Source organism: Vigna unguiculata, chromosome 11, assembly GCF_037176805.1.
Source record: "Vigna unguiculata cultivar grain cowpea cultivar isolate G323 ecotype 2 chromosome 11, ASM3717680v1, whole genome shotgun sequence".
Taxonomy (NCBI): domain Eukaryota; kingdom Viridiplantae; phylum Streptophyta; class Magnoliopsida; order Fabales; family Fabaceae; genus Vigna; species Vigna unguiculata.
Genome location: NC_140802.1, coordinates 38,085,198 through 38,157,286, shown reverse-complemented (window position 1 = coordinate 38,157,286; position 72,089 = coordinate 38,085,198). Strand labels below are relative to the sequence as shown.

Sequence of the window (72,089 nt, the reverse complement as noted above, 5' to 3'; positions counted from 1 at the left end):
AATATGTTAATGTTTAAAGTTTATGATCATTTATAATCGCATAAAATTTTATCAAAAAAATAAATAAAATATATCATGAAACAAATTTGACAGAGCTTTGAATTAGAAATAATAGTTGAATATCTTTTATTTTTAAAAGTATATAAAGAAATAAAGTATTTTGTTTAGTTTGTTTTTCTTATCTTTTTTATTATTATTATTATTTATAAATATTTTTTGGCTTAATTAGTAATTTGATCTCTATATTTAGGCTAATGATTCGTTTTGGTACTTATAGTTTTTTACTAATAGAGTCGATTTGGTTTGTTATGCTAAATTAACTTTAACGTCATTTGAAAATGTCACTTGTCAAAATGTAAATAATCTTCTACCTTTAATATTGACTAAGGCTTAAAGACTAAAGTAAATAATAAACTTAAAAATAGGGGTTAAATTACTAATTAAGTTTTTTTTTTTTTTTCATAAGAGATTTTGAGTCAAAAAAATGTAGATGTAGAATAAAAAGGTGCAGAACGTAGATCAAATTTGTCCTGTTAAAATTAGATTTAAGGTGAGATTTTGCTTTAAATTCTCTCATCTATCGACCTTTTTCATCAAGTCTCATATTTTCAAGATCAAATTCTATCATGTTTTGAACAATTTTCAATTTGTATTTGGTGCAATTTTAGTCTAAGATATCTTAAATTCCTTTTATTTTTTAGCCTATTATTTTTTAGCCTACTTTTGTGAATGTTACTCTTTTTTGTTGGTTCAGTTAATTGAGAAAGTTAATTATTTCAACTAGTTAATCATTGATTGTAGTTTTAACTTAGCAATGTTTCACTTAGGCTTTGTTCACTTCAGTGGATGGGTTTGAGGGAGAGGGAATAGATGGTATTGAGTGGATTTGAGAATAAAATATGTGTTTTTTTAAGAGATTTATAGGTGATTGTGGGTGAATTTGGAAATAAAGTTTGGGAAAGTTTATGAATGATTTTATTGATGTGATAAATTAAAAAAAATGTTTAAATAGATATAAAAGATAGATTACCATATTGCCCTTTATGTAATAAGTAGTATAAATTAGTATTTGTATGAGTTATAATTTTTTTTTTGTTTTACTACTACAATTGAAAGAAATAAATTATAAAAATTAATAAAATAATTTAATTTTTTCATAGTATTGTAAAAAATGTTATGCACACAAGGGATCAGATTCACGAGTAAGGGATCAAATCTCATTCTCCAAGTCGACCATATCTATTACAAACAAGAGGGGATTGGATCTACCAAGTTGGGATTGGTTCCAACCATACATAGGATCGATCCACTCTACTATGAAACTTCCTATATCCGTTCCAAATAACCATGGGATTGGATCCAACGACCCATGGATCGATCATTGAGTGGATTAACACAACACCGTGAAAGTCATGAACAACACGTGGATAAATCGCGACTCAAGATAAAATTGTCTTTGCTGCAATGATCCCTTCAAATCGGTTATACTTCCACGAGATTTCAAAATGCATGCATCCCGTAAATCGCTGCAATCACTTGCCTTTAAGTCATCTGAAACGAACACCAGAATAACCTGTTAATCCATCTTTTGATTTCTTTTCAAACAGAAAATATGTTCAAACAAATAGGCCCTTAGTCTATAGGATTTTGATGTTACTCGATACTTATATAGCTATCATTAGCTTGCAATAAATGTTAAATAAGAAAAAGTTATTTTAATCTACTTTAGATTGTTATTTATATGTGTGGTGGAAATGGAAGTAACATATTTGATTTGATCAATTTTATTTGCATTAGTATATTAATTTTGTACTTGGTAATGACTTAAAAAGGTCAAAGAGTGTTTATTGAGAAATAGGCACCAGTAAAAATTCTCATATTTTTTCTTGCAAAATTGTTAAAAATATTTGTAAGAAAAGACTTTTTTCTGCTATTTTTGCTAAGAATCTTAATTGACAGATAATTCATTCGTGGGTAATTATTTCCTACAAAATTAGAAAAATTGTAAGTATTTCCTGCAAAATTTGTTGTGAAAAGTGTTTTATACAAAATATTTTGCAAAAAAAAATATTTAACTATGATTAAGTATCGTACATTAGGTTAAGTCTCTTGTCTATTTTCTTAAATAAAACGATTGAGTATCACTCAATCATTGGTTTAATGCTCAAGTCATGACACCTATCACCCAAACAATCTTGTTGTAAGTGACATCAATTGTCACACGATAAAACTCAAGTGGGTCAAGTCACAATTTAACTATGATGGTTTGTCAATTATGATTTTAAGTAGAAACACATATGTCATAACTATTGGCTATAACTTTTATCTTAATGGTAAAGTGTTCAATCTAATAAATTTATGATTGCTCAAGTGAAGAGAAATCCAAGAAACTAAAATTATTTTAATTAAGATTATCATTCAAGAAAAAATCCTTGGTTCTTAAAGCACATATTTAACTTAGTTTTATCACTCAAACAATAACAAAATGCTTGAGCAACACTTTTATAGTATTATATTATGTTTGGTAGTTCACTCTTTTATTTATTGGTTTTATGAAAACTTATTTCTAGTAGATGAAGCTATAGACATAGGACTTTACTTTGGAAGAATGTAGAAGATTATATTTATATGCATTTGACTGAATTTAGTTTTGTAAAACTCTTTGTTGGGTAGTTTTGATTTCAATATTGTATAAGTATGTATGCATAGTAATGCATTTAATGTTTGCGTAGTTTAATATTAAGGGATAGTCATGTACTTTTGGGTTTTGTAAGTAACATTTCTATTTAGGCCTTCAATTATAATGAAGGTTTCAAGTTACTCTTCGATAGAAATTAGTATTAAAAGTATATAGTTAAGTTCTCCTTAGACACATTGTTCTTTTTTGTTTTATTCTTAAAATATATTTAAAAATATTGAAAAGAATAATTTAATAATTAAAGGATATTAACTCCAAGTATCGCCGTCCTCTCATTGACGTTGGTGTTAGTCTTTTAAATTAGTTTTCCTATTTAAATGTTACATAATTTAATTCTTAATTGCTATTTTAATATAAATTTATATTACTTTCTCCATTTCTTACTACAAGACAAAATTTTAGAAGAAATTGTTTATGTTTTTATAAGGAATTTCAGAAATTTTATACACCTTTATATTTGTTTAGCTTATTTACCTCTATTAAAAATTGTGTATTGATGTAATGAAAAGGAAATATTAGTTTTTATTAAGGAGCACAAGGGTCAAATTACTTGTAACAAATTTAGATATAGTAGGAATATGTTTAAGGTTAAGACCGTTAGGAACAAAGCAATAAAGGAAATAATAAAGGAGAGAAAAATAGACACGGAGAATTTAACGTGGTTCGACGTACAATATGTATGTTTACGTCCACGACTACACTAGGAAGTATTTTTATTTTTGTGTATATCAACCTTTACAAAAGGTCTAATATATAGTAAAATAAAGAACCATATCTCACAATCCTAAGCGATGTGGGAAAAAAATCAATTCTTCATTCTAAATGCAAGCACATTGAATTGAAGTATCATTTTATCAGAAACTTGATAAATGATGTAGACTTGTTTTTGTTGAAGATTTCAGGTGTAGAGAATCCAGTTGATATGTTGACCAAGACTATCACAACAACTAAGTTGAGGCTTTGCATTGCCTCAATTGGCCTTCAAAAAAAATGATGATGAAGGCACTACACTAGGTAGTAATGTAAATCAAACCCAGTGGGAGAATTGTTAGTATTATGGTGCTTGATTTAGTCCCACATCATCCAATTGCCCTACAAATATTAAGTTTTTTTTTTAAGGCAGAAATATATCTGATATTATTCAAAGTCCACACACTTCCATTAGAGGTTCTGATATTAATATCACCTCTTCCTATAATATTAAGAGATTTTCCATCTGCAAGGTAGACTTTCCCAAACTTTCTTGGAACATAGTTAGATAATAGTTCTAAGGAAAGTGTAGTATGAAATGACACACCTGAGTCCATAATCCATGAGTCAATAGAACTATCTAAACTACATAACAGTGCATCTTCAATTTCATTAGTTGTTGCATTTACTGATTGATCATCATCTTGCTTCTTGTTGTTGTGCTTCCTTGGAGTCCTACATTGATTTGTAAAGTGACCCCTTTTCTGACAATTCCAACAAGTGTTATCATTCCGGAATTTTGGTTATGAAGTCCCTCTAGACTTTGATCTACCTCGGCCTTGATTACGATCTTTTTGGCTACTTCTTCCTCTAGTTTCAGTACTCAATGCTAAACCAAAACTAGAACGGGAATATTCCCCTGAACTTTTCCTGCGAACATTTTCACTTAAGATCAAGTTACGGATGTTATCAAGCTTCAACTTATTATTACTAACTCCAGTAACAATTGCACTCCAACTTTTCTGAATAGATGATAATAAAATTAATGCTTTCACCTCATCATCAAAATCCGAAGTCACTGCCATCAAACTTCTCAATCCTCACTTTTCCTTCTTCCAATGCCATTGTTGCTACTGCTTTGACAAAAACTCATGCTACCTTTGACGAAAGCTCCTACTGCTTTTGACTAAAGCTTCTACTGCTTTTAACCAAAGCTCCCACTACTTCTCTAAACTGAGATTCCCAGGAAGAAAAAGAAACCAAATTTTTTCTGATGTGGAAGATCAGACAATGCTGCAACCATAGAGCATACTAAGAAAAATAACTCTCATACAAATTGTTAGGAACAAGGCAATAAAGGAAAGAACAAAGGAGAGAAAAATAGACATGAAGAATTTAATGTGGTTCGACGTACAATATGTATGCCTACATCCACGACTACACTAGGAAGTATTTTTTTTTTTTTGTATATCAAGTTTTACAAAGAGTCTCTTATATAGTAAAATAAAGAACTACATTATTATTTTTTTCTTTTAATGTATCCATTACAAATTTTATTTGAATTAAAGTATCTATAGGTAGATGGTCGAGTTGTACTCTGATGTACTTAGGAAGTGAAGGTGTAAAAAGTTAAGCTAAAACAAAATACTTTTGTTTATGTGTTTCCATTTTCTTATTTTAAAACAAGTCATATCATGGAATTAAAACAAATTATTTTGTTTACATTAAGTATATATTTTTAGTCTTTATTCTATTACTCGACGCTAAAATAAACAAAACAACTCATTATCAAAGCCAGGTTTCGATCCTGGGACCTGTGGGTTATGGGCCCACCACGCTTCCGCTGCGCCACTTTGATGGATAAATTGTAATTTATAATATGCTTATATATGTTATTATAAAAAAGAAAAAATTATGCAAAATTATTTTCTTGAGAAAGTTAAAATAAAAAGGAAAATCATATTAAACAAAAGTTACTCTAATCAAAATAAATAAATAATAATATTCATTATAGTTTTGATCCTAGAACCTGTGGCTTATGGGTCCACCACGTTTCCGTTGCACCACTCTGATAAAAAAAATGTAATTTACAATATGCTTATTTATGTTATTAGCAAAAAAGAAAAAATTATGCAAAAGTATTTTCTTAAAAAAGTTAAAATAAAGAAGAAAAACATATTAAACAAAAGCTACTCTTCCTAATAGTCAGGTCGGGTTATAGACCCAGAACGCTTCTGCTGCACCACTCTCTAATTCATTACAACATATCCACCAGTCAAATATTTAAATGAATATTTGCAACAACATTATTTATAATGCAATCAAAATAAATAATAATATTCATTATATTAATTAAATATACAACATATAATTTATATTAACATATATAAAGTACAAAAATATGTATGTATAAAACCTCGTACCACATTCAAATATATATATATATATATATATATATATATATATATATATATATATATAATATGTACACAACCACAACCTATAGTACGTACAAAACTATATATTACATACAAAATTTATAGAAAACTTTTTCTTCAATTTTACACGAAGGAGTTCTTAGATCAAAAAGATTTAAAAGGAACATACAATCATATGAGAATCCTTAATGAACTAATATATTATATATATATATATATATATATATATATATATATATATATAATATGTATACAACCACAACCTATAGTACGTACAAAATCCAAAATCTTATATTATGTCCACAAGCCTATAATACGTATAAAACTATATATTATATACAAAAACTTATAGAAAACTTTTTCTTCAATTTTACACAAAGGAGTTCTTAGATAAAAGAAGATTTAAAAGAAACATACAATCATATGTGAATCCTTAATGCACTAATACAGTAATTCAAACAAAAGGATTACTTAAGGCCCACCATACTTCCACTACATCAAAAAGAAAAATAAAAATAAACCAAAGCTCCTCTATATCGAAGTCAAATTTCAATCTTGAGACCGATGGGTTATAGACTCACCACACTCCTGTTGCACCACTTTGATTGTTAGAATTTAGGTTAAAATACCTTTTTGATCCCAATTTTCGTCAAGTTTTTTCAAGGTTAAAATACTCATTTGGTCCATGTTTTTGTTGAAAAATCTCAAATAGGTCCTAAGATTTTTTTTAGTCTCAATTAGGTCCATATTTTTGAAAATGTGTAACAATTAGGCCCATTCTGTTAGTATAGAGTTAACGGTGTTAAAGATGTGTCACGTGTCAGCTCCACATTTTTTTGAATTATTTTAAAAAAAATTTAATTTTTTTAATTTTTTTTTTGAATTTTTTGATTTTCTTTTTTGAAAATTATTCATGCCACGTGTTACGTCAGTATTGTGCCACGTGTCAAGTTAGTAAGGTGACACGTGTCAAATCATTGTCTGAATCTCAATTTGGTCCATATATTTGTTATTTTTATTACATTTCAGTCCATTTTTTTAAAATTTTTTAAATATATTTATTTTAACTCTTTACAAAATTGTTTTAAAATTTTATATTTAAATTTATAAAATTATTAATTTTAAACCAACTCTAACATTTGTATATAAATTATTTAAAACAATTTTGTAACAAGTAAAAATAAATATTTTAAAATTTTAAAACAAAATATAAAATAAACTTAATATTATTAAAATGTTTAATAACAATATCATTATAAAATTTATATAAAAGTTAAATTTGATCTCAATTTGGAAATGATGAAATTGAAAATTAAAAAAAAATGGACTGAAATATAATTAAAATAACAAATATATGGACCAAATTGAGATTCAAACAATGACTTGACACTGTCACCTTATTGACTTGACACGTGGTACAATATTAATGTGACACGTGGCATGAATAATTTTCAAAAAAAAGAATTAAAAAAAAAATTAAAAAATTCAAAAAAATGAGAAGCTGACACGTGGCATATCCTTAACACTGTTAACTCTATATTAACGGAATGGGCCTAATTGTTACACATTTTAAAAAATATGGACCTAATTGAGACTAAAAAAAATCTTAGGACCTATTTGAGATTTTTCAACAAAAACATGGACGAAGGGAGTATTTTAACCTTTTTTCAAATAAGTCCTAATTTTGGTTTTGTGGTCAAATAGGTCCCAATTTTTGTCAATTTTGTTCAATTGGGTCCTTCTTTGCTAACACAGTTTAAATCATTAACGGAAGTGACTGCCACGTGTCACTTCGTGGTTTTTTGAATTTTTTATTTTTTATATTTTTATTTTTTTTAATTTTTTAATTTTAATTTTTTTTAAATGTACACGTGTCAACCCAGGAGTGTGTCACGTGTCACTTCGTGGTTATTTTGAATTTTTAAAAAAAAAATTAATTTCTTTTTAAATTTTTTTTTAAATGTCCACGTGTCAACCCAGTAGCGTGCCACATGTCAAAGTCAATGTTCTAAATTCAATTTGGTCCCTATATTTGTTATTTTTGTTCAATTAGGTCCCAATATTTGTTAACATTAACCAATTTGGTCCCTCTCCAAATTAAAACCAAATTTAATTTTTATATTAAAATTCACATTTTTTATTAAATATTTTTATATAAAATATTAAAATTCATATCATTACAACTTTGATATAAAAATTAATTTTGGTCACATCTTCGATAGGATCCAAATTGGTTAATGTTAACAAAAATTGGGACCTAATTGAACAAAAATAACAAATATAGGGACCAAATTGAATATAGAATATTGACTTTGACACGTGGTACACTACTGGGTTGACACGTGAACATTTAAAAAATAAATAAAATAAAAAATTCAGAAAAACCACGAAGTGACACGTGGCACGCTCCTAAGTTGACACGTGTACATTTAAAAAAAATATTAATTTAAATTTTTTTAAAAATAATTAAAAAAATAAAAATAAAAATAAAAAAATTCAAAAAAACCACGAAGTGACACGTGGCAGTCATTGTTCATGGTCATTAATGATTTAAACGGTGTTAGCAAAAAAAGATCCAATTGAACAAAATTGACGAAAATTGGGACCAATTTGAACACAAAACCAAAATTAGGACTTATTTGAAAAAACTTGACGAAAATTGGGACCGAAAAGGTATTTTAACCTAGAATTTAATTTACAATGTACTTTTTTAGTCACTTTTGTATTTAAAAAAAATAAATTATGTTATGAAAAATTATTTTCTATAAAATGTTTAAATAAAAAAAAAATCATGCACCACTTTGATAGTTATGATTTAATTTACAATGTACTCTTTTAGCCACTCCTCTATTAAAACAAAATAATTTTATGAAAAATTATTTTCTATAAAATGTTAAAATAAAAAAGGAAAAATTAATATAAAAAAAAGGTTACTCCTTAACATAGTCAGATTTCAATCTTAAGACCTGTGGGTTATGGATCCTACTCCTTATCAGGACCAGATTTCAATCCTAGGACCTGTAGGTTACGGGCCCACCACGCTTTCGTTGCGAAACTTTGATAGGTGAGATGCAATTTACAATATACTTAGTTACTTTATTATCTAAAAAGAAAATTATGCAAAATTATTTTCTTGAAAAAGTTAAAATAAAAAAGAAGAACATAATAAACAAAAGCTACTCTATATCAGAGTCAGGTCAGGTTATAGACCAACAAGCTTCCGCTGCACCAATCTCTAATTTATTACAATATATACTTTGCATCAACATTATTTATAATGCAATCAAAATAAATAATAATATTCATTATATAAATTAAATATATATCATATAATTTATATTAACATATACAATGTACAAAAATGTGTACGTATAAAAATATATTACGTACAAAGCCTCGTACCACATTCAAAAACACACACATATATATAATCTAATTACATTAAGTTTTGTCTCTTTTCTCCTTTCTTAATTCTATCAGAGTTTCATATTCTGCACTTGAAATCTACTAAGAGATAGAAATATAATGGTAACATAGTCAATCATAAGTGTTATTGGTGTAAGGTTGAAGTTTTGTAAGTTCCATCAACCTATATAGAAATTGATAGGGTTATGGAATTGCTTTGATGGTAAAACACATTACCATTGAGACTCTGATTGCTCAAGCAATAAGTGGTTGCTTAAGTGACGAAGATTCCAAGTCCTAAGTGTTATTTTGGAACATGGTTGATTCTTTAATAAGTCACATTGCTTAAGCAAGTGATATTTGAGCAACTTGAACAATGAGTTAATGTTAATTCTCGCTCATTTTCTACAAAAAATAAAAAAATAGAATTATCGATGAGTAAGATATGTTGATAATCACAAAAATATGTAGGTACATCAAAATATCGGCGTACAATATCCATCAATAAAATACTCATCGTTAAAATTTTATCTATAAATATAACAAAATTGATAATTACCTATAGCCAAAATATATCAGTAATTATAGATGGAGAACATTTGTTGGTAAATATTTGTTGATAATTATTGACGAATTTTGGCAATCGAATTTTATCCATTAATAAATATTTGGTTTTTTTTATTCTTATTCCTCTTCATTCTTTTTTTCTTCCTCTTTCTTTTTCATTCTTCCCCCTCTCCTTCACCTTTGTCTTTGTAGTCACCACCTCTTGATCTTTCTCTTACTCCTCCTACTACTTCTTTTCCTCTTCCTCCTCCTCCTCTTTGACTCTGTCAATGTTGTTGTGACCTCTGTCATTGCCTTCGTTGTGCAACTGCCTCCTCAAATTCCTCCTCTTCTTCCTCCTCCTCATCTTCCCCCTAATTATTTTCTTCTTGTTCTTTTTTTCTTCTTCTTAATCTCACACATCTCCAATAAATTTATAACAAATATTTCTTTTGATATGAAAATTGACATCCATTTTACTGAAAAGTTATAACAAAAAAATTAATTACAAAGGGGTTTTAAAAAAATTCAGAAAATGTTTTAAAAAAATTACAAAGGGATTCAATTACACGCAAATGAATTTTCAAAAAATTTAGTTATTAACTTATAAAAAATTCATTATCAACATATTTACCGACGAATTTAAAAAAAAAATAATTATCGACAAATTTATAATGAATATTACCACGAAATAAGTGATGGATCCATTACTGACAAATGTTTTTGTCAGTAATAGAAACCTTAAAATATGTTTCTATTGTTAAACTTTATATTACTGAAGATATTTTTTTTCATTAACATCCGTTGATAAATTTTGCTTTACTGACAAAGTTCTTTCATCAGTAATTTAATAATTACTTGTAGTGTTCAGAGTTGGGTTGGTTACTTAAGTAGCAAGATGATGCTTGAGACAAACAAATTGAACTCATTTTATCTTCTATAAAATTGGTTCCACTCAAGCAATAGACATCCAATGGTGTGAGTGTTGATGATGTATGTCTATGTATCTATATGTTTAATCAGTTTGAAATGTGTATAAATGAGTATAGATAGTGGAATGAGATTTGAAGACATCTAGATGAATATTTACAATGAGATACTATATGATAATTAGATATACATATTGGTGTATGCGGGGTCATATGTGTAGGTATACTTTTGTGATTTATTGTAATCAAATTATTAAGTGTGAACCATTAAAGAGAAGATATATTATAATTATAAATTAGCATATCAGACGGTAAGAAAATGAAGAATCGTCATACATTAGACTTTATAAGAAAATTAAGATGAATTTTAATTTTGTTTCTCATATGTTAATGTATGTGTGTGTGGGGGTGGGTGGGGGTGGTGAGGGTGTGTGTAAGACCAGTGAAAATTAATTAATTAAATAATTAATTAAGTAATAAATGCGGGTGTTAGAAACTTTGAATGCCTTAAATGTTAATTGTATGATGTGGAAAAGTACTAGCTCAAGTGGTTAAGAGTACTTTGATTATGTGAGAGGACTTGGGTTTAAGTCTTATGTAAGACATTTGGTGTGTTATTTAATTATTCTTATTTTGTTTTGATAATGTAATTGTGACTGGTGAGTGATATTATAGTCATAAGATTATAATGGCTATCACAAAATGTGAATTGGCATAGTGGTGATACTTTGTTAGACGTGAAATAGACTTTATTTTTGCTAAATGAAGTTATAGAATTAAATGTGAAAGGGCAAAGGTAAAATCAATAGAAGGGGCTGGAAACCATTATATAATGACCCTTTTAATAGAAATTAAACCACCATAAAGCCTATTTTCGTTTTGGCAATGCTTGGGGAGAGGGTGAAGCAAAGCGTTGGTGAACCAAGGAACCTCCATTGTCTTCCAATTTTAATCAAGAATTCTGGTTAGGGGAGTTGTCCTTTGTGCATGTGAATTGATTTGATATGTGCTATGAATTTTGGGCATTTTTATTCTCAAATTAGTTCTGTATGATGTGAATCATGCAATATGCATGATATGATTGAAAATGGGTTTCGTTTGATGTGGTGCAAAGCCTTTTCATGACTTATATGATTTGGGGGTGAGGGTTTTGGTACAGGATTGTCATTATGGGTTAAGTTCTGGGTTAAGTTCTGGGTTATGGTAGTCAGGATTGGGCGACCAATACTCTCGCTTGGGCGAGAGAGGCTCGCCTAAGTGAGGTTGCGATGAAGCTTGTGCGTGTTGAGCGCGACTTCTCATCCAGGCGAGGGGTTTTGAGGTGTTGAGCGACTGATAATCTCGCTTAGGCAAGAACGGCTCGCCTAAGCGAGGACGCGAGGAGACATTGGTGTTGGTTACGTTGAATCTTCGTCCATGCGAGGAGATTCGAGTGTTTGAGCGAGAGGGGGGCTCGCCTAAGCGAGACAACGTGGTGCACACATTGTTTCATGCTCACTCAGGCGAGGTGGACTAACCTAAGCGAGGCTGATGGTTTAGCTTGGGCGAGGGTCCCTGGCTTAAGCGAGAATATTGCAAGTTCTATGTCTTTTGTGTGTTGTTTGAGCTGAGTTGCTTGTATTTCCTAAAGGATAGGAATTATATGCGTGTGTTTGTGGTGTTTGGGCTTGAAGGACTAAGTCCAATAGGGGTCTGGGATGTGCTTAATGGTTGGACGCATGATGGGCATGGAACTATGTAGTTTCCGTCGACTGCTAAGTTGCGAGGAGTCATTAGCATGGTGATTACATGTGTCGGGCGCACGATGGGAAAGAAACTGTTATGTTCCCGTCGGCTGCTATTGGGCGAGGAGTCCATAGTATGGTGATTGCGTGCATGCCATGGTCCGAGCGAGAGAGGCTTAGATGTTTTACTACAAACGAGGAGTCTGTAGGGCAGGACTATGAGCAGGATAGGCTCATAGGGTTGGACCACGAATGGGTTAGTTTTGTGGGAGTACAGTGAAGTCCCAGGACCTAGTTCATGTATATAACTCATAAAGGACTATGAGATCATGGTTGGGTAATTTGAAAATCATGAAATACTTAATCCTGTTATTTTTGGGATGGGTGGCATATTTATTTCATGTATATATTTATATATTGTCCATAGCTCACCCTATCTGTATGTGTGTGGCGATGATCGGATAACTTGTTATCCGAGAGCAGATGATTTGACATGTGAGCCAGGAGATGCTTAGAGGCAGAGTGCAGGAGCTATTTGGGCTTTTAAAAGGATTTCCATTTTAAGACTTTTGATGTAAAATTTATTATGTTGAATTTTGGTGGATTTTGTAATAATGTAATTGCGAACATATGAATTATGTTACAGTTAAAGTTTTGTTTTAATTTCCCGCATTTTGGAAATAAACTTATAATAAATGTGTTTTTATTTTCTTATTTTTATTTTAATAATTAAACTCGTAATATCCTATTGGGATGTTACAAGGTGTGTGTGTGCGTGGGTGGGTGGGTGTCTGTGTGTGTGTGTCTATCTATTTGTGTTTGTGTGTGTGTGTGTGTGTGTGTTTGTGTCTATGTGTTTTTGTGTGTGTGTGTGTTTGTGTTTATGTGTTTGTGTGTGTGTCAATGTGTGTGTGTGTGTGTATGTGTGTTTGTATGTGTGTGTTTGTATGTGTGTTTCTTTCTGTTTATGTGTGTGTGTGTGTGTGTGTCTGTGTTTGTGTCTCTACGTGTGTCTGTGTATGTGTTTGTGTGCCTGTGTGTGTCTTTATGTCTCTATGTCTCTATGTCTATGTGTTTGTGTGTCTCTTTGTATGTGTGTGTGTGTGTGTATATGTGTCTTTGTGTCTCTATGTCTTTGTGTTTGTGTGTCTTTGTGTGTGTGTGTGTGGGTCCCCAAATTTTTACTAGTCTCAATTGAGTCTATATTTTTGAGAATGTGTAACAATTAAGAAATTTTCGTTAGTTTAGTACTAACAATGTTAAGTATGTATCACGTGTCAACTCTTTATTTAATACTAATTTAAAAAATGTTGAATATGACAAAATCTCCTTTTATATATATATATATATATATATATATATATATATATATATATATATATATATATATATATATATATATATATATATATATATATATATATAGTTCATCGTTCTTGTACCAAAATCTCAAATAGGTCTTCGAAATTTTATTAGTCTCAATTAGGTCTTTTTTTTAAAAAAAAATTAATTTCTTTTTTAGTTTTTTTAAGTTTTTGCTTATTTTTTTGAAAAAATTAGTTTTGCCACATGTCACGTCAGTATGGTGACACATGTCAAATAATTGTCTGAATCTCAATTTGGTCCCTATATTTGTTATTTTGATTCCATTTCAGTCCCAAAACTTTTTAAAAAAAAAATCAATTTCATTCCCTCCAAATTGAGAACAAATTTAACTTTTATGTAAATGTTATAATAATATTTTTTATTAAAAATGATATTTCTATTACATATTTTTAACAAATTTTAAATTTATATTTTACATTAAACTTTATTTAAATTTTATTTTAAAATTTTAAATGTATAGATTGATAAATTCATATTTCAAATATTTGTATAACATTATATATCAATAATTTCTATACAAATGTTAGAGTTGGTTTAAAAATAATATTTTTATAAATATAAATCTAAAACTTTAAAACAATTTTATAACAAGTTAAAATAAATATATTTAAAATTACTTAAATTTTAAATAAGCATAATATTGTTAAAATATTTAATAAAAATATCAATTTTAATAAAAATATCATTATAACATTTATATAAAAGTTAAATTTGGTCTCAATTTGGAGAGGAAGAAATCATTTTTTTTTTAAACATTTGGGACCGAAATGGAATAAAAATAACAAATATAGGGACCAAATTAAAATTTAGATAATTACTTGACACATGTCACCATACTGACTTGACACGTGGTACGATACTGATGTGACACGTGATATAAATAATAGAAAAATTAAATTTTTTAACAAATTTAAAGAAATTAAAAAAAATTAAATTAAAAAAAATGAAGAGTTGACACGTGGCACATACTTAACACGATTAGTACCTCACTAACGGAAAATATCTATTTGTTAAACATTTTAAAAATTATAGACCCAATTGAGAATAATAAAAATCTAGAGACCTTGAGATTTTGATAAAAAACGATGACTAATAGAATATTTTAACCATATATATATATATATATTTATTTATTTATAAAAGTCACCGCTATTATTTTTTACAATAGAAAATTCCCATTCAATAAATCATCTTAATAGTGTCCATTTGAAATTGAAAAGTTATTCTTATTAACATTGGAACACTAGCTACTAGGTATTCAACTAATCAAAAGTGAAAAGAAGTGAAAAGTAAAAAACGAAGAAGAAAAGGCCAAATCATTGAGTAGATAACACCTTTGACTAAGAAACAAACAAATTATAAATTTGTAAAAGAAAATCTTTAAATAATAATTAATTTTAGTGATTAAAAACATGTTTAACAACTAATTCTTTAAAACCAACTTTCCTAATAGTTAAAATTTTTGTAACTAATAATATTAATGACTAATTTAGAAACAAATTTATAATAGAAATTATTTTAATTATCAATTTAGAAATCAATTATAATTTTTTATTTTAATATAAATTATTTTAGTTATTATTAATTTTTTATTTATAAATAAATATATAAATCAGTCATTATAATAACTAATTATCTTTTGTCACTAAAATGAAATATTATTTAAGAATTTTTTATAAGTAATATCTTTGTTATTTTATTAAAAAATAAACATAAAATTGTATGTAATGGATTACAAAAGTGGGTTGCACGAAAAAAATTCAGCTTAAGCTATAAATCATCTACTTATGTTTTAGTTATGTAGAGCCGATTTTAAGAACTGAAGTGATTTTTTTTAATAAGATGCAATTTATTTTTAAAATTTCCATAAATCTTAGGATCGTTTAGTTTGGATGGAAAAAAAATTTCTATTTTTACTTTTAATTATAAAATATCACGATTTATACTTTTTAATTACCCCTGATTTCATATTTCACATAAAAAGTCACCTCTTCAATTGTTTATCAGAATTCAAAGATCCTATAACTTCTTTCACTACTAGAAATTTTCATATTTTATGGGATTTTTCTTACAAATTTGTTAAAATAATTTGTAAGAAAAGACTTTTTTTTTATCATTTTTTTAAGAATTTTAATTAGCATGTAATTTTTTCGTGAGTAATTATTTCTTATAAAATTATAAAATTTACAAGAATTTTCTACAAAATTTATTACGAAAAGTGTTCTATACAAAATATTTACAAGGAAATTGGTAACAATTTCTTGTAATTTTTTTCACAACAAAAATTTGTAAGTATTTTCTACCAAAAAATAAAAACAAAATTGACAAAAAATATAAGTTTTTTTAGTAATGATGGCAATTATTTTCAATAAGATACAACTTTTAAACATCAATAAAATCAACAGTTTACACCTTTCTTTATTTATTTTTTATTTTAATAACTTAACATCTATAATTAGGCATCACTTAGAATCTAGATATCGATCATATTTATTTGTCGACTTCTATTTACTTTAATATTTGATATTTTGAATTTATGGATTCTTAACTTTGTTCATTTTGACTGGTGGGAATTCAAGTTTCAATTAAGAGTGTGTGGGACAAGTTATAATCCAATAACTAGAATATAAAACTTGTGTTATTACACCATAAAATAGTAAAAAAACAATTAAAAAACTTTATGCCATTTCATTATATATATATATATATATATATATATATATATATATATATATATATATATATATATATATATATATAGTACTAATTAATATTAAGAACCCAGTCATCTGCCTTCATTTAATGAGAAAGTGAATCAACTTCCAATTGAAGTTGCTTTTTTATTATGACATAGGCAATTATTATAATCAGGTTATTACGTCGTCTTTTCATTAAAAAAAAAACTGTCAAAAGTAATTTAAAAAAACAACATAGTTTTTATAAAAATAAATAAATAAATAAATGTCATCACAGAGATGAACATCACGAAAATTTAATTAATATTTTCTAAAAATTAATGTTACAAACATGTGTTATGCTTAGAAATTTAAATATATTTCAATTGTTTTAATAGGTTAATTGTTGATTATTGTTTGTACGTTGGATCTTGATGTCAAATATTCTTACCATTATAACTTTCTTTTTATTGGGAAGTAAGATTAATTTTAAAATATGTATATACTATATGTATGAAATTATTTATCTGTGAATGATCTAATAGTGAATAACACGAGTAATTCAATAAATGTTGTTAAATATATAATATTATAAAATAAGTTTAAGTCTAATTTATAATCGAAAAATAACCCTTAAAGTGAGAATTGTTGGGGTCAAATTATTAAACACCATAGTTTAAAAAAGATTTGAAGCATTACATAGGTTCTTTCTTCATAAATGGGTGGTCTTATGCTTTGATAATAGATTCTTTGTGATGACATCACATATATTCTCTCTCATTGATGGTTTAGGGGCAAGAAAACTAGTAATTTCCTATGCTCTTTAATTTCATTGTTGCCCAGATAATTGTTTATGACGTATTTATATAAAGGTGAAAAAAAAATACAAATAGAGGGTATATTTGTGAAGAATAATATGCGATTTGGTGAAATAAATGAATCAAAGAAGATGGATCATTAATAATGAATATGGTGTATTAAATTAGGATATACTAATATCATTGTCAATTATTATGATTAATATATATTATTACAAGGAAAAGGAAAAGGAATTTGAGGATGAGTTAGGGTATGTATATAAATTGTTGAACACAGGAATATATGATGCATTTATTAGTATTAGAAAGAAGAAAGATGAAAGGTATTGAATATATATTGGAGGAAAACATGATACCTGTCTGTGACGTTAATTAGTGACAGCATCTCCAAATTTTGAACCCACTTTTGCTTTTCAATTTATTCCGTGCTAGAGACGTTGAAGTGTTTGTGTGTGTATTTTGGTTATTTTTACGTGAATATGATTAAGTCCTCATTGACCATGTGCCCTACCTTTTCCATATATCAATCTATTCTAGTAACCATGAAAAATAACGTGTTTAATATAATTTTGGGTTAAGTATGTTTTTAATCCCTGAATTTTGATCTAATATTGGAATTTTTTCATGTTCGAAACTTTGATATATTTTGATCCCTAAACTTTAAGAATAAATGAATATAATTCTTTTAACCTAATTATGTTAACTTTTTTTTAAGTGTCAAATGCATTTCGCAATAGATATTGAACTGAGAATGTGTCATACGATATAAACAATTTCAATACTAACATGAAAGCATTCAACGCTTTAAAAAAAAGTTAACGCAATTGAGTTAAAAGGATTATGTTCATTCATTTTTAAAGTTTAAAGACCAAAATGTATCAAAATTTTAAACAAAGACGGATTCCAATTTTGGATCAAAGTTCATGGACTAAAAACATGCTTAACTCTATAATTTTTTATTGAGTAAATTGTTAAGATGAAACTTCAATCCTAAATAATTAAAAGAACAATAAAAACAAGACTACAAAGAGTCTTTGTTTTAAAATAAATACTTGGGTATGATATCGTATATAAAATATCCGTTTTTTTTTTTGAGAATATAACTAAAAAATATGCTAAGAGTTATAATACTTTGAAATTGGTAATTGTTACTATTTGAACGTCACTCAAGTGATAATTGGATGCTCAAACGATATCTACATAACAACTAAAATTTTCATATTGCACAATAAAAGTATTAGCAAACATCAACGACTTCTATTTATGCTAATGTGTATAAAGTTTTAATTCATACATTTTTTTAGTACTTGTAATCATAATTTGATCTACTAATCAAAATATATGTATACAGCAAAACTGTTCTAAACCTTAAACTTCAAACTCAAGTGTACTTAAACATTGCATGAACTAGCTTTAAATTTTTCTTATAGTCTCGTTATATTTTCAATACCTTATTATAAATTTTTTCAAAAAGACCAACTCAAACTAATTTTCACACATAAAATATTAAAATTATACAAAAGTAATTATACTTATATTGCCTTAATTAATTATTTTTAAAGTTAGAAATATATCTTTTACTACTTAATTTTTTTAAAAAAAAAATTCAGAGAGAGAATCATTAAATAAATTATAAAGACTAATTAAGGATAAAATGTGTTTTGTATTTTTATAAAAATTCTCAATATACTAATTTATTCTCCAAACAATATTCATTTTATTTGGGATTGAGCAGTAAAGTTTAGGACTGAGTTGATAAATAATAATAATAATAACAATAAAAAAAATAAGAAGTTGTTATATATATATATATATATATATATATATATATATATATATATATATATATATATATATATATTCATGGAGATGAAAGACTTTTATAGAATGTGTGAGAAGAGAATAAGGAGGACTAGAGAGAAGAAATGACAAAGAGAGAGAAAAGAAAAAAAAACGGAAAGAGAAACAAAAGGAGAAAAAGGAAAGAAAAGAAAAAAAAAGAAAGTTTATTTTATACGATTATTGAGATAAGAAAATAAATATTTATCATATTATCTATTTTATTTATTTATTTATAATTATTTTTACTCTATAAATATCTTTAATATTATTTTTATTTATTTATTTGTTATTTATGCACTTGTTTTATTTATTTATATTTATTTTTAATAATGTATTAATCTATTTATTTATATTTATCTTTATTACTTACTTGTCATATTTATTTATTTATATTTATCTTCGATACTGATCTTCTTGTTCAATTATATTGCTCAATTTTAATATTTATTAGTATACTTATTTATGGCAAATAAATATAATGAGAATAATTGAAAATATTATTTTAGAATAATAAAATTATGATAAAAAAATTTGATTATTATAGATGGAGGTGTAACTTTGAGAATTTAAATAAGTAAATTTTACTCAAGATGAGATGTTCTTTAGTTATTCTAGTAGCCATAGTAAAAATTCCTTTATCTTAATTAGCCATTGCAAAATTAATTCAAATCCTTATAAAGTATAATAAAATAGAATTTGTGGAATTAAAAGAGTTTTTGTATCTTATTATGATATGTTATGTTATGATTTTACCTAATATTTGCTTCACTTCTCTATTTTATTATTTGTGTATAAAAAATAAAATTTCAAAATCTCACTTTAAATAAATGAAAATTCCAATATCCCAAACCTTTTTTATTTCAATAATCACCACAATTTTTCCAAGCACGAATTTGATTACAAATATCATCAATAATTTTGTGACCTTCCATAGAGCAGATTTCTCGTATTAGCTCCTAATACACTAGTTAGTCTAGATAGAATGACCAATTGTTGTCACTTTCTACATGTCTCTCACTATATATGTGAACCCACTCATTAACCAATTTTTGTCAGTTATAATGCATGAATTATTTATATTTTGGAAGTAAAAAACTTTTTTTTAGTTCAAAGTAACAAAATTAGGTATGGAGAATTATAATATTTCAATTATTTTGGAGAAAAACAACCATAATGTAGCTGAGACACCACTATTGGCGTTGAACATTGAAGACAACATAAATATGAATTTTGGCTTTACAACATAAATTAGAATACGAAAACGGCAATAACATAGAATGGTGTTGAGCCACATAAGAAAACCCTTTGCAAAGTGAAACCTAAAGTACCAAAGAAAGGGCTAAGCTACCAAGGGGACCCTCCAAAGAAGGAAAACTCAAGTGTTGATCACCAAAATCGAGGGCTGAATTAAAAGAAAACCCACCATGAGAGAAAATCCCTATTGCTGAGTACTACAAAATGAAGCTGAGCATCGCTCAAAATCATCTATAAATACAGGGCCTTAGCATTATCTTAGTAAGAGACATAGGAGAGGAACAATAAACTCCTAGAGTTTAAGATTTCTCATCATTATGAGTAGCTAAACTCTCTTCTATAGAGGTTGGATGTAATTGATTCTAATTCTTTGTACTCCTACCTTTTAATATTTATGAATGATTTTATTCAACTGTTTGTGGTTTAATTTATGCTTATTGCTTAGGTGAATTAACCATTCATCTTATTTATCTGGTTTAGATTGAGATAGAAAATTGATCTTAAACTGTGGTCCAATGAAACATCCCATTCTTGTCATAAGCTAGTACATGCCCTAAAGTATGGGTTGGATATAAAAGTTTTACACTTAAGATAAGGATTCATTCAATCAAGAGTTGAGAAATCACACTGGATCTAAAATTTTCAGGAGGTGACCTATATTGTTTAAATAAAAATACAAACTTAACTTTATTATAGGACAAGTTAAACTTAAAAATTCATTTTATAGGGCATGATAAGAGTTTTAATAAATAAATGACATTGTCAATTATATTTTCTAATAAATATAATCTCTAACTTATTTTCCACAAATTTGTAACATATGAAGATAAAAAAATATTTTTAACAAATGTATAATAACTTTACCAACTTAAAAAAAAAATGATTGCATGTATGTTGTTAAATTAATTAATAGAATTCTGAAGAGAAAATAACAACAGAGTGGATCGAAATTATTAGTGACATTTTGAGGAAGTGCACCTAAATCATGCCAAACATGGCCTTCTCGCCCACAAGGACACACCCTTTCCTGCAATTTTTCATTTTCCCTTTTTCTCCATTAAATGTTTATGGGCCACGGAGGATCTGCATGTCAAATGCTATTTATTACGCTCATCTTTATAGCACACCCGTTACATGTCCAAGTCATTTATTTAAATTTTTTCTTCGAAATTGAGAGATTTTTATTAATTAACAATATAGCACAATAATTCCCATTTACAAATTGAGCTTTTAAAAGGAAACACTGACTAATGGTATTCAGTTGAGCTTTTAAAAGAGTAGAAGATCATCTTGTATTTAAAAATCAAACAAATTTCAACGGATTATTTGGTTTTCTGGATTTTATATAGAGCTGTTAAAACGGGTTATCCAGCCCAATCCGGTTTGACTCACCATTGGTTGATTACTTAGTGAGTCAATCCAATCCAATTCAATTATTAGCGAACCAAAAAATTAGTAACCCGACCCAGCCCACCGTGGGTTGGTTCACAGGCTCACTTAAGTAACAAAATACAATTTTTTTTAGTGAAAACTAGATTATAATTCTAATTAAAATCTAAATGAACTTTAATACAATTCAAATAGAAATTAAAATCACAAAAATACAAATTATCTATGTATTAGCTAAAAAACCTAACATGACCCAAATACAAAGCACAACTTAACCAAAAATACTTGTGTGCCCATTTATTTGCGGGTTGATGAGCCAACCCGGTTGAGCCAGATTCTAGGTGAACCGGGTCAAAAATTAACCCGTATTAAAATTTGTAAAATAATTTTAACCCAACTCGACCCGAACCCATGGTGAGCCAAGTTAGTTCACAGGTTTCAAACCATTTTGAAAACTCTAATTTTATGTGACATATTATTTATATATATATATATACTATTATTATCTTAAAGAATCCGGTTAAATGATATAACATTTTTTTTTATTTTTGTCCAAACTTTTCTTAATCTCAATTAGAGATGCCGTTGTAATGTTTGAATAAATCTGGTTCTTCATATAGTAAAAATAACGAAGTTAAGACTACGATTTTCAATCGTAGCCAGTAGTATATAATAAGTTATGATTTATGAAAAAACTGTATTTTTATTCATGACTACAAGCTACGGTTATTGATTAAGCGTAACCTACAATCATGCTTAGGTTATGGTACCTTTAGTAATCATAGTCTATAGTCATGATTAGGCTAGAATTTTTTCATGAGCCGTAGTCATATATGTAGAATTTAAAAAAAATGTTTAAATTTTAGTAAATTGACACTATTAAACAACCTAAAGAATTAAATAAAGATTTAGCAGCATCAGGTACATTGGTTAACTAGAAATGAGCAACATGAAAATCCAGTTTTTACCACTAGCGAGTGTTGATTTTGAAAAATTCACTAAAAATAGGTGGAAAATGATTTTTGAGTATTTTTTTTTATGTGTGCTAACTTCTATTGTTATATATTTATTTGCAGAGTGTGTATATTTCACAAGTTTTGTTTGTAGAGAAAAAAAAATTGAAATGATAATAATTTTTGCTATGGACTTTAGATGAAGATATGTTGGAACTGCAAAATTGTTGGAAATTATGTTTGTTTTTTAGTGGCCCATAATATATATTTATATATATATATATATATATGTATATATATATATATATATATATATATATATATATATATATATATATATTTATATATATATTTATAGTCCCTTAATTTTGAATGAAAAATAGAATTCGTCCATGTTCTCAACTTTTATATAGTTTGGTTCTCAAACTTTAAAAATGAATATAAATAATCTTTCTAACCTAATTACATGAACTTTTTTAAGGTGTTAAACGACATTTCAGATTGACATTTGAACTGTTTAAACCATTTAACATGTTCTAACACAAATGTCAGTCTTAAAAAAATGTTTAAAAAAAAAATTGATGTAATGGGATAAAAATGACTATATTCATTCATTTATTAAGTTTATAGACAAAAATATATCAAAATTTGAGACAAAGAAGAATTATAATTTTACGTTTAAATTTAGGAATTAAAATATATTTAACCCAAAATTTTATGTCTTAATTACAATTTTAAGACATTTGTGGTGTGTAATACTTATATACATATTCATTGATATTATTACTTTTGTTTGTATGTATCGGGGTTGAGATTGGTGATGTTTAACCTTTAACATTTGATTTGCTTTAAATTTTCGATATGGTAATAACAATTGTTTACTAAATTTTCGTTAAAATTATGTAAATGTTAGTTTTACCACTCAAGGGACCACATTTAGTTCTCAAAGCTGGTGATTAAACTTTGTATTTTTCTTTGTGTCTGTGTAATGTGTTTCTTTAAGTGATCATGATTCGAGTAATTTATTTACAAAGAGATAGAAATTAATAAAGATCGATAGTATATTAGAAAAGAAGGATAAATGGTAGAAAATGATACGTAAAATAAGACTACAAGAGGTTGTGGAAAACTTGGAGAAGACAAATGATGTAGATTTCCAACTTTGGTGCGAAGAGTGCACTGATCCTCTCGATGAACTTTAGGATTCCTTTATTTATTATGGACATGAGATCATTATGTTATACATATTGTGTGATCACCCCAATAGTTTTTTATTTTGTGTCTAAAATTTTTGTCTTCATCGTATAATAGATATACATATATTTGTGGTTGTATACGTCCAAATATTCCTTAAATAATTTATCTTAAAAAAATCAAAAACAAAGAAAACATGTTATTATAAAAAAAAATTATTTCAAAATGACACAAGTTTTCTCCTATTAAGTATTAAATAACAAAAAAAAAATATTTGCAGAAAATTGAAAATAAAATATAAAGTAAAATAAACATAGTTTAGTAATTTAAAATGGAAACAACTATAAGAATAAAGATAGAACATATGTACGTACTCATTTTTATATAAAGGTAGAACATATGTACGTACTCATTTTTATTCATATACTCAATTAAAAAAAGTTGAGTATTAATTATATTATATTCATGCACAATCAATTCGGTATTTTCCATTAAAATTGGGATGAGTTAATAATCATAACGGTATTTTTCATTAAAATTGGGATGAGTTAATAATCATAAGTACAAATGAAATTATTTTGCAAGATCGAGGAAAAAAATCCTACAAAACAAATAAAAATATATATATTTTTTAAATAAAGTAAAAGTTATAATGTGTAAGAACATGCATTTTTTATGAACTACATTTTCTCAAAAACCTAATTTCTCTCAAATTCTCATGTCTTTTAAATATCTAATTCCTTATCATCTTTGCAAAGATTCAACACTATAGGAGTAATCAACGCAAAGGATTCTATCAAAGTCCATGGTCAATTTCTGTACTTAGGTAAGTTTGATTTATGCTCTTTCTCTATAAGAGCAATCTGATTTTTTCTCTCATGCAAGCTTGTTTTCAGTTACATGTTGTCTTCTTTCGTTTTTAATGAAATTCTTAGATTGTGATCATAAAATTTTGCCTTGATTGTCGATTAAGACTTTGATTGTGTAGATAGAATGATTCTACATGTGATGTTGTTAAAGAGAGAAGGGAACACTAGACAAATTCTATAAGGTAAGGAGAGCTAATTTTCTTTATAAACTTTTAGTTTTGAAATTGAAAGTAGTAAAATAGTGGTATTGAAGATGACTAATGGGAGAATTTGAAAGTTTAGGATATAAATAGTTAAAATTATATAGAATGTGAAGTTTACTGAGGTCAATATTATTGTGAAATTGTGAATGTTCTGAGTATTGGTATGGTTTGTGGATCTTGGTTAGAATCTATGACTGGGAACATCATGCATTGATGAGTTGTTTGCGAACAGGCTGAATGGCTAAGCCTTGAGGTTTGGAAGAGTTTAAAAAGGAGAATCGAATTGGATGTTGTAGTAATGCATATGAAATAATTGTTTTCATATTTAAATGTGGGATGCATATGTAGTTGTTGTAAATTGTAGATATGAATGATAAACATATGAAAAGAGGAGGAAATCCTTAAATTGCATAAAACTGATACGTATATTATCACTGGATGGCGAATATATATTGTTGGGTGTCACTATGAAAATTGATAAACAAGGTGTTCGAGGGGGCTCACTACTAGGCGATGCTTAAATACCTTCAGGCGCTACTCGTCCAATAGCCTCTGTAAACTTCATGTTGGGTGGACCTTAAATATTGTTGGTGTCATCGTGACACTGAGCATCTGACTTGGTAGCGCTAGGAAGTGGATACATGACACGGGATGATAATTCTTAGAAATATTTTCTTTCTAGAAGTGACTTAAGTTGTTATTGTTAGCATAGACCCATATTTTAGGCCCATTTACTTATGACTTCTAGGGTTAACTTCTTGTATCATTTTATACACAATCAATACTACATAATCTCATTCTTCATATATTTTTTTGTTTTCTACAATTATATAGTTCTTATTTCCATACCACAAATTGAAATAATGATTGCATTGGGCTATATATGTCTTTGAATGTATGATTGTTTGTGAAAAATTGGTGTGGTGTGGTAGTTAAATTAGTTATTTCCAAGAGAAAATGCTAATTTAGGACGAGTTAAAGTGTATTGAAGGAAATTTGTGTGAGATTATCTTAACTCTACTAGTATCTAACTCACACAGAGGAAAATAACTAGGTGGCGAGAGTCGAAGGTGACTTTACTTGACAAATGATATGATATGAAAGTGTTGGGTATTGGGCTCCCTTCCTATGTGGAGAAAAGGCCCAAAATTTGAGAAGCCCATGTCTCACTTAAACCTAGTGGAGAGGAGGCTATAAAATAAAGAGAGAGGCAGAACAATAGAGTCAGAATACACTGAAAGCCCTAACACATAGAGGGAGAGGTAGAGGGAAAATTCTGTTCACGTTTTTCACAGAGCTGTCACAGTAAATTCGGCGCTGCGGATTCGTTCACCGTTGGATCGGGCTGAAATTTTTACAGCAGGTTCGGAACTCATTGCTCTTCATTCTGACCGGTCGAATCTTTGATACGAGGTCTGAGTTGGGAGATATTAATTTCGCACTGCAGCAGTGATTTGTAGAGGTTTTCCCCTCTTGTTCTTCTCTATTTGAAAGCTTTGTTGCTTTGTTATTTGGTTGGGTGTTGGCACTAATTTGTGTTATTGATTGAGACTCTTTTGTACTCTTGTTGATCATAGTGGAGCTATTTCTTTGGTCTGGACGACTCGTGATTTTTACCCTTGATTTGAGGGGTTTTCCACGTTAAAAATCTTGGTGCCTTTATTTGTGCTTTTGGTGATTTATTATTGCTGCTCTTTGATTATTGCTCCTCATAGATTCTTGCAAGTTAGGGGAAATTATATCCGCTGCATTCTCTGGTATATTGTTTGTTGTTGTTTTCCCCATCAGAGTGGCATCAGAGCTCTTGGTTGGGCTATATTTACTTGCTTGAATGATGGAGGCAAATGCAAAGATGGTTGCTTTGAATGGTACAAATTATCATTTGTGGAAGGGCAAGATGAAAGATTTATTATTTGTCAAGAAATTGCATCTTCCGGTCTTTGCTACACAGAAGCCAGATTCTATGTCTGAAGAAGAATGGGACTTTGAGCACCAACAGGTATGTGGTTTTATTCGGCAATATGTTGAAGATAATGTTTATAATCATATTGCTAATGAGACACATGCCAGAGCTTTGTGGGAGAAGATTGAGTCTTTGTATGCTTCTAAGTCGGGCAATAATAAATTGTATTTGTTAAATTGCTTGATGAATTTGAGGTACATGGAGAATTCTTCTATTTCTGATCACTTAAATGAGTTTCAAGGGCTCCTAGATCAATTGTCAGGAATGGGCATAAAGTTTGATGACGAAGTTATGGGATTATGGTTGCTTAATACTCTACCAGAGTCTTGGGAGGTATTTCGGGTTTCAATTACGAACTCTGCCTCAAATGGTGTTGTTTCTTTTCAGATGGCAAAAAGCGGTACTCTTAATGAAGAGATGAGAAGGAAGGCACATGGTTCTTCATCTCAGTCTGAGATGCTTGTTACAGAAGTTAGGGGGAGAAGTCAGAAAAAGGAACATAAAGGTAGTAGAGAGAAGAGTAGGAGCAAGTCCAAGTCAAGATACAAGAATTTAGAGTGTCATTTTTGTCATAAAACTGGGCACATTCAGAAATATTATTTTAAGTGGAAAAAGGAGAACAAAGACAAGAAGGGCAAACAGAGAGAGAATGATCATGATGATGATGATCGTGTCACTACTGCTACAAATGGTGATCTTGTTCTTCTTCGTGACTTTGAGTCCGTTAATCTTGTATCTGATGAGAGCATGTGGATTATTGATAGTGGTGCTACACTGCATGTTACACCTAGGAAGGAGTTCTTCACATCTTACACTTCTGGTGATTTTGGAGTGTTGAAGATGGGTAATGATGGTGAGTCTAAAGTGATTGGTGTTGGTGATGTTTGCCTACAAACCAACATGGGAGTGCAGTTGTTGCTTAAAGGAGTCAAACATGCTCCAGATGTCCGTTTTAATTTAATCTATGTGCAGTTGCTTGATGATTGTGGTTATGACAATCACTTTGGTTCTAGTAAATGGAAGCTCACTAAAGGTAACTTGGTTATGGCCAGAGGGGAGAAACAATCTAAATTGTATTGGACTAAAGCTTTGGTTGCTAAAGACAGTGTGAATGCTATGTATATGGAGGCATCTTTGTGGCACCGGAGGCTTGGTCATATAAGTGAGAAAGGGCTTAACTGCTTAGCTAAAAAGGATGTGCTTATGGGATTGAGAAATGCAGAATTGGAGAAATGTTCTCATTGCATGGCTGGTAAACAAACCAGAGTATCTTTTAAGAAGCATCCACCCTCAAGGAAGTCAGATTGCTTGAATTGGTGCATTTTGACGTTTGTGGCCCATTAAAGGTAAAGTCATTTAGTGGTGCACTTTACTTTGTTACTTTTATTGATGATTGTTCCAGGAAGCTATGGGTCTATGCTCTTCAGCGGAAAGGTCAAGTACTTGAAAAGTTCAAGGAATTTCATGCTATGGTTGAGAGGCAATCAGGCAAGAAGCTGAAATGCATCAGTAGTGATAATGGTGGTGAGTACCGTGAACCTTTTGATGTTTATTGCAGGCAGCATGGTATTAGACACGAGAAGACTCCTCCTAAAACTCCTCAGTTGAATGGTCAGAGAGGATGAACAGGACCTTGGTTGAAAGGGTTACATGTATGCTTTCAGAAGCAAAGTTGCCTAAGCACTTTTGGGGAGAGGCATTGCTTGCAGCTGTGCATGTTATTAATCTCAGTCCCGCAGTTGCTTTGAATATTGAGGTGCCAGAAAAAATTTGGTTTGGTAAGAATGTTAGATATGATCATTTGCGTGTCTTTGGTTGCAGGGCATTTGTTCATGTTCCTAAGGATGAAAGATCCAAGTTAGATAAAAAGACAAGGCAATGTATCTTTATTGGCTATGGTGAGGATGAATTTGGCTACAGGTTTTATGATCCTGTTGAGAAGAAGCTTGTTAGAAGCCGTGATGTACAATTCATGGAAGACCAGACCATTGAAGACATTGATAAGGTGGAGAAGACCACACCCGAGAAAGACAGTAATCTCACTGATGGTAATCCGATGAGGTTGCCCGCTCACAATTTGGATAATGTTGAAACGGAAGCTCAAGACAATGAGCAACATGGTGATGTTGATGATCAACAGTTTGGAAGTGGAGTAGAGGTTCCAATTGATGATGCTCAAGAGGAACATGATGATGATGACGATCTTGGTGATATACCTGAATCACCTCAAGTCCAACTCAGGAGGTCTAATAGACAAAAACAACCTTCTACAAGGTATTCCTGTGATGAGTACATAACCTTGACTGACGGTGGAGAACCTGAGTGTTTTGAAGAGGCTTTGGATAGTGAAGAGAAGAAACAGTGGCTGGATGCAATGCAAGATGAGATGAAATCTTTGCATGATAATCACACTTACGACTTGGTGAAATTGCCTAAGGGCATTGGAAACTAGGTGGATTTTCAGGGTGAAACAAGATTCAAATTCTACGCTTCCAAGGTACAAGGCCAGATTAGTGGTGAAAGGTTTCAGACAGAAAAAGGGTGTTGATTTCAATGAGATTTTCTCACCTGTGGTGAAAATGTCATCCATCAGAACTGTGCTAAGTTTAGCTGCTACTCTTGATTTGGAGGTTGAGCAGATGGATGTGAAGACAACTTTCCTTCATGGTAATTTGGAGGAAGAGATATACATGAAGCAACCTGATGGTTTTCTTGTTAAAGGCAAGGAAGATTATGTGTGTAGACTAAGGAAGAGTCTATACGGTTTGAAGCAGGCTCCAAGGCAGTGGTATAAGAAGTTTGAGTCTTTTATGTGTGAGCAGGGTTACATGAAGACTACTTCTGATCATTGTGTCTTTGTTAAAAGGTTTTCTAATGATGACTTTATTATCCTGTTATTATATGTTGATGACATGCTTATTGTTGGGAAAGATATTTCCAGAATTGACAGGTTAAAGAAGACACTTGGCGAGTCTTTTGCCATGAAAGACTTGGGAGCTGCTAAAAGGATTCTTGGCATACATATCTCACGTGATAGGAGAGAAAAGAAGATTTATCTATCACAAGAGCAATACATTAGGAAGGTGTTGCAGAGATTCCAGATGGAAAATGCTAAAGCTGTGAGTACTCCTCTTGCTACTCATTTTAAACTGAGTGTTAAACAAAGTCCTTCAAATGAAGTTGAGAAGACCAATATGAGTAGAGTTCCTTATGCATCTGCGGTGGGCAGTTTGATGTATGCGATGGTGTGTACAAGACCAGATATTGCACATGCTGTTGGTACAGTTAGTCGATTTTTGTCAAACCCAGATAGAAAGCATTGGAATGCTGTGAAATGGATTTTGAGGTATCTTCATGGTACAGTTGATATGAAGCTTTGTTTTGGAGGTGATAAACCTACTTTGATGGGTTACTCAGACTCAGATATGGCTGGGGATATTGATTCCAGAAAGTCCACTTCGGGCTATTTGATAAAGTTTGCAGGAGGAGTTGTGGCTTGGCAATCAAGACTACAAAGGTGTGTAGCTGTCTACTACAGAGGCAGAGTTCATTGCTATTACTGAAGCATGCAAGGAGGTGTTATGGTTGAAGAAATTCTTGTAGGAGCTTGGTTTTAGGCAAGATAACTATTCATTGTTTGTTGATAGCCAAAGTGCTATCCATCTTGGTAAGAATCCAACTTTTCATTCTAGATCCAAACATATTGATGTGAGGTATCATTGGATACGTGATGCTTTGGATGCTAAGTTGTTGGAGTTGGAAAAAGTTCATACAGATGATAATGGTGCTGATATGATGACTAAAGCATTGCCAAGAGGAAAGTTTGAAGTTTGTTGTGAGATCGCCGGTTTGGCGATTATCTCCACATAGTTGTGAGGGGGAGATTTGTTGGGTATTGGGCTCCCTTCCTATGTGGAGAAAAGGCCCAAAATTTGAGAAGCCCATGTCTCACTTAAACCTAGTGGAGAGGAGGCTATAAAATAAAGAGAGAGGCAGAACAATAGAGTCAGAATACACTGAAAGCCCTAACACATAGAGGGAGAGGTAGAGGGAAAATTCTGTTCACGTTTTTCACAGAGCTGTCACAGTAAATTCGGCGCTGCGGATTCGTTCACCGTTGGATCGGGCTGAAATTTTTACAGCAGGTTCGGAACTCATTGCTCTTCATTCTGACCGGTCGAATCTTTGATACGAGGTCTGAGTTGGGAGATATTAATTTCGCACTGCAGCAGTGATTTGTAGAGGTTTTCCCCTCTTGTTCTTCTCTATTTGAAAGCTTTGTTGCTTTGTTATTTGGTTGGGTGTTGGCACTAATTTGTGCTATTGATTGAGACTCTTTTGTACTCTTGTTGATCATAGTGGAGCTATTTCTTTGGTCTGGACGACTCGTGGTTTTTACCCTTGATTTGAGGGGTTTTCCACGTTAAAAATCTTGGTGCCTTTATTTGTGCTTTTGGTGATTTATTATTGCTGCTCTTTGATTATTGCTTCTCATAAATTCTTGCAAGTTAGGGGAAATTATATCCGCTGCATTCTCTGGTATATTGTTTGTTATTGTTTTCCCCATCAGAAAGAGAATCATATTCATAGAGCTAGTAAAGTTAACTCTATCAATATTCGATCATGAATCAAGTTATTAAAGAATGAGAGGTGGTAAGTATGATCAACGTAGAGTTATTGAATACACTAGTTTTTTGGGAAGAAAAAGTCTAATAGTTATTCATGTAGTGTGATACTTGAATATAAACGTACGAACTTTTATTTTACTTCCAAAAATCTTTATTTTAATAAACTTGATAAGATAAGATACATTCCGATTTGATTTTATTCTTCTATAATTAGTTTACTCTTGCATTTCTTGTGTTGATTTTTTTTCTTTTACGATAATCGTATATTTAATACGGAACAGAGATAGGAGGAGTTGATAGGATAATAGTATCCGAGTTTGAGAAGGAATAATAAAGAATAGCTTAGATTAAAATGTATATCCATTTCAGAAAACTGTATTAAATCCCTTATTTATATTTTGAAATATTTCTCGGTTTATTTTGATTGTCTTGAAATACAATATCCTCTAGTTTAAGAGTTGAAATGTTAATCAACTCATCTAATAACTCATGTTCCAGAGACTTTATCACATTAAGTAAATTACTGAGTAATTATTTAAAAAAAAAAAGGTGCGGTCGTTATACAATGATTTTTTTTTTTTTTAGTTTTGAAGTTTTTCTGAAATTACTTGCTAACTATTATTTGAAACTTATGTTTATTTAAAATTAATTGTTTCACTAAAAAGATTTAATCATAAAAAGGCGGTGTATATACTAATTGATAAATACGTACGTATTTAAGTTTGCGATTAAGGATTCGATATTTTAAAGATAACATAAACAAAAACAAAAGTATTTGTTAGGAGAGATCAACTCCTGATTTTGAAAATTTAGTTTTTATTTTTTCTCCATAAAAATATCTTTGAACAAAATAATTTCTTTTTATTAATTTTTCAGATTATTCATAACTCCAAATGTATTTCACAAATAACCTGTTTTCATTAATACTCACAAATAATTTAATATATTGTAGAATTAAATTAGGATTAAAATCTATATCTTAACGTAATATTAAAGTGATGAATTTGATATTATTGATTCTATTATTCCAAGTAGTTTTTGAAACAATAATGCAATAGTTACTGATCACAATTTTCAATGAATTCTAATAACTTTTTGAAAGAATCTGAAATAGCTAAAAGAATTATATAAAAATGAATGTAAGTTGTGGATACCCTTGTCGTTTTGTGATGGTTTTCCGTAAGGATTATGCTGTTTGATTAAAAGGGGCACATAACAGGAAGAAGTGGTAAGCTACCATGTGATTGCACTCCATCACTGACCCTACCTTCCCTCTTCTCCACGCAATTCTTCATTCTCATCACCACACACGTGCTCAATCTCACACTCTCCACCACCACAACATTAATCATTTCGTCTTTTTAAATTCCACCATTTCAAATATCACTCATTAAAAAACCATGCCACTTCAATTATTATTCACTAAGTATTTTTCATCAAATAAATAAATAAAATCCTATTATTGTAACAACAGAGAGAGTTAAATTCGAAACTGCCACATGATTACCCAAATCAATGATTTTCATTTGTCTTATGTAGCAGTTATCTTGTCGGATTTTAAGATTGTTCCGATTGCGGTCCAATTCCAATTTTGCAACTAGTATTTATGTCATAGAACCGTTAACTTAAAACGACAACAAAATAATAGCGAATCCCATAGGTTAATAGGAATCTAGCTTCATAACACATTTTATTGTGTGGTAATTAATGGTAAGACCTAAGAAGAGAGATAGGGTTTAGGGATATATCTAATTCCACATACATTATACTATATATTATTACGTACATAGCAACCTATGAATATATATGTGGCTATGTTTAAACCACCCATATAATTTAACAAGTCATTTCAATTAATTCAGTCGCCCATTGTTTACTCTGAATTTAATTGAACTAAATTAATCTTGCTATAAATTTTTTAATGAGAAGACCTAAACAAAGACATATAACATAGGAGTATTCGGGTGAGAATTTAAATGTTTAAACAACTAGTAGCTGTGCCTTCTATTGCTTTGTTCAAGTATGATCTTTTAATATTAGTACAATATTTTACATGCATGCGATCTATATATGTTTATTTAAAAAAAAACTTACAATACAAATATATTTTAAATTATTATGTCAATGTTGTTTAAATCGTTAATATTTTCGTTGCTATATACATAATTTTCTTAAAAGGACAAAATTATTTATTTGGTTTCGTAACATTAGTTTAATCCTTCAATGTTTATATATATATTATGTGTTTATATATAATCCGTAACCCGTGCAATATATATATGATTTGATTTGGAAAGTTTTGTTTATTTATATATTTATTTTGGGTAGTTGGGCGTTTCATTTATGATCTGAAATTTGTTTTATACATTGAATATATTTATTTATTTATTTATTTCCCAGGTTCTGTGAAAATTGCACGTCCATAATTTGTAGGGTATGGTGATGTTAGTCCATATTTGTATCCAGCGGGGATTGGCATGTAGATGTAGCTGTAGCTGTAAATGACCCAGCGATTGGGACAATTGCCTCCCATATTTGTCATCATTGCCTTCAGATAAAACCCAAGAAACTCTTCTCCCAGTTTCTACTTTAATTAACACATCTTCTACTTAAGACTATTTATTCGGTAATAATTTTGGGTTTATCTTTATTTTCTTTTTCTTCAAAGTTTTACGTTGTTTAAAGATAAGATCAATTCATAATATATAGATGGATGCAATTCTCATTTTACAAACTGATTTTGTGGAGTTAAGTTAGGCTTAAAATTCACTTCTAATATAGTATCAGAGCAAAGTTAGAGTCTATCCAAACTAATTTTCTTGGACATTCTGTTTCACTCGATATTAGACTGCTAATGGACCATTTTGGAATCTGTTTATTTATTTATTTCTTCTTTTATGGAATATTCATTGAAAAAATATTTGTAAATTTTATATTTATGCACATATATGTATTATTATTATTATTATTATTATTTTTTGTGATAAATTAAAACTATAACATAATTATGCTAGTTAACCGAGTTCAAAAATATTTACAAAAACTTAAAAATAAAATAATAAAACGAATTATATTAATAAATGATAAAATTGTATATTAAAAGAATCGCTACAAAACGATCTGAATTAAAAAGTATTTACAAAACTTAAAAGATAAAATAATAAGATAAAATATATTATTAAATGTTAAAATTGTCCAAAAATTATGTATACCCAAACAACAGTTGTAGAAGTAATTCTATGTAACCCTTAACAAATTTTTTAGATAAATGGTTTTTTACACCACTTACAATCACTTGATACTCATTTTTAAAGATAATATAATCATTTAAAAAGTGAGAAAGTGAGGTTTACATTAGTAAGGAAGAGATTAAGGATAAAAAAAATAGATGCGAAATAGACAACAAAATTATACAGTATCAAAGTAATGAAACCCTAAATATAATCATTTAAAATATAATTTTAAAAAATAACTTTAAAGTGCCAAAATAAACTTGCATACTGAAATATTATTAAAAATAAATTTAGTCTGTCTAAAAAACTTAAATGAGTTGTAATAAAATTTAAATATTAAAAATCAAAAGCTTTTAAATAATTTAACTTCATAAACCTAAATAAAAAATATAAATGTACGAAGTTAAATTCCAAATAATTTTTCAATAATTAATATTTCTTTCACTTGACGGGTATCAAACACATAATATATATACTCACGACATTATTAAATAAATATACATATTTATATATATGAGTATACGTTAAAAATATTTATTTATTATTCATGTGGATTTCGTATATACAGAATTTTTTTTACATAATGGAGCTTGGTCTATTAGGTGTGATAACACCGTAAAGTATGAGTTTTTTTTATTTAATTTTTTAAAATTTTCTCTTCGGAAAAAGTAAACTGATCCAGAAAAATTGGGTGACAAGTAAAGAAAGGTTCTCTTTAATATAATCGAGATTTGACTTGGAAAGTAAATCAGTAAACTATGACTTCTTTAATTTGGTTTATCACGAGTTTGAATTAAAAGTGAGTTGAATTGAACTTGATTCATTTAATCAACGGATTAAACAGGTTTGAACTGGGTTGAAGGTGAGTTGACCAACTTAATCCACAAACATTTTTTCACAATTTTTTTTCCTTATAATTATTTACTACCCCTAATTATATTGGTTCATAATTTCATATTTTTAAATGTTAGGATGTTGCTCAATAATATTTGAATAGTTTGAATGTTTAATTAATTTGATTATCAAGTTATATATATTGATATTTTAATCTATAATTATTATCTTTATACTAAATTACCCAAACAATCGTCTTATGAACAAATTTTCTAAATTAACATGACAAAAATGTATAGTTTTTTCATTTATATTTTGTTGAATAACATGACATGTAATATTAGTCATATTTTCTTGGATTATATGAACACTTTCCTGGAAACAATTCATCATATATTGTTGGTAAGCATGATGAAAACATTCGTTCTTGATTTTATTGTGATTTTCATCTCATGAGTTGCTTTAAAATTATTTAAATTTTTAAATTTTTAAAAATAAATAAATAATTTTTTTATGTAAGTTGATGAACCAACCCACTTAATCCACCAAGTGGATTAGTTACAAATTTCTGACTCATTATAAAGTGAGTTGGATTGAACTTACTTATTTTTAACTCGGCTCGTGATAAACTAATCTATGTGAACCAGGTTAACTCACTTTAACATTTATGTATGCAATCAAAATGGTCTTCAGAATGTTGGCCAAGTCAAAGTGAAATGCCGACAAAAAAATAACGTGAAACCCTTAAAACACTGAGAATATTATTGGTAAAGTGCTTTTAGTTGTCATAATTATTATATACGTCGTATATACTCAATTTTGGTTAAAATTTCATGCTATGGAAATAGGCAAATTTTAGTTTCAAAGTTTCATGTTGTGAAATTAATATGATATCAAAATCCTCTTGTATAGTATAGCCTACCGCCGGACCACCAGACCATCGGTCAGGCAGACCAAGGACCATCAGTCAGGCAGACCAAGGACCATCGGTCAGGTGAACCCTCATTTATGAAGACAACTGATAGGATGCACGACCCATCGGTCGGGCGGCCACACCAAAACCTGGATCAATAATCAGGTTTAAAACGCAATTGGGCCATGATTAAGAAACCCTAATCACAGGCCCAAACCAAAAACTATAAATAGAAGCCCAAGGTAGGTTGGTAAGCACCTTCAACTCGCATTTTATTACAGCATTTACTGCTACCTACCGATCGGTCTTAAACTGACTTAAGCATCAGAGCCTTTTAGACAGGTACCCCGATCGCCCGACCAGCCGAACGGGAGGAGAGCCGAGCTATGAAGGGAAATGCAGGACCTGGATGTTAACTGTGGGCGGATCCGAGAAGAGCTTGACTGGACGACCGAGCGACAAGAGAAAGAACTGTATAAGCTCGTTAAGGAGGACGTCAGACAAGAGGAGAAAAAAGGTCATTTAAGTATTGATTGTAGGTGCTTGGTCCCTACACCCGAAAAATTTTGGCGCGCACCGTGGGGCTGAGCAGTGATGGGCCGATAGGCCGATAGGCCGAGCAGTCATCTATAGACCTTATACCCTTATGGTGACCACCAGAAACAGGACCAGTAACGCTGACGAAGGAAGATGGCCGACGATCAAGTTGACACCAGGGCAATGATTAGTGTTTTGCAGTAGAGGATGGAAGATGGGCCGATAGGCTGACCGGGGATCCCTACGGGACCCGAACTAAGCCTGACGCTAGAAGGAGGAGGAATGGTGGACGATCAAGTTAACACCTGGGCGATGATCAGCGTTTTGCAGCAGAGGATGGAAGATAGGCCGATAGGCCGACCAGGGCTCCCTACGGGACCCAAACTAAGCTTGACGCTAGAAGAAGGAGGAATGGTCGACGATCAAGTTGACACCAGGGCGATGATCAGCGCTTTGCAACAGAGGATGGAAGATAGGCCGATAGGCCAACCGAGGCTCCCTACGGGACCCGAACCAAGCCTGTTCGATCAAAGGGCGAGCTTTCTCGAAAGCCCCGTTCGAACAGCACCGACCCAAGCGGTCAAACGAAACCCCGATAGGGTACAAGTGACACGCGTTGTCAAAAGGAATGCCCCTACAAGGCTTTACAATAACTTAGCTAAAAATAGTTTTCAATGTCGATAGGCCGACCGAGGCTCCCTACGGGACCCAAACTAAGCTTGTTCGATCAAAGGGCGAGTTTCCTCGAAAACCCCGTTCGAACAGGACCGACCCAAGCGGTCAAACGAAACCCCAATAGGGTGTAAGTGACACGCACTGTCAAAAGGAATGCCCCTACAGGGCATTCCACTAACTTAGCTAAAAATAGCTTTCCAATGCCGATTGGCCGATGGGCTGCTAAGCCGACCGAGGCTCCCTACGGAACCCGAACCAAGCCTGTTCGATCAAAGGGCGAGTTTCCTCGAAAGCCCCGTTCGAACAGGACCAACCCAAGCGGTCAAACGAAACCCCGATAGGGTATAAGTGACACGCACTGTCAAAAGGAACGCCCCTACAGGGCATTCGACTAACTTAGCTAAAAATAGCTTTTTAATGCCGATGGGCCGCTAGGCCGACCAAGGCTCCCTACGGGACCCAAACCAAGCCTGTTCGATCAAAGGGCGAGTTTTCTCGAAAGCCCCGTTCGAACAGGACCGACCCAAGCGGTCAAACGAAACCCCGATAGCGTGTAAGTGACACGCGTTGTCAAGAGGAACGCCCCCTATAGGGCTTTCTACTAACTTAGCTAAAAATAATTTTTCAATGCCGATAGGCCGATGGGCCGATAGGCCGACCGAGGCTCCCTACGGGACCCGAACCAAGCTTGTTCGATCAAGGGGTGAGCTTTCTCGAAAGCCCCATGTGAACAGAACCGACCCATGCGGTCAAACGGAAGCCCGATAGGGTATAAGTGACATGTGCTGTCAAAACGAATGCCCCTACGCGAGCTGATTAACAAATAAATAACCAAAGTGAGGCAAACACGTAAGCTGATCGTCATCGACAAAGAATCCTATCATTTCACTGTGCCTCGATCGGGCTTTTTGATAAACCCTTTTCGCTTCATCTCTAACATTGCTCAAGGCTTGGGGGGCTTGTGTATAGTATGGCCTACCGCCGGACCACCGGACCATCGGTCAGGCGGACCAAGGACCATCAGTCAGGCGGACCAAGGACCATCGGTCAGGTGGACCCTCATTTATGAAGACAATCGACAGGACGCACGACCCATCGGTCGGGCGACCACACCAAAACCTGGATCAATAATCAGGTTTAAAACGCAATTGGGTCATGATTAAGAAACCCTAATCACAGGCCCAAACCAAAAACTATAAATAGAAGCCCAAGGTAGGTTGGTAAGCACCTTCAACTCGCATTTTATTACAGCATTTACTGCTACCTACCGATCGGTCTTAAACTGACTTAAGCATCGGAGCCTTTTAGACAGGTACCCCGATCGCCCGACCAGCCGAACGGGATGAGAGCCGAGCTACGGAGGGAAATGCAGGACCTGGATGTTAACTGTGGGCGGATCTAAGAAGAGCTTGACTGGACGACCGAGCGGCAAGAGAAAGAACTGTATAAGCTCGTTAAGAAGGACGTTAGACAAGAGGAGAAAAAAGGTAATTTAAGTGTTGATTGTAGGTGCTTGGTCCCTACACCCGAAACACCTCTCAAAATATCAAGTTTTCTTTTTTTCAATAAACTTAATTAAATTATTTGGCAATACACATTGGCGGACTTTTTTTCATATAGGGGAGCCATGGCTCTTCTAAATATTTTTCATTTCATTTTTTTATATATTTTAAAATTATATTTATACTAATTTATTTGAAAAAAATTAAAATTTCATGTTTAGTTCATTTTCTTTTTTTTTTCATTTTTTTATGTACTTTTATCTCTTTCATCTCTCTTTTCCTTTTTTAATTTTCTTCTTCGATCTCTTTTTTTTTTAAATAAAATTATACAACCGTAAAATTAATGAGTCAAAAAATATTTTGAACGATCAATCTCTTTTTTTAATAAATTTATTTTTACTTTTTTTTAAGAGTTTTTCTCTTGTATGTGATAAATTTATTTAGTGTGTATCATTAGACAATAATAAATATATATATTTTTTTAAATAGGTGAGAATTGATAAATTAATATTAGAAACATTATAATAAAAAGTAAAAGAATTATTTTTGTTAAGAGAAATGTTTGAGATGAAGATAAAAAAAATACATTTATGTATATTAAACTTAAGAAATTTGATGAGAATTAAAAAAATAAAGATAATAAAAAATGATTATATGAAATTTTAAAGTTATATGTAATGAATTTGAAAAAAAAAAATTAATTTAGCACTCTTAAATTTTTAATAAGTTCTGCCACTGGCAATACATATCAAGAAAACTACTTTTTAAATTAGGTCATGTTTACTTTTTTTCTTTTCTTTTTCTTTTCCTTCTCTAAAAGTTAGGAATATATGTAATATCACGATTCAATATTCGACCATGACCTAGCTACTGAACCTATATATTGGTTGTAAATGACAATCTAACCAAGACATAGAAACTTCAACGTGCTGTTATGTTCTGTATGTTGACAAAAGAAATTAAGATGTTGTCGAATGTAAACAACATTACACGAATCATGTTCATACATGATTCTTCGATTTGGAAGTTATTTGAATGCAGGTGTAGTAGTTATAATCATGCATTGAATACGATAGAAGAACTACAGAGTAAGTGTGCACACATATGATGTGTTTTATTTATTGTAATACTCTATGTTTTGCTTTAAGTAATTTCAAATGCTGTGTTTTTCCTAGGAAATAGGTGTGCTCTAAATTATAATTGACTTAGATCTGCCTTAAATTGGAATCATACCCTTAATTACTATATACCACTTCATCCTGTCGTTTTTTATATTTTAATGAAAGTCAGCTTTCTACCAATGAAAAAACTTTTTATATTGACATTTTACGTTGATCCTCATAAAACAAACAAAAAATGGAGACATTCTTTTTTATATTAGAATGTTTTTATATTAATTATAGAAGGATTTTCATTATAAAATATTTAATTTTCAATTTCGTTGTCTAGCAATCAATTTAAAATGTTGATAATCTTTTATTTTTTGTTTGGAATACTACATATATATTTATATTTTAGGTTTGCTAACATTATAAAAATATTAAATATGTTTAGTTCATAAACTTTCACAAATTGAAATTAGTCTTTGTCACAAATCTTGATATATTTTGATTCTCAAACTTAAAAAATGAATAGATATAATCTTTTTAACCTAACATGGTTAATTTTTCTTTTACGTGTAAAAAGAAGTTTCAGATTAACGTTTGAACTATTTATATTGTTTGACACATTTTATTGTTAGTTATTGTGTATACAATATTAGCCAATGGCTTTTTGAGCTTACATGTCATTGAAAGTCATTATGATTTTGTTGTTAGATGCCCCAATTGACAATACTTGTTTTTGCAATTGGAGGATGACTCAGGGGAGCCTAATATTGAGCCACCACTTGATCTCAGTCAGCCGGTAATTCACAACGAAGTTGGCCCTACTCATCTTTATTTATCACTTAACACCCGTAAAGGTGGTACTGTGGTGGTACAATTCAATTCTTAGCTTATATTGATAAGCTACCTGTGACGGTTTTAGTAGATGGAGGAAGTTTTGACAATTTTTTGCAATGCAAAATTTTTGAAGCTTCTAGTGGAACCCGCACCCATGTTCAAAGTTATAGTGGGAAACAAGAATTATATGACACTTGATGGTTTCATTCAGAAATTGCTTATCCATGCTCATGAGCATGTGTTTCAATTGCCTGTATATTTACTTCCAATTTTTGGTGCCGATCTTATTTTGAGAGCTAATTGGTTAAAAACTTTGGGTCCCCATATTTCTAATTATGGATCTTTGAGTTTAAAATTCTTCTATAATGGTAAGTTTGTTACTTTTCAAGGAGTGGTTGATCATGTTCCCATGCAGGCCCACTTGCATCATATACACAAATTGGTCACTACCAATTCCATTGTTGAGGTCTATAGCATGCAATTGATGGATCCTAATGCTCAGTCTTTTCCTATGTTAGAATTACTTATTGATTTAACACCTGAAATTTCATCATTATTGCACACATATGTTTAAGTTTTCTCTACACCATCGACCTTGCCTCCTCTGCGTGTTCAGGATCACTCAATTCCTTTAATGGAAGGATCAACCCTAGTGAAGGTGAAGCCTTATCGCTATCCTCATAGTCAAAAGGAGGAAATTGAGAAGTTGGTTGCTGACATGCTTCAAGAAGGAATTATAGAACCAAGCAATAGTCATTTCTCTTCCCCCATTATACTTGTGAAAAAGAAGGATGGTTCTTGGAGGGTTTGTACCAATTATAGAGCTTTGAATGTCATCACTATAAAGGACAATTTTCCTATACCAACAGTGGATGAGCTGATTAATTAGCTATTTAGCGCAAAAAAAAATTTCTAAGTTCGATTTACGAATGGGATATCATCAAATCTTGTTAAATCCTGAGGATCATCACAAAACGACTTTTCACACACACCATGATCATTTTTAGTGGTTGGTTATGCCATTTGGCCTCACCAACGCACCAACCACCTTTCATAGTCTTATGAATGATATATTTTAGAGCATATTGAGAAAATTTTATTCTCGTTTTTTTTATGATAACTTTGTTTATAGTTCATCTTTAAAGGAACATGTGTATCAATTAAAGGTGGTTTTGCAGATTTTGCAACAAAATCAATTGTATGCATGGTTCTCCATATGCTCCTTTGGCGTACAAGAAATATACTACCTTGGCCACACCATCTTAGGGTCCAGGGTTGCTATGGATGGTAACAAGGTGGAGGTTGTCCAATCACAGCCAAGACCACTGAATTTGAAACAATTGCATTGTTTTCTTGGTCTTACAAGGTATTATAGACGCTTTGTTAAAGGGTATGTCCAAATTGCAACCCCCCCCCCTCACTGATTTGTTGAAGAAAAATGCTTTTACATGGACTAACGTAGCGACCCAGGCCTTTCACCAATTGAAAGCAGCACTCACCATAATCCTTGTTTTAACACTATCGAATTTTTCAGAACCCTTTGTGCTTGAAACTGATGCTTATGGTTTTAGGGTCGGTGCAATATTAAGTCAAACTAATCATCCCATAGCTTATTTCTCTAAGAATTTGTCATTGCGAATGCAATAACAATTTGTGTATACACGTGAGTTTTATGCAATTATGGATGCATTGGCCAAGTTTAGACACTATCTCTTGGGCCACAAGTTTATTATTAAAACGAACCAGAAGAGCTTAAAAGAATTGGTAGAGCAGCGTTTGCAAACCCTAGAGCAACAACACCGATTACCCAAGTTTTGGGGTTTTGATTTCACCATTCACTAGAAGTGTTATGATAGCATGGTCAGAACCAAGAAATTTACGGTTTCAAAGGGTGGTTGAACTCACTCAACAAGATACTCAATTAAAGGAATTATATGACAAATGTGGCAGCTCTGTTACAGTCCCAAGGATATTTGATTAAGGATGGGGTATTAATTTGGAAGGGTCGTATCATGCTCCTAGGGGAAAAGGACATTATTAATCAGGTGTTATTGGAATCTCACTCTTTCAAAGTTGGAGGACATGTTGGAGTTGCCAAAATTATGGTTGACTATACCAGTAAGATCATTGTTGAAGCTTCTGTTAATAACATAGTTAAATTGTATGGTATTCTACGTCCCATTGTGTCGGACAAGGACCATTTTTCATGAGCTCATTATGGCAATATCTTTTCAAGGCTCAAGGTACCACACTTGCTATCAATTCGTGTTACCATCCGCAATCCAATGGGCAAAGAGAGGTTTTGAATAAAACCTTAGAAATGTATCTTACCATTCTATGCTTCCATGGGCTCAATTTTGGTATAATTGCTCTTGGCATCAAAGTATTGGAATGACACCTTTGAAGGTTTTATACGGTAGAGATCCTCCTACCGTCATCAAGAATAAAACTACTTCTAATGATCTCATTTGTGTTAAAGATATGCTCCTAGCTCGTGATGCCACTCTTCAACAATTGAAATTAGGGATGTAAAAACGGGTTGACCTGGCCCATTTAGGCCCATCCCGCTTCTAATTCGTCAAAATCGGGTCGGGTTGGGTCAGCCCGACATCAGAAAACGGGTCTAAAGGTTGAACATATCCCGTTACTAAACGAATCAGTAGGCTAATGGGCTGGCCTGCTATTTCTTTGTCTCTTCTCGTCTGTCACTTATATTTTGTGTCTATGTTTCTTCTCCTAGATCATCTTCAACCTTTTCTTTCTCCATCATGTTCCCCCTCCATAAACATTGAAAAATCAAGACATAAGATATGCCTAATTGAAATTGAATCTGTTTAAGTCCCAACAATACATGAGGCGGGATATGAAGTTTGATGTAGGTGACTTGGTCTTAGTCAAATTACAACCTTATAGATAACATTTCATTGCTTTAAGGAAATATTAGAAATTAAGTATTCATTATTGTGGTCCTTTTGAAGTTTTAGCCATAATTGGAGAAGTTGCTTATAAGTTATAGCTTCCAGATACTGCCTGAATTCACTCGGTGTTCCATGTATATTTGCTTAAGGCATTTATAAGGTGTCCTTCCCAAACATACCTACCGTTGTCCCAAACTACTACTGAAATTGGTCCATTTGTTCGACCATTTCAAGTGTTAAAGTCTAGAATTATTATGAGAAGTTCCCAGCCTGTTCTTCAAGTATTAATCCAATGGGAATCCTTGGATCTAGCTACTACCACATGGGAGGATGTAGATGAGATACAAGACTCCTTTCCAGAATTCAACCTTAAGGCTAAGGTTGTTGTTAGTAGAGGAAGTATTGTAACATGCAAAGAAAAAGAGAGCCAAATAAACGTTGAGCTGGATGTGGGGAATAAGTTAGTTATACCACAGGGCCACATGTCAACCGATCCATAAGGAAAAGGGAGAAGGAAAAACATGAGGCGTAAGAAAGAAAATGTATTTTTGAAGGTTTGCATGCTTTGAGGTCATTATGCGTGTGGTAAAGCTTCTTCTCTGAAAATTCTCTTTGTTCTTCCCCCTGATTTGTTCTTCCAGAATCATGACCTCTTGAAATCTTCTTTTTCTATCTTGGATCAGGAATGACAATCTCAACGGAATGGATTTATTATAACTGCTAGTTGATGGTAATCACAAATTTCTATTATTGTATAGAATTAGAGTGTTACTATTTCATTCCCAATTTGCATACTCTATCTGTGACCGTGGTTAATAATTTCCATAAATTTCATACAAAGTTTATATAAGTTGCTTGAGTTTTTCTCACATTTCAATCCTCTATTAATATTTCGAAAAAATAAAGTTGGTTTAGTAGGAAGAATGAGAGAAGTTGTGAGTTCAATTCTTTTCAATAACAAAAGAAACTCATAAAAGGAAGTTTACATTCAATGTACTAGCCTGTTTTTTTTTTTATTATACAAAATCCTTCAACATAATCACTTAGTGTTGAGCTATCTTTGTTTGCTCTTTGTCAGTCATCGTTCTCTTTTTCTCTTTGTTGGTTGTCTTTGTTTTTTTTTATTGGGTTCACTCTCATGAGAATTCTATCAATAACATCTACTCATATAAAGCATTTTGTATACAAGTTTTGGTTTAATTAGATGGTGGGGTAGATGATGGAAAATGGTGATTTGTTGGTTAAGTTAGATTTGTATTAAATTTTGTTTTATATGGTAGTGGATGAGTAGTGCTTAGCAAAACGAGAAAGCAGACATTCCTTGATGTTAGAAAAATTATACTACATTAATTTTCCAACCATTAATATAGAATATGATAGTATATTGATTCTCTAAAATTCATTGTAGAATATAAAAGTATTTTTTTAATATGAACACCAATTCAATAATTAAAATGAAAATATTTTTTTTATTTTTTATTTTAAGGTCAAAACGATTCCACTCAAAAATCAAAGTAAAAGATTAGCAAACTCTATACACACTTTTCGTTTAATAGGTTTAGAATAATGTACTTGTATCACATAGAACATGAGAAATAGTTAAATGTCAACGTAAGTTTGATTTTTGAAAGCCTCTTTAATATAACTAAATCTTTGCATTGAACATTAATTGAATGATCTTAAATTTATGCTTCACACTTCTTTTAATGCCCTGTTATAGAAACAGATATCGTAGGTAGAAGATTTATTATGAAATTTAAATCTTCTTTCTTCTGTCTAGGCGTTGGTAGGATGTGGATTCTACACAACTCATGATAGAACAACTATAATAGGATTCAATGAAGAAAGGGATTTCGTGCACTTTATTTCCCTACAATAAATGATTTGCTTCATAAATTAAAATCAAACATTGCCTGCATACTTCACACTTCACATTTTCTACAGAATTAATGTTCTCTTCAAATTGCATTCCATCCCAAGTTTTCTTCTATTTCCTTTCACGCAACTGAAAAACCAAAAATCTAGTTTTGTCAGTTAAAGAATCAAGCAAATAAAATGTGTTATATATATACACACACAATTTCAATAATTTAATGATATTTTTTTATATTATTTTAATAATTATGCAGAGTAAATTTTAAATATATTACATATACATGATTTGTTAGATTATTTTCAATATTTACTTTTATTTTTAAAACTATATTATACGTCAAATTGACTTTATTTAAATAAAAATTTATTAAAAAATTGTACATATAGTCAATTCAGTAAAATCTCTTTTTGGTAGAGACCGATTTTTCTTGTGAGAGACAATTGTATACTTATGTATATATATATAATTATTAAATAAGTATTCTAACAAAAAAAAAAAAACTTTTCCTAAAATATCTTCGGTGTGCACGTTGAATTGAATATAAAGGAAAACCCTATGTTACCCGAACCAATAATCTAACATTTATATTTAACATCTATACGAAATTCTTTTGCACCTGGAAAAACAATTGACCAAGAATTTCACTGGGCAATTTCTTCTTGCACCTCCCTAAGTTTCTTCATGCAGTTCATTGCATTCAATATAAATTAAACTTTATGTACCTACCTCCGTCCTAAAATCATATTATTATTGTCAAACACAAAGGACTTAATAATAATTTAGATTAAACAATTCAAAAATCATTCATTTCGAGTTACACAGTTTAAATGTCAATTTTTATTTTTGAATTGTGCGATTTAAAGGTATTTTTAAAGAAAAAAATGATTTTTGGATTTTTAAAATCAAGAAGTCATTTTTGACTTCTAATTACACAGTTCGGGAGTCAAATAATAACTTTCAAATTATACAATTCCAAAAAGAAAAAATCAAATAAAAATTACGTAAAAATATAGGAAGAAAATTGTGGATTTACCGGGTGCAGGAAGAAGTTCCCAGTCCTTCAATAAGATAAGGATCAGCCCGATAGTAACAAGCCCATTAAATAAACAAAATAGCCCAATCCATTAAAGAGTTGTTGTTAGAAACGTAGAAGACCTTTATTCACTATTGTTGATTCAATTAAAGAAAGCACTTAACAAATCACCCACAGTACCGACCGCTCGAGAAAGGGGCATGGCGACTCTTGATTCCGACGTGCCAATGATTCCGGCTGGCGAGCCATCGAGCAGCGCCGGGCCGTCTTCCAAGAAGCCCAAGCGTTTCGAGATCAAGAAATGGAACGCCGTCGCACTCTGGGCTTGGGGTATTTGTTTTCTCCTTAAACCCTAATTTTTCCCTTGATTTTTTCTTATTTTTGGGGATTCACTATTTTTTCTGTATTTTTGGCAGACATCGTTGTCGATAACTGTGCTATCTGCCGGAACCACATCATGGATCTATGTAAGCGTGTTCTTTCAATCGAAAACTGTTTTTCAATTTGAAGCGATTAGTTCCGATTTTGAACTTTTGGTCCCTGATTTCAGGCATCGAGTGCCAAGCCAACCAGGCCAGCGCAACTAGCGAAGAATGCACTGTGGCGTGGGGTATGTTTCTGATTCGCTCTAATTGCTGGTTTTATTTGAAATAGGTCTTGACAATGCTTGATATTCGTCTGTTGTTTTACCTTAGGGTTGAGGAAGGTAGATATAATTGTAGGAGTATTATAATTTAAATTTAAAATTAAAACTGTTCCGGTTGCGGTACCCCCAATGGTCCTATATTACGTGGTTTAGGCACCAAAGGAACATTGCCGGCGCCGTATGTAGACGAAAACTCTCCTAACCCTTGACTCGAGGTTTGTTCTGTGCCGCCGTATATAGACGAAAACTCTTCTAATCCTCGACTTGAGGATTGTTCTGTACACCAATAGTCCCAGCTTAGGAGTCGAGGTCTAGGTCAGATTAAATACATCCTCTTCCTTCAACACTTCGAGATACTTAAGGACAAAACTGTGACATAACTTAGGCTCCAAGCTCACAGTACTTCAGATGTGGTGATTGATGTTAATGATGTTATCTCGTTTGAGGTCGGAACAAAAATAATAAAACATTCTTTAGTTGGAGTTCTTCAATATCTATTGCAAGTAAATATGTTGGAATTTTGTTTTTACATAAAGAGAGGGTAAGTTGTTGCTGCTGTCATGTTCAAAGTGGGCGTATTATCATTAATGTATGGCAAATTAAATCATTAATATATAATTTGACTGAAGAATCAAAACCTTTATCTCAAAGCAAGGTTGTTATTGGGGCCCTAGATCTTGAGGGAGGAGACAACAGGTGTTTTTTGTTCTAGGAGGGTGGATGCAAGCTAGTTTTAAGTTAATGTTTCTATATTTGATTGTTTAACGTCATAATTGAGACTATATTTTGACCTTTATTATATCCCCCCACTTTATGTGTTATTATATCCTCCCCGTTTTATGTTTTTCTTCATCTGTTAAACTGAAGCAAATTCAGTATACTACTGTACTACGATTATTAAATTTAGTGTTTTCTTTCAATTTGATTGCTGAATCTTGTGGCGCTTCCTCTTCCTCGTTTTGCTATGGCTATTAAGGGTGTACTAGATTATAAGCAAAATTAAGCCATTAAAGATATGCTTATTCATAAGCAAAATGAAGCAGAGTCTGCTTTGGAAACATGAAAATATTGTTTCCATCATATTTGTCCTAGCAGCTTATGATGTGAATAGGAAATAACCTTTTTTATTGCAAGAACAATAATATTCTTATTGCATAGCCCAAAAGTTCAACTGTAAACATCTAACCCATGGGATATGTTGCTCTGCACTTTACAACTAATGAAGATACTAGCAGTTATTGCCAAGCACATCATATATTGTATTTTGGTTATATTTAAGGTTTCTGTACCTTATATTTTCTTAGGAGTATAGAGATCATGGATTATTTTATACTCTCAGTACGAGTCTATGAGACAATCACCATGTCATGAGTAAAAATGTTGTGCCAGTTCAGTTTAGTTGAGACTTCAAAGAATATTATGTAGTCTTCTGTGGTTGTTAGTATTTTTCTTAGTTTGATTGAATTACTCAAACTGCTACTTTATTCAGGGGTTTGTAACCATGCTTTTCACTTCCACTGCATTAGTCGATGGCTCAAGACCCGTCAAGTTTGTCCTCTAGGTATTTGTAACAATATGCTTTTCCTTTGGTACCTTATGGATTAAGAAGTGCTTTTCTAACTTGTGTTTCTGTGCCTTTACAGATAACAGTGAGTGGGAGTTTCAGAAATACGGCCACTAGAACTCCAACGCTGTTGAGATCTCCTTGGACATTTGTACTGTCTATCCTTTATTTTTAATATTTACAACTCTGTCTCTTATTTTCTTTCGCTTGTCTACTGAATTTGTTATGTTCAAGGAATCAGTTTGCCAGATGGAGTTTAATATACACAGATGGTATATGTAAAGTTTATTTTAATGTTTTGATTTATCTATTTCATCAGCTTCCTATCAGCTTTTTCCACTAGTGGTGTTTATGTATGAGTTGGTTAATTTTTCTTGATAATGGTCTCTTTTTTCTTCTCAATCTCATTTGAGCATATTGTTATCATTACATTTCAATACACATTTCCTCATTTGGTGGACTGCTTCCTCATTTGGCTGTTTCTTCCTACACTCCATCAAATTTCTCCATGTATCTCATTATTTCTGAGTTTATTTTCTGAAACACATTAAATCAATTTCAGAAAAAAAAATTCCGGAAATTATGATGGGATGCAGGAAGAAAATTGAGAGGGTGCAGGAAGCAATAGCCTAGCCTGCATTATTAATGCACTACGAGGCTCAGTATCTAAGGTGTGCGTTTTCACTTATATCATGCAATGCTACCTCTCTGTCATTGATAAGAAAAAAAAAATGTTGTATACTTGTGGTCTAGTGTAGTACCAAATTGTTTAATTTTGTAAACAGTATATATTAATAAAGAACCAATGAAAAAGTAGAAAAATAAATTATAAGAACACGCAGGAGCATAATTTGGACTGAAAAATTATTTGGCACGGGTCCATGTCTTTTGATTTTAAAAGTAAACTTATATACAGAACTAAACCGATCATAATGTCTGCCTTTCTCGGGCCGTGACCCTCTAATCTGAGGCTAAAATTTCCCCAGAGAATTGTGCATTATAAAATAAATCTAATGATTAGGTAGTGTGATTTGTTTATTTTAAAATACTGATATAAGAACCAATTTTTAATGATGTTACTTTAAATATGAAATAGTTGTCAAAAGTGATTACTCTTTCCGTGTTTAGGGATGTTAATTTAGTTTATGGGCTAGTTTGACTTAAATATAAGTGTATTACAGTATTTTACTTTAAAATTTTAGTTTATTGATTTTTTTTATTTTGTAATATTTTTTATTATTTTCAACTTTTTTCTTCATTTTAGAGAGATAAGTAATTATTAATTAGTGGATTAATTTTTGAATTGTAAAAAAAATTAGTACAAAAGAATATGAAATATCTATACGAAATTAGAAAATTTTATACTTGATATTCTAAAGAAAATATTGTCGTACATGGCCACATAATTAGTCGCAGTTTCAAAGTACAGCTATACAGTTGGACACCGATTACACATTGCGAATCTTCGAATCTCGTAGTATATTATAGCTACCAGATTTGTTAGGTCCCTTGTCCATGTAATAAATATATTATGGGCCACAATAAATAATTATAATTGATTTTCACCAAAAAAATATAATTGTAAATTTTAGAGGAATAAAAAATAAAACAAAGACTTATATGGGGTACAATCAAAAACATTTATTTTACAAAGACTAGATAAAATATTTACGCATTTCAGCCGTTATTATATAACTAAATATAGCTTATAGTTGCTTGACCAAATTTTAGCTAATTTTGTGCATAAATAAGCAACTTTTAAGTTCGACCTAAAAGAGAAAAGCAAAAGAAATGCCTTCCAAAACTCGGATAAAATTGCGTTTCGAAGTCTCACGCATCGATTTTCAATTGTAGTTGATATGATATGAATTTTTTTTATCTGCGTTAAATACAAATCTCTATGGAATCATTTGTCTTATCCTACATATTTAAAAGTACAAATTTTCTTAGATTAATGGTTGTTACCAATGTTATGCTAATCCAGTTAACACTTTGTATTATTTATGTGATATAAAAGAAATCAAACTATGCTCATGACTGAATCTAAAACTAAAGATTTAGTACCCATACATTGCATGATCTAGTGTTCTTTGAACCTATTGATTAAAACTTACAGTTCGATAAGCATCAACCCATAAGAATTTGGGTAGAGAATCATACCAAGAAAAAGTGCAACTAATATCAGTAATACTTTATGTTTGTGCTTAATGAGTTCATCTTGTTATGGTGTAAAATAATAAAAGATGAAAAAGACAAAACTATGTACCTTCACCATCATGTTATTTTGGTTTATAGCTGGAATATATTAAGGTCTATTGTTTTTAACAAGGCATTAACTGTGAAACTCAAATTTGAATTAAAAATAATGTTAGAGATAAGGAGGGTATATAAATTTTTCAATACCATAACCATAATTTTAAACATTTGCAGATGATAGGCAATAGAAAAATAACATATTGGAAAAAAAATTAAACTTAATTCAACTTATTAAACGGTTTCTAAACACTTCATTTATATACTCTATTTCAATGGTATAGATAATTCGTTAGAAATCTATACATGAGTTTATCGATTTTATTTTTCTTATATACTATTCAACTATCTATTTAAACTCAATGCAAAACTTTTAGCTTAAACTTGAATTTCTAATTGTTTTTCTTACATTCTAATACTGTGATTGCAATTTTTCATTGAGATAGATTTGGAAGATTAATCACTTATGCGAATAAGTTGTCGTTTAATATTTTTGGGTATTGTTTTTCTTATATACCATTCAATCTTTTCATTTCTAGTTAATATAAGATTTCCATCTCAGACTTAGATTTCTAAGAGTTTACTCCACAAATATGAGTTGAGTTTTATCACTAGTTTCTACCACAATAGGACATATACTTGTCCCATCTCTTTATCTCAACATACTTTCATTAACCCTAATTATGGTTGGGTCAATACCGTAACATGACATACTTGTCTCTGTCTAAACTGAACATCAAGACAAACTCTCAACTATAATACTACTATTGTAATTTTTTATTTGATAGATTAGAGGAGATTAATCACTTTGAGTTACCCATATAAAAGACCTAACACTACATCCAACATAAAACCTTACGACTTAATGTGAGACTTTCATCTCATGCTTGGATTCCTTACCATCTACCTAACAAATGCGAGTTGGGTTTTATCATTGGTTTCTACTACAATAGAATATATTTGTCCTACCCATTTATTTCAACACACTTTCTTTGAACCTTACCACAATTGGGTCTTACTATAACGAGACATTTGTCTTCACCTAAGTTATGTACCAGCACAAACCATTAACTTTAATATTAGACTTCAAGGACAGATGTTAGAAGGGGCAGGCGGGGGCCACGGCCCCCCATCCCCCAAATATTTTGATTTTTTTTACATTATTTACATTTAAATTTTTTTAAATTATATAAATTTTAAATTTTTTTAAATGGTATATATCTTTTTAAATTAAATAATATTATATTAAAAATTAATGAAAATTAAATTATGTATATTTTTATTTATTTTATAAAGTATAATAATAAATAATAAAACATAAAATCAAATATATAAAAAAAAAATTATTAAGATATTTTTTTATTTTTTCTTCCATTGTCTTTTGAGTTTCTCATATGTTGTATTCATTTCTCATGCTTTTTTTGTTACTAAAAAAAAGTTAGACAAAAACTCATCATTTTTGTCCTAATTTTTTCATATTTTCTCTTCCATTCTTAAATAAATAAAAAATGTAACTTTCTCTTGTCTCATTTGATAGTGAAATATTTGTTTAACATTTAGCACTATTTTTTATCTCATGACCTTTTTGTATATTTATTTTTTATTAATATAGAAGAAGAAGCAATGTACTATGTGATTTTTCATAGTCGATTTTTAATTATAACTTGATTATCATAGTTTTTTTAGTAATTATGTCTCTCAAATTTTGATTAGATTATGATAAATTATTTTTTAATCTTAAAATTCTTTTTTAAATAGGTATATTAATGAAAAACAAAAGAATAAATTTATTTTTTAAAATTGATAAATAAACTAGTGAAGATGAAAACATGATAATATGGTTGCTCATCGCATAGTAATGAGATGAAAGCTTGTGAAGACTTTTTGAATCAAATGCACAATAATAAAATGGAAGATAAATATTTTGCAGATAATATGGTTATTTACATCAAAAAATGATTATGATTCAATTACATGAGCTCAAAAATATGAAAAAACGATAAACATTCCTTTTAATATGTGTAATTTCTTTGATAGTTATAGATATACTATATTATGTATTCATTTTTATTGAATTAGTCATAGTAATATTAAATATATAAATTTTAAGTATATTATTTTCGCTCCCCCAAAAATTTTGGTGAAGATCCACCTCAACTTGGAATTTTTTTATTATAGTAGATTGGGATGATTGACCACATTTAAGGTATGTGTTACCATGTAAGAGATTTGATACCACATCCAACATAAAACATTAAGACTTAATGTTTGTCGGTCTTATTTTCTTATATACCACTCAACTTTTTTATTTCTACTCAATGAGACTTTGAACTCATGCTTCGATTCTTAATCTTTTCTCTCACAAGTGTGAATTGGGTTTTATCATTGATTTTTACCATAATGGGACAAGTCCCACTCATTTATTTTAGTGCACTTCTATTTGTCTAAAATGCGGTTTGGTCTTATTACATGAAATATATTTGTCTTAGGCACAAATATCGTTGACTCTAATACTACTGTTAGAATTTTTTTTATTGGGTTACATTAGAGAGATTTACCACCAGTGATGTATGAATTACCTATATAAGAAACTTAACACCACTTTTAACATAAAGCATCAAGGTTTCATGTTTGTAGGTCTTATTTTTCTTATATACAACTCAACTTTTTCATTTCTATTCAAAGTAAAATGTTTAACTCATACTTAAATTCTTAACGTAACGTGGATCCACAAAAATAAATTCAAAAGTACTTAAAAATAATTAGTATAAATAAAATTCAGTTTCTTTTAAATTGGAAGAGAAGATAAATCATTGATGTTCATTGTTATATATTAATTACCAATAAAACCAACCGACATTGTGAATTACCAAGGTATTAATCCACATAGTCATTCACAAACTAAGACAAATATTTGTTTTTAATACTATTAATGTGTTTTTTTTCTTTTTAAGATGATTCACAAGGAAACCAAAACACTATAGTTAAATTAACATAAAAAACTTGACACCAATTCAAGTACCATACCTTAAATTAATATATCTTTTTCTTCACGTAATACTCAATTTATTCATTTATACTCACTGTACAACTTAGATTCACTCTTACTTATAAATAGTTACCATATGTATATTTTGTATTCATTTTCTTCTTTGACTTTTTCACCCTTACTTTTTTTTTCATTACATCATTTATCACACTAATTTATTTTCCCCTTTCTATTTTATTATTACGTTTCAACGAATGTAGGAGCATAAGCGTGCCCATAGCACTCCTGAGGAGAAAAATGGAAAACAAAACACCATGTTTCCGAACAGCAAAGGTCAACTGTTTCTCTATCTACAATTTGTTTTCTTTCTATCTTTCTATGTTTGGTTTTCGGTTAGAGTTTCAACTGTTACTTTAACTTCCTAAACACCCTCTGTCCCACCTCAAGAATCTACGGTATGCATGTCTTCTCTTTTTCTCCATTCTTCACTCTAACTTTCGGTTATGAATTCCTATACCAAACTTCTCTCGACCTCTCACCAAACCTTATTATTAAAAATATTCACTTGCATTAGGAAAATAGCAAATTAATATTAGATTTAGGGTAGGGGAATCTCACATATTAAGTCGGTTAAATTCCTCATTTTTTTTTTATATTCATCACTAATTATATATTCAGATATAGTTATAATAAGAATGCATTTATAACAAATCTACTTTTTCATGTTTATTTTATATTACACTATAATATAAAATAATTTCACATTTCCTATGCTTTAATTGAAGTGAACATTTAATGAAAAGAGAAAAACAAAATAAAGAAAATATGAAAGGGAGTGTATTATAATTGTTATATTCTACTCATAATTGTTGTTATTATATGTTTTTATATAATCATTACTATTGTTATTATTGTTATTGTGGTTGTCTATATAGTATATATGGTGGTGTTGTTAGAGTTTGACTAATGGATCATTCTGTGAATTGTTCATCAAGGGGCATAGTTGGTGGGAGCAAGAAACCAATCGGTTCTGATGGAGAAAGTGGATGGACATCTTACTTGGAAGACTTCTCAAAAGGAATAGAACCCAGTTATTGTTCCAGTTTGGATGGTTCATCTTTGCTCTCAGATGCTGCTTCTTCTGCTGCATGGAAATTTTCTCACCATCATCATCATCTTCTCTCTTCTCCCTCTTTCAAGGGTAGCAACACCACTGCCCCTAATCCACCCAAAAAATTGACCTTCAAGAAAGCCAGAGCCAAACAGATATCACAAGATGACCCTTTGGAAGACACTGCTAGCTCTCCTGTCAATAGCCCCAAGGTATGCTTTTTATCATCTCAGTTTTATCATTTCATTACATGATTGGTTTGATAGATTTAGAAAAAGGATGGAAGAAGTTTTTTCTTCTAGTGTTACTCTTGACTCGAGACAGTTGAACTCACAACTTCTTCCATCCTTCGTTCCAAACCCTTCAAACCAACTTTCAAATATCAGTGGAGAGTTGAATTCACGACCTCTTCCATCCTCCTTATAACTTTATTACTAAACCATCTTATAACTCTCGAGGGTTAAAAAGGTTATAAATTCAACTCTTCCACTAACAACTAACATTTACCGACAGAAATAAAAATAGATGAGTTTTATCATTTGATTTTTATTTTTGTTTCTTTTTCTCAGTTCACCAATGATATATATGCTAAGTCTTTTCCTTTTCTTGTAACATCTTTATTAATTACTATCTGCAGGTGAGAGACTTGAATCCAGGTGAAATGAGTTCTAGGAAGGATGATGATCAACTGGTAAACCTGGATTAATATATACATAAATTATTGCTTTTCATGATGATTTGAGGAGAAGAAATGAGTTTTTTTTTTTGCTGACAAAATGTATGTATGTATGGTTTGATGATGATGATGATGATGATTGTGTAGGGTAAGGGGTTCACATCATCAGAGCATTATTCAGATTTGAAGAGAGATGATGAATTAAAGTTTAATGGAAAAAATGTTGATTGCACAGAGTTGAAGAAAAGGGGGTTATGCTTGGTTCCTTTGTCTTTGTTGGTTAATTATTTGGGGTGACTGATACTTTTCTCTATATACCTTCTTTCTCTCTCTATCTGTCCCTCTTTGTCTCCTTTTCTTTCTGTTCTTCTATGTGCCTCAACTTCTTCAATTGTATATTAAACACCTTCATCACTCACTGTCATGTATAATCTGTATATTCATTAATCATATATCATTAGGAGTTTCATATATTTTTGTTCTTCAAGGAAAGCTTAATTAACTGTATAGTGTTTCAGTTTTCTGATGATTCATAAATAACTCAGTATTTGTGACATAATTAAGATCTGTTAATTACAGTGAAACTTGAATTAGCAAAGCAAATGTGGATTTTGATAAATAATATTCATGGTTATTTCTAATGAGTACAGGTAGAAAAAACAAAAACAAAAACAAAACAGAGAATAGATATATAATTAACAGTTGAATGAATCAGGTGTAAGTTGGTCAATATTAAACTTCAAATTATATGAATCGTAATAATTACCAAAAATAGTAAGATGACACTTACAGAGAAATTTGATTGTATGACGTGAGTTTTTGATCTTTGTTATAATATATTTTTGGTGGGTTTTTAGATTTAGGTAATATTATGATAATTTTCCGTGTTTAATTCAATTTTCATAAAATTGGCTTATAAAGTAAAAAGAAGGCTTATTTATGTACTGTGAGCATTGATTTTTTTTTTCCAACAACTACAGTAATTATGGATGATGACAAAATAAGTTACTTTTCATTTGTATGAGAAATATTTTCCTCAATGGTATCAAATTTGTTTAATATTTTGTTTATTATACTATTGATAAGAAAAAATTGCTTTGTGCAGATATTCGTGTGAACACCTGTTTGAATTTTCGTTAATTATCGTTGAAATGAAATTTTGTGTGCCGTGACTTACACACAAGTCATGATGTGTGGTTTTTGAGAATCCTATTAAACTTGAAAGCAGCGTGAGATAAATATTAAAGAAGAAAAAATGATGAGAGACAAAAGGGAAAAATTAAAGAGGATGAGATAAATATTTTAATAGGAAAAAAAAAGAAAGAACGTGCAAGTCGTTGGATTCCTGTTGCGTGTCATACCATACTCAGTATAAAAGAATATTTTTATTTTTGGGTGATACTTTTGTGTATGTCATTGTACATATCATTGCATTATGTACCAAAAACTATATAAAATTGCATTTTAAGAAAAGTATTTCGCTTATGTTATTATTATTCTTATGTGTGTATGGTGCATTATTTATCAGGTATTGCTAACAAGTGTTCATTACTCTAAGAGCACTTAATACATAATTAAGTATGATATTAAATAAAAATTGATCTATTAATTATTAATGTAATTTTATTTAAAGGACAAAAATGTTTGTATATTTAATATTTTATTTAATATTTAATAATAAAAATTAAAAATAATAAAATAATTATATCTTAATTTTGTTAAAAGTTAAATATAATAAAACATAAAAAAGTTTAAATTAACAAAAAAAATCAGTAAAAAAATAATGTTAAACATTTAAAAGAATTAAAAAAAAAAAACAACTAAAGTAAAGATATTTGTTTTGCTTTTTAATAAAGATCTTAAGAATTTCAAAGTTGGATCAAAAAGTTATTGTTTACAAATTTAGAAGGATATTTTGGTCTTTATAAAATCTACTATATATATTTATACTATGTTAATTAGGAGAATGCTAACTAGTGCCCTAATGGCAATGATTAAGGATAATTAATTTACATTGGTTTTTTATTTTTATATTGAAAGTTGAAATAATTAAATACATTAATTAAGATAGTATAAATGCATATAACAAATTTTATAAAGACAAAAATACCCTTTTAAATTTTTAGATAATAATGTACTGATGCAGAAGAATGATTTTAGAATTTTTAAAATTTCTACTAAAAAGAAAAAAAAAATATCTCTGGTGACACTTCAAGAGTCTCTCAAAATGAAAGTTTCAAATGTGAAGACGGTAAATCTTTAAAAGGTATGTCTTTAAATTTTGAAAATAAAATCTTCGATAATGAAATTATTACATTTTTTTGTGGAAAAAAATTGTTTTTCTACTACTCCTTCAAATTGTTTTTCCTTTTTTGTTGGAAAAGATTATCGAGAAGTCAAAAAAAAATTTGATGAAGTCTCAAATTAATACTTAGTTGTTTTTTTATAAATTTTGTAGATATTTAACACTATTTGTTTTGCTGGTTGCTCGGTTAACTCAAACTTTCTTGTGTTTTATTATATTTAATTTTTAATAATATTAAAACATAGTTATTTTATTATTTAATTATTTTTAACTTTTATTGGTGAATATTAAATAAAATATGAAACACACTTATATAACACATATGGAGCCTTTTTGTCTTTTAAATAAAATAAAATTACATTAATTATGATTAGATCAGATTTTTAATTTAATATTATACTTACTTATATATTTTTTATAGGATTCAATGCATATTAATTACTTTAACGAATTTTTTAACAAAATTCTTTTAATTAATATGTTTAATTATTTCTACTTTTAATATAAAAATAATAAAATCAATAGATATTAGTTATTCCTTACTCGATGTCCTTATTCTCATAATTATTATCAAAAAAAAGGAAACTAACAAAAGTGATCACAAATATTGAAAAGTTAGATTGCTCTCATCAAAATAAGGAGGATATCTTTTAAATTTGCGTGACAGTATAAGTATGTGGGTATAATTATTACATTTTTATTTAAAACATTCTTCTTTTAGGAACGAATTTAGGTACTTGTTACAACATTTAATAGCTCTTTATGATACAATTTTATCAATTTAATTGTTTCTCGAAAAAAAAAAACTTCAATTAAATTTTTAAATTTAAAATTAATATATTTTTGTTAAGAATGTAAAGGTGAGTTTGGTCTTTGTATTGAATAAAAAATATATATGTAATTTATCAAGAAGAAGACTCACATAGTCATTGTCTTAAAGTCTTAGATTAAAAAGATTAAAAAGTGTCTTAGATTAAAAAATGTCTTGATAAAAATTTAAATTAAAGAGTGTCTTGAACTCTTATATTAATTATCACAAAAATCGATTCAATGATTTTATTTTCAAAAAAATCACATAACTTTGCTCAATTTTTAATTAACTTATATATATATATATATATATATATATATATATATATATATATATTTTGAAAATTGAAGTTGACCATTCAACACATGAAAATTAAGAGAAGTTAATTTTTTTTAGAAAAAAATTACTAAATTCGTCCCTGAATTATCACATGGTTTATTGATATTGAATCTTCCTAGAATATCCCTCAAAAGATCTCAATAGTAGTATCAGAATTTATGTTTAGTTTTAATGGTCAACTCGAACAAGTAAAACATTTTTTATATAATAAGTCAGAATACAGGTTAGAGTCATCAAAGAGATACTCATGGTTGGCAACATTGTATCTTTAGGGATCTATTTTTTGAAAAAGAAATATGATATGTTTTTATGTTTAAAAAGTGGGAAAAAAATCTTGAAATAAAGACAAATTTAATGGTGAATTGTATCAAGAACACAAAAAAAAAAAAGATTTAGTAGAGCAAAACCCTTAAGAAGAGAGCTAGGAGTAGGAGGATCTAGTCAAACCTGCCTATGGTGTTTGTCTCATACTCTAATATCAAAGATAGGCTAAGTATATACTTCTTTATTATATATTATCCGTCTTGTTCATTCTTCCTCAACATAAAATTCAAACTCAACATTGTAATCCAACATATTTGGTTGTTAACACTACAAGAAAATTTACAACTATTATCGGTTAAAAACCCACTCTATCAAGTAAAAATCGAATTTAATTAGTTAATAATGTTGGATTTGTACACATGCATTAAACTATAAAATCATATGCTTTAATGTATTACCGAGTCTAAATAATGTCAAATAAACTGACACTAAATCATCACCAATTTTTAAATAATTTTTTTAAGGCTTAAATACCTTTTTCGTCTTCATTTTCGTAGTGTTTGTTGTGGATGGTCCTCATTTTGACAGAATGTTTAAAATGGTCCTCATTCTTACCGAATGTTTAAAATGGTCCTCATTTTTGCAATTCGTATTTTATTTGGTTTTTTTCTGTGATACCGTTTAAATCAGTAACTAATCACCTGTACAGTACACCTAACACACCCAATGCAACGTAATACAAACAGTGTCATCTGTACAGTACTCCGTTACTGATTTAAATAGTGTCACAAAAAAGATCAAATAAAACACGAATTACGAAAATAAGGACTATTTTAAACATTCGATCAAAATGAGCATCATTTTAAACATTCAGTCAAAATGAAGATCATCTGCAATAAACACTACGAAAATGATGACGAAAAAGGTATTTAAACTTTTTTTAATTAAGACAATTCAGTATCGATTAAACTGACATTAACGCACTTTTTTATGTTAAACTTTATTTAAATTAATATTAGCTAAGTTAGTGCAAAATAAAATTTATTTTTAATATTAATTTAATTTATATCGATGTGACTTACATAATGAGGGTGATTTCAAATAATGTTTTTTCATACAACAGAGTGAAAAATGAGATGGGGTAAACGAAGAGTGTAAGTGTAGAAGATGAAATAGTGGATAAAAGAGATGATTGTGGAAGAAGATGAAATAGTGGTTAAAAGATATATAAGAGTATGGAAGAAAGTGATAAGTGTTAATAAAGGAGATGAATGTGATAAATAGATAAAAGTACGAGGATATTTACGTAGAAAAGAGAGATGAAAATTATGAGTGAGGAAAATCGTTATCTTTAAATTTGGACATTTGAATTAATAATAACATATCTATATTCATAAAGATGTACATATTCATAAATTATTTATTAAAGATATTTTATTAATGTCAATTTAATCAACGATAACTTAAATAAATAAAATTAGTGTTGATCTGGTCGACAATGACTTAAATAAATACAAAATTCAATTATTCTTTGATCCTTGTTTTTGTTAAAAAATGTTACGTCAGTCTTTTAATTTTTTTTTTGTCTCAATATGGTTCAGACTTTTTTAAATTGATTCAATTTGGTCCTGACTTTTTTAAAAGTGATTCAATTTGGTTATTTCCATGAATACTGGTCAAAGTGTGTTTAAAATTGGTATCACATGTAAATTTGTGGGGTTTTTTCATTTTATTTATTTTTTTAATTGTTTTTATTTTTTTATTTTTTTTTCGTGTATCACTTTACAGTTGTGTCATGTGACATTATAATAACACTGTGATGTGACAGTGTCACGTGAGCAAATTGTCAATTTAGTCTTTATAATCGTCTTTTATATTCAATTTAGTCCCAAGTTTTTTAAAAATGAAACAATGTTGTCCATATTTAAATTGAGACAAAATTTAATTTTTATATAAATTTTATGTTGATATTTTTATTAAAATTAAAATTTTTATTAAATATTTCTAAAAATAATTTTAAATTAACTTTAAAATATATACCAAATTAAAAGTAAGAAATAATTTTTGAAAGGGACAATATTTATAAAAAAATTTAAATTAAATATTTTATTTAGGACAAGTCTCATGATGAATTTATATATATATATATATATATATATATATATATATATATTACGAATTTTAAAAAATTATATTATTCAACTTATTAATTTTAATTTGTTCATGTCTTTTTTTTTTTCACAATTTGTCTTCGATTTCATATTAGATTTAATAATCACATTTAAATTCGTTAAGTAACATGATTTTAAATATATTTATATAAATTTTAAAATTAGTTTAAAAATGTTTCAGAATATTTAATAAAAATGTTAGTATAAGATTTATAAAAAAAATAAGTTTTGTCTCAATTTCAAGAGGAACAATATTGCTTCATTTTTTACAAAAATTGAAACTAAATTGAATCTAAAAAATAAATATGGGAACCAAATTGAGACTATGTCCACTTACAATGTCACACTACATTGACCTTGTCACATTATATAATTGTGAAGTGACACGTGAAAAAAAATTTAAAAGAATCACAAAAATTGACACATGATACTAACTTTAATACCGTTTGTACAGTACTAACGAAAATGACCAAATTGAAACACTTTTAAAAAAATTCAAGACTAAATTAAATCAATTTAAAAAAAATAATAACTAAATTGAGGAAAAAAAAAGAGTGAAAGACTCACTTGAGACTTTTCAACAAAAACAATGACCAAAAAATAATTAAACCTAAATATAAATACTAAAAATAAATAAAATTAACATCAATTGAGTTTATGCCAACTTTATCTAATTTTAATATTTATTTCGGTTAGTTAATGACATCTTAATTAACAATAATAATATGACACTAACATAAACACTTTTACTTGTTAAAAAATATTAATACTGACTGGCGTCCACTTAGAATTTGTTAAGTTCATTCTATTAGTGTTTAATATTAAACCTTATGAAACACGCAAATATTTTTACTTATTAAAATGTTAGTTTCAACTTTAAAATTGGTTAAACTAACTCTATTTCGTAACAAATGTTAGTTTAACTGACGTATACATTTGAGATTTGGTTTAATGATTTATTTTGAGTAATGTAAACTATGAATTGTTGACAATGATTTTGATAATAAAATTGAATTACGTACATGTACATGTGGTTAAGGATTATGTTGGATTATGTATGCTCTTAAGTATGTGGAATGTATTGGTTAGAGTTGATTTCTTTTAATATTGATTTGATAGATGAGATATATTTGAAGATAATGTCATATTCTTTAATAGGTTCATTATTTTGGACGTAGTTGAAAGAAAACTAGTGTAGTTAGAATAGTACAGAGGGAAAATGATTTTAAATTAAAAAAAAAAAATACTTGCTTTAGCTTAACTAGAATCAAACACTTATGTTTGGAGAATTTGTTCATTTCACCCACGCAACCATATGTCGTTGAAGTGAAAAGCTCCATTGCTCGTGAGTGAGGCTATATCAATTATCTATTCTCTTAATTTTTGGTTATTCATGCTAATTTTTTAGTATTGATTTCTGAAGATCAATCTTAGATAATATTGACTTAATCGATATTAATTTATTGTTAATTTTTAAGTTTATTTTTTAACTAAAGTAATTTGGTGTTGAGTAATGTATTTTCAATTTAAAATTTATTTACTTTAGTGTCATTTAAATAAAATTTATTTTTAATATTAATTTAATTTATATTGGTTTATCGAGTTCGATGATAATAACTTTAAAAAAATATAAATTTATTGTACGTTGCCTTTATGTAAAAAAAATGTAAATGAAAAAAAAAAGTATAATGGATGAAAGAGATCAATATAGATTAAGAAGATGAAGATGAATATGAATAAAAAAGATGAGACGACAAATGTAAATGAAAGAGATGAGGCGAAGAATGTAAATAAAGGAGATGAGAAAAAAATGTGGATGAAATTGTGAGTGGATAAAGGAGATCATTGTAAGAAGATTTATGAATACTAATGAAGAAAATGAGTATAATAAGATTTATATAAAAAGTGAGAGTGAAAAATGTGATAAGGAGATTTATCATCTTTAAATTTAACCATTTAGATTTTAGATTAAAAATTATATAGGATTCATATTCATGGTCATAAACATACATGATTCATAATATATAATTTACCATTAGCTAAGCTAACGCCAATTAACTTAAACAAATATATACTAAAATTAAATAAAATTAGCATTAATTTGATCAACACAAATTTTATTTATTTTAATTACTATTGACTAAACAGACAACAATTTTATTTATTTTTAATATTTATTTTAGTACTCACCATAAATTCACATGAAAAATATTTATTTATTATAAAAGGTCAAAAATAATTTTATAGTTTTTCAAGAAAAATTATCCTTTTTCATCATTTTACAATTTAACTTTATTAAAATCTAATATCAAAGTGACTCATTAATATCAAAACTAATATGAGTATTTATTTATTAAAAAAATTAAATATTATTTTGGTTCCTATTTTTGTCAAGTTTGTTCGATGTGGTTAGGGATGACAAAAATACTCGTGCTCGCGGATATTCGCAGATAAAATCCGTGATGGATAGTTAATACACACGTGTATTTATTACCCGCGGGTAGCGGGTACTTTAATACCCGCTTATAAACGGGTCGGGTACGTGTATCATACTATCCGTACCCGCGGGTACACGTTACCCGTAAAAAAATTAAAATTAAAATTTAATTTATATTTTATTAAGTTAAATTTAATTAAAATTAAAATTAGCAGTATATTTTATTATGTCAAATTTTATTATAATTTAATTTAATTTAATTTAATTTTATATTTTATTTTTATAATTCTATATTAAACAATTTATAAAATTAAATTTTTTTAAATATTTTCAGGTATCGGGTATCCACGGGTACCCACGGGTTTTAAAAATATTCACGGGTATTTTTTAAGCGGATACCCGGCAAGTAAACGAGCGAATAACGGGCGAATTCTTTTTTGGCGGATCGGGTTGCGGGTAGGCACTATCCGTGCCCGACTTGACCCGTTGCAATCCCTAGATGTGGTCCTATCTTCTTTTTGTTTGCGTGTTCAATAAGGTTCAAATTTTCGTCAATTTGGTCCTTTTTACAACGATGTTTGAATCGTTAACAAAATATGAATCGTGTATGTCACATGTTAGTTTGTGATTTTTTTTAAATTTTTTTAAATTTTTCATAATTTGAAAAAATTGTCCACGTGTCATGTCAGCATCATGCCACTTGACAATATTAGTACCATGAGTTAAGTCAATGTCATGTGTCAAGTTAATATTTATGTCACGTGTCACTATCTTATATTTAATTTAGTCCAAATTTTTGTTAATTTTAATTGTATTCAGTCCCAATTTTTTTTTTTCAAAATGGAGCAATTTTGTTCCTCCAAATTGAGACCAAATTGAATTTTTATATAAATATTATACTAACATTTTTAATAAACACATTTTTATTAAACATTACTTTCATTATTTTTAAACTAACTCTAACTATATCACTACTAAAAAAATATACATTTTCTGCCAATTTTCTTTTGAAATTTTTTTCTTAGAAAATACTTATAAATTTTGTTATGAGTAATAATTTGCAATAAATTGCTATCAATTTTTCTACAAAATATTTTGCACAAAATATTTTTTCACAACAAATTTTGTAGAAAATACTTACAAATTTTATAATTTTGTAGGATATAATCTACAAAGAAATTATCTACCAATTAAAATTTCTAGGAAAAATGGAAAAAAAAAAGTTTTCTTTTTTATAGGAAGCTTTCAAGAAAAATTCCATGAAATATGAAAAAAATCTAGTAGGGTATTATTATAATATAATTATTAGGTTTATGTTTGATTTTTAGTATATGTAAAAGACATGATTAGGGTTGGTTTAAAGCTATGGTTAGACTTGGTTAAAAAAATAGGGTCATAGTTAGTTTAAAATTAGAAGAAAAAATCTTCATTATTTTTAAACCAACTTAAACATAAATCTAATAATTATATTCCAATAATATAGTTAGAGTTGGTTTAAAAATAATGAAAGAAATATTTAATAAAATTGTAAATTTTCATAAAAAAATTTGTATAATATATATATATATATATTATATATATATATATATATAATATTATATATATATATATATATGTATGTATGTATGTATAAATTAAATTTGGTCTCAACTTGAAAAGCCATTTTGAAAAAAATTAGGATCGACATGAATGAACTTAACGAAAATTTGGACTTAATTGAATATAAGATACTAACATGTGGTACTAACACTGATACATGACACTAATATTGACTTAACTCGTGACACTTACATGATGTTGACTTGACACATGATTTTTTTTTTTAAATTAAAAAAGATGAAAAAAATAAAAAAATAAAAATTGACATGTGACATATGTTCACATTCCGTTAACGATTTAAATGTCATTATCAAAAAGAACCAAATTCATAAAAATTGAAAAAAAATGATACCATATCGAATAAACTTGACAAAAATAATATTTAAACCTTAAAAAAAATAAGATATCTCAATTAGTTTGGTTGAAGATGTGTGTGGAGAGCTTAAAAAAAATTATATCAGTTACTTACACTACTAAAAATTCTCATATTACGTGAGATTTTTCTTGCAAACTTGTTAACAAAATTTGCAAGAAAATACTTTTTCCTGTTATTTTTTCTAAGAATCTTAGTTGGCAGGTAATTCTTTAGTGGGTAATTATTTTCTACAAAATTATAAAATTCGTAAGTATTTCGTACAAAATTTGTTGTGAAAAGTGTTTCATACAAAATATTTTGCAACAAAATCGGTAGCAATTTCGTGCAAATTCTTTTTCATAACAAAACTTATAAGTATTTCATACAATAAATAAATAAAATAAAATTGGCAGAAAATATGAGTATTTTTAGTAGTATTAATAACTTTTCACTTAGTATTGAGGAGAAAAGTGTATACAAGTTTTATTTGAGCACAAAATGTTAAAATTTGTATACATAATATACTATGTAATATGAAAAATGTGATTGACAGTTGTTCTAACTCTTTGTATTTAATTATGTATCTATCTTAATTTATTAGAAGTATATATATATATATATATATATATATATATATATATTTGCATTTTACAAAAATAATAAATAAACAAATAAATAATATTAATTGTTTTTGTAGGTTTGAAATATGCCTTAATCTTTTCTCCACAATAAACATACATAATATTCTTTCTCTGTATTATAAGTTTGAGATGTGTTCTTCCACCTACTATAGTCTAGTTTGAGATGTATTCGAGTTAGATTTCACCAACATCTGAACAGGTGAGGTGCTTGTAAAGTTATTGTAATACTCAAGTTAGGTATGTGTGTAAGACAATAATAAATGTTAGAATGAATACCTAATAATTACCTCGTGAACAATATTTCTTATGTCGTCCTAATGCTTTTGTCGATCATGCTAACCTTTCTTTGGACATTTAATAGTGTTGAGATGTATATTGTTACTATGATCAAAATGTTTTTGTCAATATGATGTCTTCCTAAATCAACAAACTGCTATGATGAAGATGTATTCGTCGACATGGTGTCATGTTGGGTTAATGACATCACTTCAATCGTATATAACATATCAGACTCCACATGTTATTTATATATATATATATATATATATATATATATATATATATATATGAGAGTCTTATTTAAAAAAATTGTATTCATTGACCTAGGTATATTAATAATAGTCATACAACTATTAATAATGAATAAAATAATTGTTTTTCATTCATTTCCTTCTTACTGAATAACATCTCCTCGTACCTTACTATTTTTTTCGCATTTGATTGATTTTTCTTTTCATTTTACCGAACAAAACATAATTATATATTATTTTAAAAAATAACTTAAAACAAATTAATTGATTTTTTTTTTAATTTCTATTTTCTTCTTTCAAGAGTGCGTACGAAGAAATTTATTCAAAATTGTGTCGTTAGAGAAGACTAAAATAGTTATATTTGCTATATACCAATTACATACAACTTAATTCAAAACCTTCATCACATACGTGGTAGCACCATGTACACGTGTATAAATGTTTCATGCATGCATGCAACAAATAAGGTGTATTATGTGTGATATTAATGGTGCGGATGAAGGGATTAATTAACGATTGATGGTGATGAAAGATGAAGCTTATTATAAGTTTTTGCATGAGTTAGACCTTTGATCTACCACCCCATAACGCAAATCACATCATTAGTGGTTGTTAACTATTTGATAGGGTACCTAACATGTGATGTTTAACAAATTTTAGCAAGTGGTTATGACTAAGTTTCTTTTCAAACTATTAATAACTTTTCTCCAATACTAACCATAATGTTCCTTTTTTTCAATGAACATATATATATATATATATATATATATATATATATATATATATATATATATATATATATATATATATAATTTTGTTCTATTCAGATAAAATTACTGTATTAAAAGTAAAGTTTTTCTCAACTATAAAAAATAGTTAAACTTTTATATTAATTTGTCTTGAGTTAAAACAACAATAAACTCATGTTTTTAAGAATTTTTGTTTTTTAGTTTGAATAATAATGACAAAATTTCGTTGAAAAAGTAAGAATTAAATATGTTTTTCTTCCTTAATTCTTAGTAAACATTGGAATTAATCCATCTTCAAAACTTTGACTTAATTTAATCCTTCAACTCTATATGTGAATTTAGTTATTTTAACCAAATTTGTTTTGTTTGACATTTCAAACACGTTTTACGGTAACATTTGAGTATTACACTATTTTACACATTTCCATTTCAATGTTAACTGAGAAATGTCTTTGAAATGTTAAATAAACTTTACACAATTTGGTTAAAATGACTAAATCACACATTTCTAAAATCGAAAGACTAAATTAATTCAAAATTTCAAAAATAGACTAATTCTATTTTTCATTGAAAGTCAAAGAAAAAAACATATTTACTCAAAAAGTAAATTTCACTAAAATAATTAGTGTAGTAACACGAGGAAGATTAGTTCTTATAATAATATGATAAACTTAAAATTATTAGATGAAGCGAAGTAAATTTATAAAAGGTGATATTATTATTTGAGGTAATGCATTTGAAAGTTGGGTTTCCTTTATGAATGATTAGCCTAATCTGGAAGCATCTCATGTGAAAGAGTTTGATAATCTTGTAGCATATGTATAAGGCGATCGTTGTCAAGAGTGTCACCATTTTTGTAGTATTTATAATAAGTGATGGAGACTGACAAATTAACAGACAGATCAATACCGGTGGTTGGCCATTGAAATCTTCAGCTCCGCCATTGGATTGCATACACACATATCCTTTTTTTTTTATACAACCTTTAATTCCAACCATAACTCCATGTTCACCAAATGCCCACTGCTAGCTGTGTACATAGACCCAATGCTATATATATATTTAACAATATTTATATATTTTTTAAGTATTAAAATGTTTAGTATATCACATTATAGATTTTTATCAACAATGTTCGTTATTAATATTTGGTAGAGAAGAATTGAACACAGAACCTCTTTTACCGTTCTTTTCAAACTTTCTCAACAAACATTATATATTAATATTTTAAATATGAGTGAAAGAATAAGTCTCATCAATATTATAAAAGAAAAAAAGATATGTATATATATATATATTTTGTTTCAGGACTTTTAAGTTAGAGATTGTGTCTTAATTTTCCTTGTGAAATGAACAAGACTTATTAATATACAAGATCTCTGTTGATATTTTTCTTTGAAAGAATCCAATAATAACATGACTTATATAATTGGTGAAAGCTTTCATTGAAACTTGTTTCAAATGATGGAGCACATGATTTGTTGGAGCCATTTCTTATTTGTTTTTTTTATTATCAAATGAATGGCCAGCAGGAGGAAGGAGATGAATTCATAATATTTAAAGTTATCAACCTACCATTTGATGTTAACTAAATAATGTTGATATGGTTGTATTATGTGTACTATTTAAAAAGACAAAGGTATCTAAAGAAAACTTATTTCATTCTCTTTATTAGGGGTGAGCATGGATTGGATTTTTAATGATCCAATCCACATTCATTGCAGATCCAAATAATTGGATTAGATTTTTTATCCAAATTCATTTATTTAACAAAAGTAGTTTGAATTTTTTTAAAATCCAAATCCAAATATTTGGATCAAGATTTAAATCCAATCCAAATATTTGGATCAAGTTCAAAATCCAGAATCCATTTTTTATAAAAGAATTTAAATGAAATTTTTTTTAAACTTGTGTCATTAAGGCCAACATGACTCAGTTCGTACAGGTCGTCAGACACGACCCGTCTGAGTCGTCAAGTCGACCCATAGAGGTGTCAATTTGGTCCAATCCATAGGGCTTGGCCCTGGCCCATGTGGGCTAGGGCCAAAAAAGCTCATACTGAAAAAAAGCCCCCATCAAAGAAGCCCACAACACCAAAAACCTTACAAAAGCCCTGTGGGTCAGGGTCAACCCATGGGCTCTCATCTTCAACATGAAAAATATATTATTTCTTAAAATAGATCCGGATAAGCACGACGACCCGAATAGGTCGGACAACCTGGACGGGCCTTACGAAACGGACGGACCCGACGACCTGGACGGGCCTTACGAAACGGACGGACCCGACGACCTGGACGGGCCCGATGACCCAGACGGGACCAACGACCCGAACGGGCGTTCGGGTCGTCGGGCACGTTTGGCCAATTCGGATCTTTGGGTCTGCTTGACCCGTTCGAGTCTTTGGGCCGACCTGACCTGTTTTAGTCATTGGGCATGCTTGGCCCGTTCGGGTCTTCGGGTCTGCCTGACCCGTTCGGGTCTTCTGGTTCGCCTGACCCGTTCGGGTCTTCGGGTCTGCCTGACCCGTTCGGGTCTTCGGGTCTGTCTTACTCGTTCGGGTCTTCAGGCCCGCCTTACCCGCTCGATTCTTCGAGCCCGCCTGACTCACTCGGGTCATCGGGCCCGCTTTACCCGTTCGGTTCTTCAGGCCCGCTTGACCCATTCGGGTCATCGGGCCCGCCTAGCCCGTTTGGGTCTTGGAGCTTGCTTGGCCCTTTCGGATCTTTGAACCTGCCTGGCCCGTTCTGATCTTCGAACCTGGCTGGCCCATTCGGGTCTTCAGGCTCACTTGGCCCATTCGGGTCTTTAGGCCCGTTTGGCTCGTTCGAGTCTTCGGGCCCACCTGGCTCGTCGAGTCATTGGGCCCGCCTGGCCCGTTTGGGTCATCGGGCTCACTCGAATTTTTCGAATCGTTTGGCCCAATTGACTCATTTGGTTTGTCGGGCCCGCCTAGCCCGTTCATATCTTTAGGCCCACCCAACCTCTTATGATCGTCGGGCCTGCCCGATCCATATAGGTCGTCAAGCAAGGCCCGTCCGATTCTGAATTTAGCCTAGTTCATCTCAACCGTTAGTCTAACCCAACTAAAAATTTAAATTGAAAATTTGGATTGGATTTTTTGGATTATCCATATTTAAAAATCTTGATTTATAAAATGGATATCCAATCCATAAAATATATAAAATGTAGATTAGATTGAAATCCAGATCCATTAAATGGATTTTAAATGGATTGGATTTTTAATAAAATGGATTATAAATATATTGGATTGGAACAAAAGTGGATTGGGTCAAGAAAATTAGATTTTTTGTCCACCCCTACTCTTTACCTACCATTAAAAATACATTAAAAAAAATACGGAAAAATAACAATTTAAGTTGATTTGAAAATGGAATTACTAGAAGAGTAGGAAAAGGTGTGAAGATGAAGTTTTGAGTTAATATGTTACAAGGAAAACAACAAATTATATTATTCTATTACAAAATAGAAACTGATGGAAATGTGTAATATGGTGAGTTGGAGATGTCTGGGATGAAGATTACATGGAGAAAAAAATATAGTTGAAGGATAAGAATGAATTT

At 29.7% G+C, this 72,089-nt stretch overlaps 2 protein-coding genes and 1 long non-coding RNA gene across 3 annotated transcripts; 2 read left to right on the top strand and 1 right to left on the bottom strand.

Annotated features, from left to right (window-relative positions):
* Nucleotides 1–45,993: 45,993 nt before the first annotated feature.
* Nucleotides 45,994–47,211, bottom strand: LOC146881888 (uncharacterized). The gene is made up of 2 exons (XR_014986588.1): nucleotides 47,069–47,211; nucleotides 45,994–46,164 (listed from the first exon to the last, which is right to left on the bottom strand). It is a non-coding gene; the product is annotated as an uncharacterized LOC146881888 (long non-coding RNA).
* Nucleotides 47,184–49,617, top strand: LOC114168583 (RING-box protein 1a-like). Its single transcript, XM_028053471.2, has 5 exons — nucleotides 47,184–47,398; nucleotides 47,485–47,535; nucleotides 47,619–47,678; nucleotides 49,204–49,275; nucleotides 49,358–49,617. The coding sequence occupies exons 1-5, from the start codon at nucleotides 47,269–47,271 to the stop codon at nucleotides 49,393–49,395; spliced, it is 351 nt and encodes a 116-aa protein (XP_027909272.1). The 5' UTR covers nucleotides 47,184–47,268; the 3' UTR covers nucleotides 49,396–49,617.
* Nucleotides 49,618–55,467: 5,850 nt separating this feature from the next.
* On the top strand, nucleotides 55,468–56,780 carry LOC114169939 (vascular-related unknown protein 1-like). The gene is made up of 3 exons (XM_028055346.2): nucleotides 55,468–55,843; nucleotides 56,269–56,322; nucleotides 56,455–56,780. Exons 1-3 carry the CDS (start codon nucleotides 55,487–55,489, stop codon nucleotides 56,602–56,604), a joined length of 561 nt encoding a protein of 186 aa, XP_027911147.1. The 5' UTR covers nucleotides 55,468–55,486; the 3' UTR covers nucleotides 56,605–56,780.
* Nucleotides 56,781–72,089: the final 15,309 nt, after the last annotated feature.

Excerpts from the sequence above, each read along its gene's own strand:
- LOC114168583 (XM_028053471.2), top strand. The coding sequence starts at position 47,269 with ATGGCGACTCTTGATTCCGACGTGCCAATGATTCCGGCTGGCGAGCCA. Across the intron at positions 47,679-49,203 it reads AGAATGCACTGTGGCGTGGG|GGGTTTGTAACCATGCTTTT; the intron begins GTATGTTTCTGA and ends TACTTTATTCAG. Across the intron at positions 49,276-49,357 it reads CCGTCAAGTTTGTCCTCTAG|ATAACAGTGAGTGGGAGTTT; the intron begins GTATTTGTAACA and ends GTGCCTTTACAG.
- LOC114169939 (XM_028055346.2), top strand. The coding sequence starts at position 55,487 with ATGGATCATTCTGTGAATTGTTCATCAAGGGGCATAGTTGGTGGGAGC. Across the intron at positions 55,844-56,268 it reads CTCCTGTCAATAGCCCCAAG|GTGAGAGACTTGAATCCAGG; the intron begins GTATGCTTTTTA and ends TACTATCTGCAG. Across the intron at positions 56,323-56,454 it reads GGAAGGATGATGATCAACTG|GGTAAGGGGTTCACATCATC; the intron begins GTAAACCTGGAT and ends ATGATTGTGTAG.